The following is a 72,089-nucleotide window of genomic DNA, read 5'->3' on the forward strand; positions in this document are numbered from 1 at the left end:
TAGATGTTCTAACCTCACTGATCTGGGCTTGAGGATGATGTTACAAGCTGCACACGCATCCGGCCTCTAGGAGTCATCCACACGAGCCCACGAATCTCGATCAGAAGTCCTGCTTCAGAAAATCAGCACAGTATGCTAGTACTGCACTGATCCTTCTCTGATGGTTGATCAGGTGCCTCCTTTTTCTTGGTTTAGACTCTTCCAAAGATGGAAAGTAGGAGGAGGAGTTTCAAATCTGAGACGCTCTCAGAAAACTCAAGATGGAGGAAGGAAAGATATGAAAACAAACAACCCTAGAAGAAGACCCTCTTCTTCTTCTCGTTTCTCTCTCTAGACACCCTAACTTGTGTCTATTATATCTCCACAACCCAAAGATGGAAAGTAGGAGTCGTCCACACGAGCCCACGAATCTCGATCAGAAGTCCTGCTTCAGAAAATCAGCACAGTATGCTAGTACTGCGCTGATCCTTCTTTGATGGTTGATCAGGTGCCTCTTTCTTCTTGGTTTAGACTCTTCCAAAGATGAAAAGTAGGAGGAAGAGTTTTAAATCTGAGACGCTCTCAGGAAACTCAAGATGGAGGGAGGAAAGATATGAAAACAAACAACCCTAGAAGAAGACCCTCTTTTTCTTCTCATTTCTCTCTCTAGACACCCTAACTTGTGTCTATTATATCTCCATGACCCAAAGGTCTTTCTCTTTAATTTTTGGATGGCCCAAAGGTCTCTCAAATCTCTATCTTCTTTAAAAATTTTATTAAGAAACTCATTTTATACAGAGAGATATGATAGAGTCCTTGTCTAGGTCAAATACCTAGTCAAGGCTTATCCAAACATGGCAAGTTAAGGGAAGCCCAACTCTTGAGCACCTCCTCCTTATTTTTGTGCATGGATCACCAGAAAAAGATGCACAATGTATACCCTAAAAATCATAAAAATTCCAAAAAAAATTTGAATAAATTCGGTGCAAAATTGAAAGTATTTTGGATTTCTAAAACTCTATCTCATAGAATTCGAAATCCAAACTTATTCCTCTTTGATTTGATCCAAAACACCTTCCATGTAAGAAAGAAGAGAGAAAACTTTTTGTGAATATGAGAGAGACCTGGGAGAGGGCTTTTATCACACAAAATAAGAGGATATTGGCGTTGAATGAGAGAGAGGGCATGGGGAAGGCTTATGTGGCGCAAGGTGGAATCCTAGTCTTACTAGGATTCTATCTTATGACTTGTTTTAATTTGGTTTCTCAAACCAAATCAAACCAAAATTAGATCAACCCAATTAAAATAGAACTTAACCCAATTAACAACCTAATTTAATCAAATTAAATTATATTTAAATCTGATTTAATTTTTTAATCAAATTAGAGATTAGATTGATCCAAGTCCTAGTTGAACTAGGACTAGTTTTTTCTTACACTTGGCTTATCCAATAAACCAATTGGACTTGATCCAATCAAGCCCAAACTAAATCTAATTAAATTATATTTAATTAGACTTAATCTCAGCCCATTGGCTTAATCAAATTAAGCCAATTAGCAATCAAATTGCTAATCGATCCTCCTACAACACTTGCACTGGGTTAAATGTCAATCGTATTGATCATTTAACCCTAGAATGATTCTTAATCGTTGATCAACCATCTGATCGGATCATGAACTTTAATGTGTGTGACCTCATAGGTCCAAATCTAAGTCGGTATTATAGGAATAAATTTTTGTACCAATCGAAGTGACCATCTAGCAATGGTATCCGACGATCGGATAGGTCGAATGTGTAGAACAACATCCTTAGAACCCATGCGGATATAGTTTTCATATAATTCATCCCCTTGACCAAAATGACCATAGGATGCTCCAGAGTTCAACTGTCAACTCTGATCAGGTTGTCCATATTGTATTTCAAAATATCAAATCCATCTGATGGATTATCCTGGCCAAGGTTTTGCTAAATTGAAATACAGCGACTCATTCTTCTCCAACTCTTGGAGTGGTCAATCCCATCTCGATCACACTCTGACTTTGCAAGTACTTGACTGTGCCTAAAAGCCTTCCATCCCTGAATTAGAAATTCAGTTAGTCCAGTACCAAAGCACAGTGAGTTGCTTGCAAGTCACTGAGGCGATCTCAGGTCTAAGGGACACTTATACCTATATCCCATCAGAGACATTCTCGACAGCAGAATACTTTGGAGTTGGTCACGTTCAATGATGATGTACCAGTACATCTCACCTGTATGCCATACCAGTATCTCCACACTCTTTGGTTAAGAGGACAACCAACCCATATGGCCAACAGCGACCTATGCTCAATAGAAGCTGTCGTCCTTATTAACAGCCTACCATTTGGTCGTGAACTATTTTAAGGACTAATCGATAAATCTTCTCTTTATCGAATCTAAATAGTCCTAAGGACTTCATCATAACAACGGAGTTCATTAGAAGATGAAAGCTTATGATGAAAATACCAAATATATTTTATTTATTAACAAATCAATTACAATACTTGATTGCTCAACCGTCAACAGCTTGACGATTGGCTTTTTGGGACACATTTTCCAACAATACTCTACCAGACCACCTTAAGGGTGCATGAACAATGGGCTCCAGATCTGATCTAACCAAATTCGATTCAGGTTCAGCAACTTGTGTCAGTTTTTTCACCTGTCGAACTTTCTCAAGTTCGACCTTAGAGGCAACAGTCCCTTCACCAAGGAACTCCTTTTCCAAAAAGATTGTCTTAAGGCTGACAAACACCTTATGCTCATCAGCTAGGTAGAAATAATACCCTTTGGTCTCTTTTGGGTATCCTATGAAATAATACTTGTCAGACCTAGGTCCAAGCTTGTCCATAATTAAATATTTAATATAAGCCGGACACCCCCAAACCCTAAGGTACGAGAGTACTGGCTTACGTCCTATCCATATCTCATATGGCGTTTTGGTTACAGACTTACTTGGAACCCTATTTAGAAGGTAGCAAGTCGATTCGAGCACATATCCCCAGAGGGAGATTGGCAGACCAGCAAACCCCATCATGGATCGAACCATGTCCAACAAGGTCTGATTCCTCCTTTCAGACACACCATTATGCTGTGGTGTTCGAGGAGGAGTCCACTGAGAGATAATTCCATTCTCTCCAAGATATGTCAGAAACTCATTGGAAAGGTATTCACCTCCTCGATCAGATCAAAGATTTTTAATATACTTTTCAGTTTATTTTTCTACCTCATTTCGAAATAGTTTGAACATTTCAAATGACTCCGACTTATGCTTCATTAAGTAGACATACCCATACCTCGATAGGTCGTTTGTGAAGGTTATGAAGTAGAAATATCTACCTCTTGCACTTGAGCTCATGGGTCTACATACATCAGAATGTACCAGACCTAAGAGTTTACTGGCTTGCTCACCTTTTCCAGTAAAAGGTGACTTGGTCATCTTCCCAAGAAGACAGGACTCACAGGTTGGAAGTGATTCACAATCACCAACTTCAAGAATTCCTTCTTGAGCCAACCTGTTTATCCTGTTCTTATTGATATGACCTAGCCTACAGTGCCAAAGGTAGACTTCTGACACATTATTCATTCTAGGATATTTATCGGAGGTTTGAACCATATTAACAGGCTGTGATAGTAAGTAAATTTTATTATTTAGTTGTCCAACAAATATTGTAACACCATTCAAAATGATATTGTAAAAATTTCTTTTTATTAAAAATTTATAACTGTTCATGGCCAAAAGGCCTACAGAAATAATATTTAATAAAAAACTTGGATAATAGTGACATTCACTCAGAATTACATTACGAGAATTGATTACAAGGTTCATGATTCCTAAAGCTAGAACTGAAACTTTGCTTCCATCTCCAACATTCAGGAACCTCTCACCTTCATCAAATCTCCTACTGACCTGCAGATCTTGCATCGAATTATACATATGATAAGGGCTTCCGATATTCAATACCCAGGTAGTAGTATCACAAATGAAAAAATTGCAAGGTGTTATCATATAATTACCTTGCTTTTTCTTCGGCCTGTTCGGGTCCAGGGAGGCAATGTATAGAGGACAGTTCTTCTTCCAGTGCCCCTACTTCTTGCAAAAGAAGCACTCCGTCTGGCTCTGATTGGGCTTGCACTTCTTGGTCTGACCCTGTGTAGACATCTCAGCATGTGGCTGCACCTTCTTATTCTTCTTTTTCTTGTTCTTCTTCCCTTTCTTAAAGGATCGACATCCAAAAGAAGACCCTCCCACAACATTCACCGACTCCTTATGGAGTTGGTGGTCCTTCTCAAAGTTCTGCAGCAACCCCAACAAGCCGTGGTAGTTCACTGCAGGCTTTATCATCCAAAAATGAGTAAGAAAGAGGAGGAAGGACTTGGGCAAAGAATTAAGGATCGCATCCTTAGCGAGCTGCTCATGCAAGGGAAAGCCCAGTTTACTTAGGTGCTCAATCATTTCGATCATGTACAGTACATGATCGGTGACTGAGGCCCCATCCCTCATCCGAGCATTGAAAATGGCACAACTAATTTTGTGCCTTTCAACGTCGTCAGGCGTGCTAAAGGAGTCGTTCAATATTTGAAGCATCTTCTACGGCTGGGCATTCTCGAACCTATGGCTGAACTCATCATTCATTGCCACCAGCATTATGCACCGAACGATGGTGCAGTCGTTGAGCCACTTCTAGTAAGTATCTCGGACTGTCCCTCTAGCGTTCGGGGCTAGCTCCTCAAGTGCCGGATCCATTACTACATAAAGGATCCGCTCATGCTCAAGGATGATTTTTAATTTTTGATACCAACTATTGAAATTAGGTTCCATGAGCTTGTCATTATCTAATAATGACCGGAGCGACAGGGTAGTAGCCATAGCTGCATAAAAGAAAACTAGACCTTTATTAGTATATAAATTATTAATACTAAAGACTTGGACTTTAGTCTAAAGTTTCTCCCAGTATTTTAACGAACTGGTAGCCTTAACCTCCAATTCAAGGAATTACTTTAATTCCTTAGTGGGTACTAGAATCCACACAGACCACACATGAGCCCAACTTTGGTTGGTCAACCCATGTGCATCTATGGGTAGGTTCATAACCAGTTGTTTCTCTAAACAACTTCTAGTAATTAATTTTGCCTCAGAACCTAATCAGTAGGTGTTGGTGCAAAAATCCGCTTGCGCCGGAGAAGCTGGAGTCGAGAGAGTCGCGGTCGCCGCCGGGACCTGCAAAGGAAGTTTAAACCGGAGGTGGGGTTGCTCCGGCAAGACCCTCCGACGCTCAAGTCAGTTCTCTGCCTCAACAAGAATGGAGTGCTCGAACGGAGAATTTAGCAGAGTTTTGAGGTAAAAATGAGAGCTTATGGAATAACGTATCTGGGATCTCCCTTTTTATAGGCGGAGGGCTCAACAGACTGATAGAGACGTTCATAACCGTCTCGTAGTGAGCCGCCCACCGTCAGGAGGAATTTGTTGCGAGGAGTAGTGGAGTAGACCCGTGGCCCTCACTGCAGCGCGCCACGTGGAGTCTGCCGCAGGGAGTGGAGCGGCGTCCGTTGTCGCGACTTGCCAACGGATGGAAGAATCACGCAGTATCCGTTACAGAAGGTGGAGCAGGATCGTGGGCATCATAGCGGTCTGCCAGGGAATAGTGGAGCCGTGCAGGATCCGTCACAGGAGATGGAGCAGGATCGTGGTGGTTGCTGTGTTGCGCCAGAAAGTGCGGATTCGTTGGCTGAAGTTTGGCAGCGGTCGGAGCTGGTGACGGAGCCTGGCTCCCGTAGGAGCCCGGGCGAAGTCCTCCTTGCGGTTGAAGTTGTGGGCGGAGCCCGACTCCCGTAGGAGTCCGGGCGGAGTCCCCTGCAATTGAAGTCAGGTGCGAAGTCCGACTCCCATAGGAGTCCGGACGGAGCTTACCGGCAGTTGAAGTTGGCGACGGAGCCCAACTCCCGTAGGAGTTCGGGTGGAGTCCTCCTTGCGGTTGAAGTTGTGGGTGGAGCCCGGCTCCCGTAGGAGTCCGGGCGGAGTCCCCTGCAATTGAAGTCAGGTGCGAAGTCCGGCTCTCGTAGGAGTCCGGACGGAGCTTATCGACAGTTGAAGTTGGCGACGGGGCCCGGCTCCTGTAGGAGTCTGGGCGGAGTCCTCCTTGCGGTTGAAGTTGTGGGCGGAGCCCGGCTCCCGTAGGAGTCCGGGCGGAGTCCCCTGCAATTGAAGTCAGGTGTGAAGTCCGGCTCCCGTAGGAGTCCGGATGGAGCTTACCGGCAGTTGAAGTTGGCGATGCGGCCTGGCTCCCATAGGAGTCCGGGCGGAGTCCTCCTTGCGGTTGAAGTTGTGGCGGAGCCCGGCTCCCGTAGGAGTCCGGGCGGAGTCCCCTGCAATTGAAGTCAGGTGCGAAGTCCGGCTCCCGTAGGAGTCCGGACGGAGCTTACCGGTAGTTGAAGTTGGCGACGGAGCCCGGCTCCCGTAGGAGTTCGGGCGGAGTCCTCCTTGCAGTTGAAGTTGTGGGGCGAGCCCGGCTCCCGTAGGAGTCCGGGCGGAGTCCCCTGCAATTGAAGTCAGGTGAGAAGTCCGGCTCCCGTAGGAGTCCGGACGGAGCTTACCGACAGTTGAAGTTGGCGACAAGGCCCAGCTCCCGTAGGAGTCCAGGTGGAGTCCTCCTTGCGGTTGAAGTTGTGGGCGGAGCCCAGCTCCCGTAGGAGTCCGGACGGAGTCCCCTGTAATTGAAGTCAGGTGCGAAGTCCGGCTCCCGTAGGAGTCCGGACGGAGCTTACCGGCAGTTGAAGTTGGCAATGGAGCCTGACTCCTGTAGGAGTACGGGCAAAGTCCTCCTTGCGGTTGAAGTTGTGGACGGAGCCCGGCTCTCGTAGGAGTCCGGGCGGAGTCCCCTGCAATTGAAGTCAGGTGCGAAGTCTGGCTCCCGTAGGAGTCCGGACGGAGCTTACCGGTAGTTGAAGTTGGCGACGGGGCCCGGCTCCCGTAGGAGTCCGGGCAGAGTCCTCCTTGCGGTTGAAGTTATGGGCGGAGCCCGACTCCCGTAGGAGTCTGGGTGGAGTCCCCTGCAATTGAAGTCAGGTGCGAAGTCTGGCTCCCGTAGGAGTCCGGACGGAGCTTATCGGTAGTTGAAGTTGGCGACGGGGCCCGGCTCCCGTAGGAGTCCGGGCGGAGTCCTCCTTGCGGTTGAAGTTGTGGGCGGAGCCCGGCTCCCGTAGGAGTCCGGGCAGAGTACCCTGCAATTGAAGTCAGGTGTGAAGTCCGGCTCCCGTAGGAGTCCGAACGGAGCTTACCGGCAGTTGAAGTTAGCGACGGAGCCCGACTCCCGTAGGAGTCCGGGCGGAGTCCTCCTTGCGGTTGAAGTTGTGGGCGGAGCCCGGCTCCCGTAGGAGTCCGGGCGGAGTCCCCTGCAATTGAAGTCAGGTCTGCCTTCCCTTCGAGAGCCCTGTTTCAGTTGGTATCTTCTCGGGCCGTAGGTGCCCTTCCAATCGTCCCTGTCTTCATCCCTCTGCATCCCTCAGAGCGATCTAGGTTAGTTCCAGCACCTTCATCTTTCTTCCCGCCACTTAGGGACCTCTTCTTTGCCATCATTTATATATATTTTTTTTGTATTCCTCTGAGTTAGTTTCCTGTGACCTCTCGCCCCTCATCCTGTCTGTCTTCTTCAGGATCTTTAGAGTCCTCATTCGAAGTTATTCGAAATGTCGTTCGGCTCTTCTGCTCCCTGCAGTTTTGGGAGTTCTTCCGCCTCAAACCCCCAGGTCCCTTGCTCTGTAGACGAACCTGCGTCTGGGGCTAGGCCCCGCCCGATTTTTGTGCCGGGTGCCATTCCATGTTCCCTGACTCCAGAGGAACTCCTTCTGATAAGGGTTCAGTATGGAGTTCCTCCGGAGTACGACCTGGAGCTGCCTGGCCCCTCTGACCGAGCAAGCACTCCCCCGCCCGATCGTTTTAGCCTGTATCAGAAGGCATTCCGTGCCGGACTCCGGCTTTCGCTTCCATCCTTTGTTGTCGCCCTTTTCCGCTTCTTAGACATCCCTTGGCTTCTATGGCCCCGAATTCTTTTAGGTTTTTGATAGGATTTCTCTCCCTTTGCCACGTAGTCGAGGTCCAACCGTCCCTCTCCCTGTTTAGGCACTTCTATACTTTCAAGCGTCATCCTTCGACGAAGGACTGGTGGTACTTCTCCCCCCAGTTCGGCAAGAAGGGGTTGCTGAAAGGTGCCCCTTCTTCAATCCACAATTGGAAGGAAAAATACCTCTTCGTCCACTGCCCGACCCTGAGGCTGGGCCTGCCCCCTTGGGGCTCTCTTAGGGATTCTGTCCACCGGGCCCCCAGCCTGGGGGAGGATGACCTCCAGGCTGCCCGAAAGCTTCTTGCCTATTCCGCTCCTTCCCTTCCCAATCTTCTGAGGGAGCAATTTCTGTTCAACATTGGCCTGAGCCCCCAGGATCCTGCGAGTACTTCATCTTTTCCCTTATCTTCTTTTCTTTTGCCCTTCTTCTTTTTCTTTCTCTCTTTTTCTCTCTCTCTTTTTTTTTCTTTTTTTTTCTTTTTTTTTTTGACTCTTGATTGATTGGTCTGCTTCTTTTTCTTTCTCTCTTTTTTTCTCTCTCTTTTTTTTTTTTTTTTAAGGAATAGACGCCGAAGCAGCGCGGATGCTCGCCAGGGGCCTCAGGGCCCACAAAAGGAAGGGCGTTGGGACCTCCGGATCGACAAAGAGGGCCAGGGCGGAGGAGCCATGCTTGGCCGCACCCACCCAGGCAGCTCCAGCGATTGATATTCCCTCGGATGTCGAGACGACGGCCCCCCAGACCTCCTCGAGGAGTCCGTCGACTGGGGCCCCTGTTTCGGGGGTCCACTCCACGGAGGCGCCCGTAGCCGAGAGGGGGAAGAGAAGGAAGTCGGTGGCCCACAGGGTGAGTAGCCGTCGATCTGCTGCTGACGAGTCCCTCTGCTCTGAAGAGGGGCCGGAGAATCCCTTCAACGACAGGGACTTGATCAGGCGGTTGATCGACGGCTGCATTCTGCCCGACGTCGTCGAGAGGATCGACCGCGCCGATCCCGAGCAGCGGGCCTGGGACTCTTTGGGGTCCTTCCTTGAGGTAAGCAAATCTTCATTTACCTGGCTATTCGGTCTTTGTTCTGATCCCCTAGCTGCCCTTGCAGATCGGGCACCAGCTCCTCACCAATATCGAGGCGATGAGCCGTGCGAGAAGGGACATCGTCCAAGTGGAGGAGCGCTGCCGGGCCGAGATCGCTCACCTTCAAGAAAAGATGGTTGAAGTAGTCGCCCTCCAAGAGGCCCTGGAAAGCGAGAAACAAGCCCGGGAGGAGGAGAGGCAGACCTTGGAGGAGTCGGCGAGAAAGGCGGAGGCCGAGATTGCCAACTTGGCTGAGCAGATTTCGGTCCTGGTCTCAAAGGCCAGAGTCCTTGCGGTAGAGGAATTCAAGACCTCCGTGGAGATGAGGGGCCTGAATGTCCAATTCGGCCAGGAGGCATTCATCAAGGGGTTCGAGCTCTGCCAAGAGAAGGTGGCCAAAAAATTTTTGAAGCTCGACCTCAGCTTCCTAGGTGAGGAGTCCGAAGATGAGGCCGGTCCTTTGCCAGCCACCACTGCTATCGCAGCCCCCTTGCCGGGGACGCCGAGTTCTCCAACCCCACCCCTAAGGTCTGAGACCTCCGACCTTGTATTTTTATTTCATCGTAATTTTTCTTTTCCTTCTTTCTTTTTTTTGTCTTCAAGAATCATCCAATCAATAAAGTTAAATTTCTTGTCGTGGATGGCTTCTCCTCCCTCCCCTTCTTCTCTCTGCTTTTCTTCCTACGATGAGTCGTATTTTGACGCTTTTGCCTTCCGATGGTAGTGTTTTGCAGAAGCACTTCCCCTGCCCCTGGGGATCCCGATGAAGTCGACGATTCAGCGGCTGAAGAAGGAAGTCCTTCACTTGACAAAGAAATCAAAGAAGATGGAAGGCGAGCTTCGCAGATTGAGAGAAGGTCATTCTGAAGCCATCGCGGAGGCCACCCACTTTCGGAATCTCCACGTGAAGGGGATCATGGAATATAGCCGGAGGAAGGCGGATTTCGCGAAGGAGCTCGAGGAATGCAAGAAGAGCGCCAACGACCAAATTTGGGCTCAGGCCGCCAAGATTAGCGCCCTCAAGGTGGAACTGTCGGCTGCGATGGGGAAGATCGGCCAGCTGGGAGGAAGTTCATCCCGGCTCTTGGCTCGGGCCAACGGCGACCAGGAGTGGTCAAAGAAAGTCTGGGACCTTCAGCGGCAGCTTCAGGATGCCAAGGTGAGCCACAACGTGTATCGGGCCAGCTGACGCAGGCAGGTAGAGGAATATAAAGGGAGACTCAGGGCGGCGACCGACGAAGTCGCCCATCTCCAGAGGTAGCTGGCTAACAGGGCTCAGCTTACTTCCGTCCGGGATTCTGATGAGCTCCAGTCCCTAAGGAGAACCGTTGAAGGGATTTCTGTCGCCCTCGGGGAAAAGACAGTCGAGCTGCAACAACTGAAGATCCAACTGGCATACGAGCAGCGAGCCGTCGCGGACGTGGAGACGGAATCCGAGGTCTTGAGGAAGAGGCATCGAGAGGCGAAGGTCGAGAGCCAGTGACTTCATCGGACGCTCCAGGATGCACTGCAGAGAAGGGGGGAGCTAGAAGAAGAAATTGAGAATCTAAGGCAGTCCTGGATGAGGGGTGGAGCAGATAACTCTAGGTCGGAGGGAGCAGAGCCTCCTTAGAGCTCTTTTCGTCCTTCTGTCTTTTCATGTATATACTTCCCTTTTAGTTGTTTTGTCTAGCTTTTGTCATTTTGCTTTTCTTTCCTTGGCCTTCCGGGCTTTGTAGTGTGTATTTCGGAAATAGAATGAAAAGGATGTTTTGTGTTACCTTGTCCGCGCGTTGTATTAAATTATCGTCCGCCAAACTTTTCTTGTCGTTCGACTTGTCTGATGTTGACGTCGTTGGGAGGCGCCCAGTTGTTGATGCGTTAGCTTGCCTCCCTCATCGTACATGGCCGCAAGCCTGAGCTTGGCGGTCCGGACTCTGCATTACTTCGGGGACGTGGCTATCTTCTTGACCTGTGTCGGGAGTCTTCTTAGAGGCCGGGGGTGTTTGGTAGGAACTCCCCATCCTTGTTGGGACGAGGTTCTTTAGGTCTTTGGTGCGGTTCGTCCTTTATCTGTTTCCGTCGTAGTTCGTCACCCTTCCTTTTTAATTTTCTTCTTCTCCTCAGAGTGGGGGCCCTCCCCTCGCTTTTTGTGGGGTTGCATAGGAGCATGGAGGTGCCGCCGAGGGGCTTTTTCCTTTCATCCGATCTTGTTGGGCGGTCGGATTTCGTCATCGTCAGGACGAGGTTCTCCTCCCATTCCCGCGGGGGCACATAAGGGCCATCGCAAGGGCGGGCGGAGTCTTCCTTGCTACAGAAGTCGTGGGTGGAGCTCGGCTCCCGTAGGAGTCCGGGCAGAGTCTCCTGCAATTGAAGTCAGGTGCGAAGTCCGACTCTCGTAGGAGTTCGGACGGAGCTTACCGGCAGTTGAAGTTGGCGACGGGGCCCGGCTCCCGTAGGAGTCCGAGCGGAGTCCTCCTTGCGGTTGAAGTTGTGGGCGGAGCCCAGCTCCCGTAGGAGTCCGGGCGGAGTCCCCTGCAATTGAAGTCAGGCGCGAAGTCCGGCTCCCGTAGGAGTCCGGACGGAGCTTACCGGCAGTTGAAGTTGGCGACGGGACCCGACTCCCTAGGAGTCCGGGCGGAGTCCTCCTTGCAGTTGAAGTTGTGGGCGGAGCCCGGCTCCCATAGGAGTCCGGGCGGAGTCCCCTGCAATTGAAGTCAGGTGCGAAGTCCGGCTCCCGTAGGAGTCCGGACGGAGCTTACCGGCAGTTGAAGTTAGCGACGGGGCCCGGCTCCCGTAGGAGTCCGGGTGGAGTCCTCCTTGCGGTTGAAGTTGTGGGCGGAGCCCGGCTCTCATAGGAGTCCGGGCGGAGTCCCCTGCAATTGAAGTCAGGTGCGAAGTCCGACTCCCGTAGGAGTCCGGACGGAGCTTACCGGCAGTTGAAGTTGGCGACAGAGCCCGGCTCCCGTAGGAGTCCGAGCGGAGTCCTCCTTGCGGTTGAAGTTGTGGGCGGAGCCCGGCTCCCGTAGCAGTCCGGGCGGAGTCCCCTGCAATTGAAGTCGGGTGCGAAGTCCGGCTCCCGTAGGAGTCCGGACGAAGCTTACCAGCAGTTGAAGTTGGCGACGGGGCCCGGCTCCCGTAGGAGTCTGGGCGGAGTCCTCCTTGCGGTTGAAGTTTTGGGCGGAGCTCGGCTCCCGTAGGAGTCCGGGTGGAGTCCGCAAGGGTTAATCCCGCTGAGAACTTCGGCCGTGGGTATTTTATACCCAACACCAGTCCCCCTACTTCCGAGTTTGAATTCCGAATGAAGGAAGTACAGAGAGATTGGCATAGCCAAAGTTATCCCCTCGAATCCTGCGCACGACTGCCCCCAGATATTTTGGCATTAAATGTGCGCGTGCTGGAGTCTTTTCGAATCGGGGCGATACGAAGGGACCCTTCGAAATTCCCACCGGTACACTGGCCTAGGTACGGTGCCATAATGGCTCTACCGACCCGTCAGCCGCTTTTAGCCGCCTGTCGGGGGGAGTGGGACACGTGTCGGGTGCGGGCTGGCCTGGGAGGATTCGCGATCATTATGACGTCGGATCCCAGGGTCTATTTAAACCCGTCCTTCCACCTTTAGGGGCTCTATTCCGTTCCAGAGTTCTATCAATGTCTGCCTTCCCTTCGAGAGCCCTGTTTCAGTTGGTATCTTCTCGGGCCGTAGGCGCCCTTCCAATCATCCCTGTCTTCATCCCTCTGCATCCCTCAGAGCGATCTAGGTTAGTTCCAGCACCTTCATCTTTCTTCCCGCCACTTAGGGACCTCTTCTTTGCCATCATTTATATATTTTTTTTTGTATTCCTCCGAGTTAGTTTCCTGTGACCTCTCGCCCCTCATCCTGTCCGTCTTCTTCGAGATCTTTAGAGTCCTCATTCGAAGTTATTCGAAATGTCGTTCGGCTCTTCTGCTCCCTGCAGTTTCGGGAGTTCTTTCGCCTCAAACCCCCAGGTCCCTTGCTCTATAAACGAACCTGCGTCTGGGGCTGGGCCCCACCCGATTTTTGCGTCGGGTGCCATTCCATGTTTCCTGACTCCAGAGGAATTCCTTCTGATAAGGGTTCAGTATGGAGTTCCTCTGGAGTACGACCTGGAGCTGCCTGGCCCCTCTGACCGAGCCAGCACTCCCCCGCCCGATCGTTTTAGCCTGTATCAGGAGGCGTTCCGTGCCGTACTCCGGCTTTCGCTTCCATCCTTTGTTGTCGCCCTTTTCTGCTTCTTAGACATCCCTTGGCTTCTGTGGCCCCGAATTCTTTTAGGTTTTTGATAGGATTTCTCTCCCTTTGCCACGTAGTCGAGGTCCAACCATCCCTCTCCCTGTTTAAGCACTTCTATACTTTCAAGCGTCATCCTTCGGCGAAGGACTGGTGGTACTTCTCCCCCCAGTTCGACAAGAAGGGGTTGCTGAAAGGTGCCCCTTCTTCAATCCACAATTGGAAAGAAAAATACCTCTTCGTCCACTGCCCGACCCTGAGGCTGGGCCTGCCCCCTTGGGGCTCTCTGAGGGATTCTATCCGCCGGGACCCCAGCCTGGGGGAGGATGACCTCCAGGCTGCCCGGAAGCTTCTTGCCTATTCTGCTCCTTCCCTTCCCAATCTTCTGAGGGAGCAATTTCTGTTCAACATTGGCCTGAGCCCCCAGGATCCTGCGAGTACTTCATCTTTTCCCTTATCTTCTTTTCTTTTGCCCTTCTTCTTTTTCTTTCTCTCTCTTTTTCTCTCTCTCTCTTTTTTTTTTTTTGACTCTTGATTGATTGGTCTGCTTCTTTTTTTTTCTCTCTCTTTTTCTCTCTCTCTCTCTTTTTTTTTTTAAGGAATGGACGCTGAAGCAGCGCGGATGCTCGCCAGGGGCCTCAGGGCCCACAAAAGGAAGGGCGTTGGGACCTCCGGATCGGCGAAGAGGGCCATGGCAGAGGAGCCGTGCTTGGCTGCACCCACCCAGGCAGCACCAGCGATTGATATTCCCTCAGATGCCGAGACGACGGCCCCCCGGACCTCCTCGAGGAGTCCGCCGACTGGGGCCCCTGTTTTGGGGGTCCACTCCACAGAGGCGCCCGTAGCCGAGAGGGGGAAGAGAAGGAAGTCGGTGGCCCACAGGATGAGTAGCCGTTGAACTGCTGCTGACGAGTCCCTCTGCTCCGAAGAGGGGCCGGAGAATCCCTTCAACGACAGGGACTTGATCAGACGGTTGATCGACGGCTGCATTCTGCCCGACGTCGTCGAGAGGATCGACCGCACCGATCCCGAGCAGCGGGCTTGGGACTCTTTGGGGTCCTTCCTTGAGGTAAGCAAATCTTCATTTACCTGGCTATTCGGCCCTTGTTCTGATCCCCTAGCTGCCCTTGCAGATCGGGCACCAGCTCCTCGCCAATATTGAGGCGACGAGCCGTGCGAGGAGGGACATCGTCCAGGTGGAGGAGCACTGCCGGGCCGAGATCGCTCACCTCCAAGAAAAGATGGCTGAAGTAGTCGCCCTCCAAGAGGCCCTGGAAAGCGAGAAACAAGCCCGGGAGGAGGAGAGGCAGACCTTGGAGGAGTCGGCGAGAAAGGCGGAGGCCGAGGTCGCCAACTTGGCTGAGCAGATTTCGGTCCTGGTCTCGGAGGCCAGAGTCCTTGCGGTAGAGGAATTCAAGACCTCCACGGAGATGAGAGGCCTGAATGTCCAATTCGGCCAGGAGGCGTTCATCAAGGGGTTCGAGCTCTGCCAAGAGAAGGTGGCCAAAAAATTTTCGGAGCTCGACCTCAGCTTCCTAGGCGAGGAGTCCGAAGATGTGGCCGGTCCTTCGTCAGCCACCACTGCTATCGCAGCCCCCTTGCCGGGGATGCCGAGTTCTCCAACCCCCGCCCCTGAGGTCTGAGACATCCGACCTTGTATTTTTATTTCATTGCAATTTTTCTTTTCCTTCTTTCTTTTTTTTGTCTTCAAGAATCATCCAATCAATAAAGTTGAATTTCTTGTCGTGGATGGCTTCTCCTCCCTCCCCTTCTTCTCTCTGCTTTTCTTCCTGTGATGAGTCGTGTTTTGACGCTTTTGCCTTCCGATGGCAGTGTCCTGCAGAAGCACTTCCCCTGCCCCTGGGGATCCCGATGAAGTCGACGATTCAGCGGTTGAAGAAAGAAGTCCTTCACTTGACAAAGAAATCAAAGAAGATGGAAAGCGAGCTTCGCAGATTGAGAGAAGGTTATTCTGAAGCCATCGCGGAGGCAACCCACTTTCGGAATCTCCACGTGAAGGGGATCATGGAATATAGCCGGAGGAAGGCAGATTTCGCGAAGGAGCTCGAGGAATGCAAGAAGAGTGCCAACGATCGAATTTGGGCTCAGGCCGCCAAGATTAGCGCCCTCAAGGTGGAACTGTCGGCTGCGATGGGGAAGATCGGCCAGCTGGGAGGAAGTTCATCCCGGCTCTTGGCTCGGGCCAACAGCGACCAGGAGTGGTCGAAGAAAGTCTGGGACCTTCAGCGGCAGCTTCAGGATGCCGAGGTGAGCCACGACATGCATCGGGCCAGCTGGCACAGGCAGGTAGAGGAATATAAAGGGAGACTCAGGGCGACGACCGATGAAGTCGCCCGTCTCTAGAGGCAGCTGGCTAACAGGGCTCAGCTTACTTCCGCCCGAGATTCTGATGAGCTCCAGTCCCTAAGGGGAATCATTGAAGGGATTTCTGTCACCCTCGGGGAAAAGACAGCCGAACTGCAACAACTGAAGATCCAACTGGCGTACGAGCAGCGAGCCATCGCAGACGCAGAGGCGGAATCCGAGGTCTTGAGGAAGAGGCATCGAGAGGCGGAGGCTGAGAGCCAGCGACTTCATCGGGCGCTCCAGAATGTGCTGCAGAGAAGGGGGGAGCTAGAAGAAGAAATTGAGAATCTAAGGCAGTCCTGGATGAGGGGTGGAGCAGATAATTCTAGGTCGGAGGGAGCAGAGCCTCCTTAGAGCTCTTTTCGTCCTTCTGTCTTTTCATGTATATACTTCCCTTTTAGTTGTTTTGTCTAGCTTTTGTCGTTTTGCTTTTCTTTCCTTGGCCTTCCGGGCTTTGTAGTGTGTATTTCGAAAATGGAATGAAAAGGATGTTTTGTGTTACCTTGTCCGCGCGTTGTATTAAATTGTCATCCGTCGAACTTTTCTTATCGTTCGACTTGTCTGATGTTGACGCGTTGGGAGGCGCCCAGTCGTTGATGCGTTAGCTTGCCTCCCTCGTCGTACATGGCCGCAAGCCCGAGCTTGGCGGTCCGGACTCCGCATTACTTCGGGGACGTGGCTATCTTCTTGACCTGTGTCGGGAGTCTTCTTAGAGGCCGGGGGTGTTTGGTCGGAACTTTCCATCTTTGTTGGGATGAGGTTCTTTAGGTCTTTGATGCGTTTCGTCCTTCATCTGTTTCCATCGTAGTTCGTCACCCTTCCTTTTTAATTTTCTTCTTCTCCTCAGAGTGGGGGCCCTCCCCTCGCTTTTTGTGGGGTTGCATAGGAGCGTGGAGGTGCCGCCGAGGGGCTTTTTCCCTTCATCCGATCTTGTTGGGTGGTCAGGTTTCGTCATCGTCAAGATGAGGTTCTCCTCCCATTCCCGCGAGGGCACATAAGGGCCATCGCAAGGGCGGGCGGAGTCTTCCTTGCTGCAGAAGTCGTGGGTGGAGCTCGGCTCCCGTAGGAGTCTAGGCGGAGTCTTCCCTGTTGCAGAAGTCGTGGGTGGAGCCCGGCTCCCGTAGGAGTCCAGGCCTTCGACTTTGCTCAAGTCGGGGCGAGGTTCTCCTCCTGCTCCCGACATGGCCGTGGAGGCGCGTTAGGGCACTGTAAGGCTTCTCCCCCCGTTCGGTCTAAAAGAACCGGGCCTTTGACTTTGCTCATGTCAGGATGAGGTCCTCCTCCTGTTTCGGACATGGCTGTAGGGGCACATTAGGGCACTGTAAGGCCTCTCCCCCCATCCGGTCTAAAAGAATCGGGCTTTTGACTTTGCTCATGTCAGGACGAGGTCCTCCTCCTATTCCTGACATGGCTGTGGGGGCACATTAGGGCGCTGTAAGGCCTCTCCCCCCATCCGGTCTAAAAGAACCGAGCCTTTGACTTTGCTCATGTCAGGACGAGGTCCTCCTTCTGTTCCTGACATGGCTGTGGGGGCACATTAGGGCACTGTAAGGCCTCTCCCCCCATCCGGTCTAAAAGAACCGGGCCTTTGACTTTGCTCATGTTAGGACGAGGTCCTCCTCCTGTTCCTGACATGGCTGTGGGGGCACATTAGGGCACTGTAAGGCCTCTCCCCCCATCCGATCTAAAAGAACCGGGCCTTTGACTTTGCTCATGTCAGGACGAGGTCCTCCTCCTGTTCCTGACATGGCTGTGGGGGCACATTAGGGCGCTGTAAGGCCTCTCCCCCAATCCGATCTCGAGATAATCAGACTTTCATTTTAGGTGTGTTAGGATGAGGTTCTGCCCCCGTTCCTAACATAACTTTGTTTTAGGCATTTGACGGGGTTATACCCAGTCGTGACAGATCCATGCCAAATGGGAAGAGCACGTCAAGTAGAGAGAAATTTAGATTCAAGGTGAAATCGTAAGTGATACATTTACAGATTTTTCGAGTTCCACGGTTGCGGGAGGTCTGCTCCTCCTTGAGGCCCTTCGATGATGGAGTCGATGGTCCCGATGGGAGGCCGATCCCCGGGTTGCTCCTCCCTTCTTGGCGGTTCAGGTTGCGGAAGGGCCCTTGGCCGATCTCCTCTACCCTCAGCCTGCGTCGGATGAACCTGTCGAGTTGACCTCGCCGGATGAGCTCCTCGATCTCATCTCGAAGCTGGATGCATTCCTCCGTGTCGTGGCCGTGGTCGCGGTGGTAGAGACAGAACTTGTTGGGGTTGCACTTCTCGGGGTGTGTGCGCATCCTCTCCGACCTAGGGAGCTGCTCCCTGACCTCCATCAGTACCTGGGCCTTCGAGGTGTTGAGGGGGGCGTAGCTGTGGAATCTCTCCGGTGGAGAACCCCACCGAACCCTGCGATCCGGACTTCTCTGCCTGCGCACCCGGGGTGGAGTATGGGCACGCTTGTGCCCAGGAGGGGATCGAGAACGCGGTCGGGCTTCTCTTGGCCTCTTTTCGATTGCGGGCTTACTCGAGTCTCCCGCCTGCCGCTCCCTCACTGTCTCTTCATCCTTCATTTTGAAGGCTTCTTCCGCTCGGACGTATCCTTTAGCTCAAGCCAATAAATTAGCAAAATTCTTGGGGTACTTCTTCTCCAAGGAGAACAAAAGGTCATTCTTCTGAAGGCCACCCTTCAGAGTGGCCATTACGACTGATTGGTCCAAGTTCCGGACCTCCAGCATCGCGACGTTGAAACGGTTGATGTAGGCCCGAATGGACTCCCCTTTCCTCTGCTTGATATTGATGAGGGACTCCGAACCCGTTCGGGGGCACCGGCTGCTGACAAAATGGGCCACAAATTGGTGGCTCATTTGATCGAAGGAAAAGATGGTACCCGATTTCAAGGCCGAGTACCAGTTCCTCGCCGCTCCCTTCAAGGTGGATGGGAAGGCCCGACATAGAATGGCGTCGGGAGCATCGTGAAGCAGCATCATCATCCGGAAGGCCTCCAGATGATCAACCGGGTCTGAAGTCCCGTCGTAGCTTTCGAACTGGGGGAGCTTGAAGTTTGGCGGGATCGGTTCCTGCATGATCATTTGAGAGAAGGGAGGGTCAGTACAAATATTCTCACCATAAGTGGGGGGAGCATGGCGGAGTTCTTCGATCCGTCGGTTCATCTCCTGGAGCCTCCGATCCAGGAAATCCTCCCGACTTCGAGTCTCGAGGGTCCTCTGACAAAACGGAGAAAGGGATCTTCCAGGGGTGGAGTCGTGGTCTGATTGAGGGCTCTCCACCCTCGGGTTCATTTTCCCAGGAAGGACGGGGTGGCTGGCCCAGGTGGCCCGCCCTGCCGTCGGATTCTGGTGTTCCGGGGACACCCTTTCCGGGCGTACTGATGTCTGCGGCTGCTGCTGCTGCATAGCCTGCACAGCTTCTGTGAGGCCTCTGATCTGCTGCACCAGCAGGTCAAACTGCTCCGCGCCGACCGTCGTCGTCGGAGGAGGAGGTTGATAAATAGGAGGGGAGGCCGGAGCCTGAGATCTGGCCGCAGAGGCCGTGGACCGTCGCGTGGACGCCTTGCGGGAAGGCATCAAGTAAGGATCCCGTGGGGGAAAGAAGGAGTGGGTGCCGGAGGAGACGATCGAAGGTAGCTCCGTTGAGCACTCCTTTAAGAACAAGGGTACTGCGAAGACACAGCCCTTCTTCTAGCGCCAATCCTATTGGTGCAAAAATCCGCTTGCGCCGGAGAAGCTGGAGTCAAGGGAGTCACGATCGCCACCGGGACCTGCAAAGGAAGTCTAAACCGAAGGTGGGGTTGCTCCGGCAAGACCCTCCGACGCTCAAGTCAGTTCTCTATCTCAACAAGAATGGAGTGCTTGAACAGAGAATTTAGCAGAGTTTTGAGGTAAAAATGAGAGCTTATGGAATAACGTATCTGGGATCCCCCTTTTTATAGGCGGAGGGCTCCACAGACTGATAGCGACGTTCATAACCGTCTCGTAGTGGGCCGCCCACCGTCAGGAGGAATTTGTTACGAGGAGTAGTGGAGTAGACCCGTGGCCCTCACTGCAGCGCGCCATGTGGAGTCTGCCGCAGAGAGTGGAGCAGCGTCCGTTGTCGCGACTTGCCAGTGGATGGAAGAATCGCGCAGTATCCGTTACAAAAGATGGAGCAGGATCGTGCGCATCATAGCGGTCTGCCAGGGAATAGTGGAGCCGCACGGGATCCGTCATAGGAGGTGGAGCAGGTCGTGGTGGTTGCTGTGTTGCGCCAGAAAGTGCGGATTCGTTGGCTGAACTTCGACAGCGGTCGGAGCTGGTGACGGAGCCTGGCTCCCGTAGGAGTCCGGACGGAGTCCTCCTTGCGGTTGAAGTTGTGGGCGGAGCCCGACTCCCGTAGGAGTCCGGGCAAAGTCCCCTGCAATTGAAGTCAGGTGCGAAGTCCGGCTCCCGTAGGAGTCCGGACGGAGCTTACCGGTAGTTGAAGTTGGCGACGGAGCCTGGCTCCCGTAGGAGTCCGGGCGGAGTCCTCCTTGCGGTTGAAGTTGTGGGCGGAGCCCGGCTCCCGTAGGAGTCCGGGCGGAGTCCCCTGCAATTGAAGTCAGGTACGAAATCCGGCTCTCGTAGGAGTCCGGACGGAGCTTACCGGCAGTTGAAGTTGGCGACGGGGCCCGGCTCCCGTAGGAGTCCGGGCGGAGTCCTCCTTGCTGTTGAAGTTGTGGGCAGAGCCCGGCTCCCGTAGGAGTCCGGGCAGAGTCCCCTGCAATTGAAGTCAGGTGCAAAGTCCGGCTCCCGTAGGAGTCCGGACGGAGCTTATCGGTAGTTGAAGTTGGCGATGGGGCCCAGCTCCCGTAGGAGTCCGGGCGGAGTCCTCCTTGCGGTTGAAGTTATGGGCGGAGCCCGGCTCCCGTAGGAGTCCGGGCGGAGTCCCCTGCAATTGAAGTCAGGTACAAAGTCCGAATCCCGTAGGAGTCCGGACGGAGCTTACCGGCAGTTGAAGTTGGTGACGGAGCCCGGCTCTCGTAGGAGTCCGGGCGGGTCCTCCTTGCGGTTGAAGTTGTGGGCAGAGCCCGGCTCCCGTAGGAGTCCGGGCGGAGTCCCCTGCAATTGAAGTCAGGTGCGAAGTCCGGCTCCCGTAGGAGTCCGGACGGAGCTTACCGGCAGTTGAAGTTGGCGACGGGGCCTGGCTCCCATAGGAGTCCTGGCGGAGTCCTCCTTACGGTTGAAGTTGTGGGCGGAGCCTGGCTCCCGTAGGAGTCCGGGCGAAGTCCCCTGCAATTGAAGTCAGGTGCGAAGTCTGGCTCCCGTAGGAGTCCGGACGGAGCTTACCGACAGTTGAAGTTGGCGACGGAGCCCGGCTCCCGTAGGAGTCCGGGCGGAGTCCTCCTTGCGGTTAAAGTTGTGGGCGGAGCCCGGCTCCCGTAGGAGTCCGGGCGGAGTCCCCTGCAATTGAAGTCAGGTGCGAAGTCCGGCTCCCGTAGGAGTCCGGACGGAGCTTACCAGCAGTTGAAGTTGGCGACGGGGCCCGGTTCCCGTAGGAGTCCGGACGGAGTCCTCCTTGCGATTGAAGTTATGGGCGGAGCCCGGCTCCCGTAGGAGTCCGGGCGAAGTCCCCTGCAATTGAAGTCAGGTGCGAAGTCCGGCTCCCGTAGGAGTCCGGACGGAGCTTACCGGCAGTTGAAGTTGGCGATGGGGCCCGGCTCCCGTAGGAGTCTGGGCGGAGTCCTCCTTGCGGTTGAAGTTGTGGGCGGAGCCCGACTCCCGTAGGAGTCCGGGCGGAGTCCCCTGCAATTGAAGTCAGGTGCGAAGTTCGGCTCCCGTAGGAGTCTGGACGGAGCTTACCGGCAGTTGAAGTTGGCGATGGGGCCCGACTCCTGTAGGAGTTCGGGCGGAGTCCTCCTTGCGATTGAAGTTGTGGGCGGAGCCAGGCTCCCATAGGAGTCCGAGCGGAGTCCCCTGCAATTGAAGTCAGGTGCGAAGTCCGGCTTCCGTAGGAGTCCGGACAGAGCTTACCGGTAGTTGAAGTTGGTGACGGGGCCCGGCTCCCGTAGGAGTCCGGGCGGAGTCCTCCTTTCGGTTGAAGTTGTGGGTGGAGCCCGGCTCCCGTAGGAGTTCGGGCGGAGTCCCCTGCAATTGAAGTCAGGTGCGAAGTCCGGCTCCCGTAGGAGTCCGAACGGAGCTTACCGGCAGTTGAAGTTGGCGACGGAGCCCGGCTCCCTTAGGAGTCCGGGCGGAGTCCTCCTTGTGGTTGAAGTCATGGGCGGAGCCCGGCTCCCGTAGGAGTCCGGGCGGAGTCCCCTGTAAATGAAGTCAGGTGCGAAGTCCGGCTCCCGTAGGAGTCCGGACGGAGCTTACCGGCAGTTGAAGTTGGCGACAGGGCCCGGCTCCCGTAGGAGTCCGGGCGGAGTCCTCCTTGCGGTTGAAGTTATGGGCGGAGCCCGGCTCCCGTAGGAGTCCAGGCGGAGTCCGCAAGGGTTAATCCCGCTGAGAACTTCGGTCGTGGGTATTTTATACCCAACAGTAGGCTTTGGCCTCCACTAAAAAGATCTAGTTAGGTCCAACCATTAACATGACTTGATTTGGTGAATCAGACCAATAAATGATCAGGCCCGACTTTGGCCGGCCAACCTGACCACCGTCAGAAAGACTCAACTAAATTATCATATTATGAATGATAATTCCATTAGTCAATAAGCACCAGGCCTTTGGGCCTCCAGTGATTATTAAACTAATGTACTCATTATCACTCACTTAATGGGAGGCTATGACTTAATTATCATATAACATAATCATTTTTAGAGACCTAATAATTTTTGAGAATTTTTATTAAAGGATAGAAGAGAAAAAATTAACCAGCCAATTTCAATCCTCCCACTGACTTCACCAAGTCAGATTAAAAAGGATTTAATTAAAGTCGGTATTAGGAGCACCTAAATCAGTCACACTAATTTTCCTAATGACATGGGTGAGCCCTAATCACCAAGTGATCTAATCAAAATCTAACTCACCAGGTTGGCCAAGTAAGTGAGATCAGTGGTGAGGATATGCCATTAACTCATCAGAGATCGAATCAATGCGAGTAGCTCCCACTTAAAAACCACTGGTCAGACTGCCGAACTTACCTTAGACACCAACTGATTCATTAGTTTTAATTTGATCAACCTAGTAAATAGGATTCCACCATGTAGCCATGAATTAAGTCCATCTTGGTCTAGTTAAAGACATGGACCCATTCAACTACAACTATTGGAGTTGAGTCTAGAGTGTCCTTGACCTAATCTAATTCAACTTTTGATTAGATTTGACCAATTACTCTAATTTAGTCTATTTCTTTAAGCTAACCTTAGGTCTAACCTAATTATGGACCTAATCTATCTAACCCATTGACCCACAAGTTTATGCATTTGTCTTAGGTCTTAATTCACAATTCTAGACCAACTAGACAACACTTAATTCTTTTAATTAAGTATTTGGGCTGATAGGTCAGGATTTGATATTTCAAAAATAATTTTTAAATTTGAAAAGTTTTATTTTTTGTTCACCAAATATGTTGACTCATTTCACAAACGGATCAGCATATTTCATAAACAGCAATCCTATTGCTAATTACATAACAGAAAATAACTCAATCAAAATAAATCATGAATATACGTTTAGATCTAATCTAACACATTCATGATAAATTTTACAATTGAATCTTTATAATTAAGTCCTTTCACTGCTTCATCTGCATGGGATATAATCGCATCGGCACTCCTACCACCATAGGAGAACCCCATCGAATGGGAGGAAAGTGCCTTTAAACCCTACTTTTCTCCTATGACCGGACGACCATGGCAACCAACCCAATTAGACTACTTGCTATTTGGATCAAGTATATCTAAATATATCAATTTCAAAATTTAAATTTCAAATTTTAAATTTTTAAATTTTAAATTTTAAATTTTAAATTTTAAATTTTAAATTTCAAATAAATTTTAAATTTTAAATTTTGAATTTCAAATTTTGGAATTTTGAATTTCAAATTTCAAATTTCAAATTTTAAATTTTAAATTTTGAATTTTAAATTTTTGAATTTTGAATTTCGAACAAATTTCAAAATTTAAATTTCAAATTTTAAATTTTAAATTTTAAATTTAAACTTTTAGATTATAACTTAATCTATGCATGCAAATGTATATCATATTTTGGAACCCGCTTTGATACCATTTGAAGTGAATTTTAGTGCAGGGGTAAAACGATAATTTTTAAAACTTTTCAAAATTACTATTTTATAGTAAAAATTATTAATTAATCTAATTAATTAACAAATATAAACTCTACACAAGGATCTAAATATGATATATATATATAGCATGCATTTAAATTTGAAATTCAAACTTCTATAGTAAATATTTTACTGTTATGTGTTCAAAACACATTACCTTTGTGCGGGTAGTCGATCGTCGCAATCTGATCACCGTCGGAAGAGTCTGATCATCGCAATATAACCACACAGTGTATCTGGCCTCTGCGGATCATCCACACGAAGCTTCCGATCTGATCAGCTCCTCACGAATGCTAGTTCGTGGCAGAACCCTTTCAACAGTCGATGTAGATCGAACTCCTTCGATCTTGATCTGCCGACTCTTTGGATACTCCAGATCATCAACAGAGGTGCTTGAGAGGTTGATGAATCTTTTTCTGAGATCTGGTGGGCTCACGACACTCGTAGCTCACTTTCTTACTTCTCGAACTCTAGGCAGTAACCCTAGGGTACACACAGAAAACCCTACGCCCACTCTCTTTCTTTTCTTTCCTCTCGAAATTTTTGAACTTTTCAAATTCATACAGAAAGCTTCCTCACGCCCACTTTTCTTTCTCAAAAATCTCGTACGCATGCCCCACCTTCTTATCTCTTTTTAAAACAATGCAAGATGCATCTTAAACGCGTGACAGGATAAAGCTAGGTGGTTGCTCATTTGAATTCAAATCGAATTTGAATTCAAATGCCAACCAACCCATTCTTATCCACTCTTGGCATGAGAAGAGAAGGGTGTGGGCTCCCTTGTGCATAGAGAGTTTACACGAGAAACTCTTTCTCGTGTAGAAAAAGTGGCGCACAAGATAAAGTGTGGCGCATGGAGTTGATTGCGCATTCAAATTCAAACTTCATTTGAATTTGAATGGCCAACCAATCATCTTTATCCATCCAAATAGCACACAAATGAAGGGGCGTGGAAGGCTTCTACATGGGAAAAAATTCACGAGAAGTTGTTTCTCGTGAATTCAAATGGGCGCAGATAAGTGAGGTGGCGCAGGGAGAGAATTCAAAAGGTGGTTTCAACCTAATTGAGCCAACCTAATCAAAATAGGTTAGACACAATTAGACTAAGTTAAACCCAACTTAATTAGGCTTAATTAGGCTCAATAAAATTCTAATCAAATCAGAAATTGACTAAGCCCAACCCCTGATCAGATCAGGGACCAAACCACCTTGGCGATTAGGTCAACACTTAACCTAATCGGGTCAAACCCAACTTAACCCAATTCAATTGGACTTGATCCAAAAATAATTACTCAATCAAATTGAGTTAATTAGTGATAAAATTACTAATTAAATCTCTCATAAATATTGAGTCCAAATCCAATAGGCAATCGGGTATCAGAGTCCATCAATATGAAATTCTGATCAAAAAAGTCCCAAACCAGTGGGACTCTTCACCCCGGTACCCAAAATGTGTGGAACTCATGATTAGAGAATCCTGATTCTCGATCACAGAGTTTCAGATATGTAAGACTCAAAGTCCACTAGCATTAGGACTCTTCATCAGCCATCAGATCAGATAAGAACTTCTAATGTGTGTGACCCCGTAGGTTCGAACCTAAGTCGGTAGCACAGGAACCAATTTCTGTACTAATCGAAGTGACCATCTAGCAATGGTACCCAACATCCGGATAGGTCGAATAGTAGCAATCGCAATACTCAGAACCTACATGAATATGGTTATTGTATAATTCATCCTTTTGACCCCTGTGTTTAGGATGACTCAGGGTTAAACTGTCAACCCTGATTAGATCATCCGAATCGTGCTCAACTCAAACAGTCCTGTGACTCCTCACTAGGACTACCCTGGTCAAAATTTTGTGAAATTGAAATACGACTGCACACAGCTCCTGAACTGGAGTGGTCAATTCCATCTTGACACACGCACTGACAAGTCAAGTACTTGACTACACCCAACAGCCTTCCGTCACTGAATTAGAAATTCAGGTAGTCCAGTGCCTAAGTGCAGTGAATTACTTGCAAGTCACCGTGGTGATCTCAGGTCAGAGGGACAGTTATACCCATATCTCATCGGAGCAAAACTTGACAGCAGAAATAGCTCCGGAGTCGGTCACGTTCAGTGAGGATGTACCTTTACATCTCACCTGTATGCCATACCAGTGTCTCCACACTCCTTGATTAAGAGGACAACCAACCCATATGGCACACAACCACCTATACTTGATAAACATCGTTGTCTTTGGTAACAACGTATCATTTGGTCGCAAATAGGTTTAAGGACTAAACGACAAATCCTCCTTTGTCGAGTCTAAATAGTCCTAAGGACTTCACCACAATACAGGAGTTCATTAGAAGATGAAACAATTTGTGATAAAAAATATCAAAATAATTTTTATTTATTTATAATTCATATACTAATACAAGAAAGAGCACAACCGTCAACAGGCTGACGATTGACTTTGGGACACTATTCCCAATATTCACAACCTCAGACCAAGAAAAACTTGCCCCAAACTGGGAAGGCCCGTACGAAGTTATGGAGGTAGTCCAGTCCGGAACATACTATCTAAAAGAGCTCGGAGGAGCGGACCTTCCGCGATCATGGAATTCAAAAAATTTACGAATGTATTACCGATAACTTTGTCTTAAATAAAAGTTTCATATTCGCATATCTTTTCTTTTGGCATGAGCTTATAACGACAGGGAGTAGCTCCTTCAGACAATCAAAACTAAGCGTGTCAGGAATAAGAGGAGAACCTCATCCCAACACAAATGAAGGTCCGATTATTAAGAGACCGGATGGGAAGAGAGGTCCTCGCAACGGCCCTTATGCGCCCCCACAGCCATGTTAGGAATAGGAGGAGAACCTCATCCTAACATGAGCAAAGTCGAAAATCCGGTTATTAAGAGACCGGATGGGGAGAGAGGCCCTCGCAACGGCCCTTATGCGCCCCCACAGCCATGTTACGAACAGGAGGAGAACCTCGTCCTAACATGAGCAAAGTCGAAGATCCGATTATTAAGAGATCGGATGGAGGGAGAGGCCCTCGCAACGGCCCTTATGTGCCCCCACAGCCATGTTAAGAACAGGAGGAGAACATCATCCTAACATGGGCAAAGTCGAAGATCCGGTTATTAAAAGATCGGATGGGGGGAGAGGCCCTCACAATGGCCCTTATGTTCTCCCACAGCCCTGTTAGGAACAGGAGGAAAACCTCGTCCTAACATGAGCTAAAATTGACTGTGTCGAAAACAGGAAGAGAACCTCATCCTGACACAAATGAAGACCTAATCATTTAAGGCCGGATGAGGAGAAAAGCCTCCTCAACGGCTCGTCTACACTCCTACAACCCCGTTAGGAGCAGAGGGAAAACCCTCGCCCAAACATAAAAAAAATGAGGATAGAAAAAGAGAAAGCGACGAGCTACGCCAGAGATAAGGGAAAAATGAACTACCTGGGGCAACGCTCCAGAGAAAATTTCAAAAAAATCTTTTCAGATCGCCTCGATTTGAAAAGACTCCAGTACCGGCATGCCAAACGCCAAAATATCTAGAAACAATCGAGTACAAAAATTAAGGGGGCAACTTCGGCTGTGAAAATTTTTTTGTACTTCCTTTATTCGAAACCCGAACTCGAAAGTAGGGGGACTAGTGTTGGGTATAAAATAATCCCTGTCGAAGTTCGTAAGAGGCCAACCCTCTCAAGACTCTTCCGGCTCCCGACCTTGTGCAGCGTCTTTCTGAACTCTCCCGACCGTCCGAGCTTCCAAAGTACCATCCGGACTCCTCCAGCAGTCGACCTTCCACAGTGTCCTCCAAATTCCTCCAACAAACGAACTCCTATCATACCCTTCGGACTTCTCCAATAATGAGCTCCTTCAGTCGTCTATCGAACTGCTCCAAATGCTCTCTGGGCTTCACTATCAGTCGATTTTCTGCAATAATCGACTACTCTCCGAATCTCTTCCAGACTTCCTCCTGTTACGATTGACTTTACTCCGAGCTTCTTTCAGACTTCGTCAATGTCCGGGCTTCTCCAGCAGCGGGACTTCTACAGTAATTAGACTCCATCCAAGCTTCTACAGTAGTCGACCACCTTTCGAATTTCATCCGAGCTTCTACAGTAAGCGAATTCCGTCCAAACTTCTATTACAAGTGGACTTCAGCCAAACTTCTATAATAAACGGTCTCCATCCGGGCTTCCACGGCAACCGATCTCCATCCGAGCTTCTACAGTAAGCGGCCTCCTTCCGAACTTCTGCAAGAACCGGACTCCGTCCAAACTTCTACAGCGGATGGATTCCAAACGAACTTCTACAACGGACAGGCTCCAACAGCTGGATTTCTACAGTAACCGACTGTCTCCGGTGTCTTTCATACCTCTCCAGCCATCAACCTTCAACAGCGCCAACCAGACTTCAATAGTACCAACCAGACCCCTCCAACGGATAAATTCCCTTCGGACCCCTCCAGTGGTCGACCTTCCACAGTGTCCTCCAGACTCCTCCAGCGGACGAACTTCCACAATGCCTTCCGGACTCTTCTATCGGTCAACCTTCTATAGCGCCTTCCGAATTCCACTATCGGTCGACCTTCTGCCGGATTCCTCATGCAACCGGACCTCTCCAGCGGACAGTCTTCAGACAAGCTTCTACATTAGACAAATTTCAGACGGACTTCTCTAGCAATCGAACTCCAGCCAGATTTCTCCAACAGAAAATTTTCGTCCAGACTTCTACAGCAGATGACTTCCGTCTGCAGCATCAACGCCTAAGGCACCCAACAACAGTTAACCCGTCAGCAACCTCGAAAACATCCAAGCTCTCTTAGATTGCTGAGACAGAGAGCTATTCCGCTCTACCAGACGTCCCAACCGAGCTTCAGCCATCCGGCCCGAACTCCCCGGCAAGTCACGACAACAGACACCACTCCACTCTCTGTAACAAAATCCACGTGGCCCCACCACTCTCCGGCAAGTCGCGACAACAGACACCACTACTCTCCGTAACAAACTTCACGTGGCCCCGAACGGCCCACTACCAGGCAGTTACGGACGTCGCTGTCAATCGGTTATGCTCTTCCATCTATAAAGGAGATCTCTCAGATACGTTCTCCTCGAAGCTCTAAGCACTATCTCTAAACTCTACTAAAATCCCATTCGAGTGCTCCATTTCTGTTGAAGCAGAGTACTGACTTGAGCGTCGGAAAATCTTGTTGGAGTACCCCTAACTCCGATTTAGACTTTCCTTGCAGGTCCCGACGGCGGCCGTGATCTCCTCGACTCCAGCTTCTTCGGTATCGGTGGAATTCTACACCAACACCAACAAAGAATAAGGTCTATATATTCTCTGCATGCTTGCGTGCCTGTGTTGTTCTAGCTTGTGTGCTTGCATCCACTGACGCTGGTTATTATCACTCTTTGCACATACTAGATGCAATAGAGGCAACTGTAAATTACTAACAAGGAAATTCTCTCAACAACTACCTTTTCTATGTAAAGAGCCCCTTGACTTTGCATCCTCCATGTTGATAATAATTTGAATCTTTTCTCCAAGTTGAAGATAATTGGTTTAGTACGATAAGATTCGTTTAAACAGCAATATTCTCCATTATTGCCAGCTTTTTCTTTTTGGGACTGCTCCATTGTTGCCTGCTTTGGGCTCACTGGTTTTCATTGCAAGTTGGTAAACAAGCTGGAATTAGCACTTGATGTAACCCAAAGTGAAGGATTCAAGTAATAAGGCATGCAAAATTGATCTCATGAACATGGCACAGCGGAAAGCACGTATGAAAATCTTTTTCATACAAAAATATGCAGATCTAATCTATATCACCTAAAGATCGATTAACATGTATAAATAAATTTTAAACATAGATCTGAAATCAGAAATAAAGAGAGAATGAAGATCGATTACCTTAACTATTTTTTCTTTTCTTACTCGATCGGATCCTGTGGATGTCTGGAGTTTCTGACGTAACCGCATAAGTATCTGATCTCTGCTGATATCCACATGGAGATGATTTGATCAGAATATTAAGACCATCAGAGGACTAGCACCTTGTAAGCCTCGCTCTTTAACTTGGATCTGGACTCCTTTAAGATCTAGAAGAACAGGACTATAGCACGAACTCTTCACGCTAATCTGATGGGATCTGAACTGGACACCAAGAAAGAAGAACCCTTCTTCTTCTCTTCCTCTCTCTCTCTAAAATCTCTCTTTAGATCTCAGATCAGATCTGAGAATAAGTGGGGCATTGGGATGTGGAAGAAAGGAGAGGGGTGGCGTTGAGAAAGGATGTGGCGGCAAGGAAGAAACATACCACAAATTATCTCATGGTAAAACCCTCATGCACGCCCTCCCTTCTTTTGTTTTTGTTGCACAAAAAACATCTTCCCAACACCCCTTATCAGATAAGAATTGATCCAAACCAAAACACATTTCAAATTTGAATTAAATCTTATCCAAAAAGAAAGGGGAGGGGCTACTCTTCTTTTCACCAGCGCAAGGAAAAACGGCGTGATATCTCACGCCCCACTCCTCATTTGGTCGGTCAAAAGAGAGAGAATCCCAAATATATCATGGGCTTAGGCAACCAATTTGAATTGGTTTCAAATTGAATTTGATTCAAATCCAAGTCGAGCCAATTCGAATCAAGTTTGAAAAGGTTTGTCAACCCTAATCTAATCAGAATTATAATTCAAGTTCTACTTAGACAATTAAAATCAATTAGCCTTAAATTAAGTCAAGTCCAATTGAATTAAATCATATTTAAATTAATTAAGACTTAATTTATAATTTAATCAGGCCCAATTACATTACAACACTTGCAATTAAATCCCGCATGCTAACAATTAGTAGTTTTCAAATTTATGACTTTTTACAAATTGATCCAAATCAGCAATCCAATTAATAATTGATCATGATCTAAGTTATTGATCAGGACGAGCTCCTTTTATGTGTGACTCCTTAGATTCTATTCTGTCTGGTAGTGAGACATATCGTGATCTCCATTACAGTATTATCGAAACTCCTTTCGATGGGTTGGAATAATTCCAACTCGCCCTAACAAAGATCGTTGATCGAAAAATGATCCTAATGAATTTTCACAATCCATCAGTGATGTCTAGCGGCATATAGTGGCAACTCAGCAGAACAGAAAGATGAACCCCTAGGTGTAGTTACCGTACAATCAAGTTTTTCTATCGAGAGTCCCGACAGGATGCAGGTCATGGAACCTCGTCAAACCCTAAGCATCCATCATATGCCAGACTTAATTAGCTCGATTCCAATTATGAATCTTGTGAAAATTTCTTTCCATAATCACACTATTGTGGCCCCATATTTATGGACTTTCTAACTCACCCCAACAAGGATTGTTGATCCAAAAATGATCCTAGTGAGTTTTCACAATCCACCAGTGACGTCTAGCAGCATGTAGTGGTAACTCAGAAGAACAGAAAGATCAACCCTTAAGTATAGTTACCGTATGATCAAGTTCTTTTATCGAGAGTTCCGATAGGATGCAGGTTATGGAACCTCATTGAATCCTAAGCATTCATCATATGCCAGACTTAACTAGCTCGAGTCCGATCATGAATCTCATGAAAACTCCTTTCCATAATCACACTATTGTGGCCACAGATTTATAGACTCAGCCTTGTTAGATCGCATAGGACTACTCTTCAATTACTAAGGCCGATGATCCAATCTTGATGCAACCCAATCCTACAATGAACATACAGTAGCCAACATACACCTCAAGGCTCCATATGGATAGGAGCTCGAGTTATGATATAGTTAAAATATAGCACCCTCAAGGTAAACGATCGATGTATCGTAGGTTAAAGAACTACTTACATAACTACAGCATCGAGAAGTCACTGATGAGTGAGTATGCATTCATGTGACTTCTCGTTCTTGATCATGCTCCATACTATTGTTTTCTAATAACCACCTGCACTCCCGTTCGGATGTCTCCGCACTGTATACTCAAGACCCGTCTACCAAAAAGAAAAACGATCCATGCACCAGTCAAGTCAGATCAATCATTGTCCCCATGATGATCATCGATTGAGAATACTTTAAGAATTAATCTATAATGACACATGTCTTAAATTTTTAATTTTTGAGAATATATGTCATTGGCCATTAACTCTTTGGACAATTTCAGGATATATTATTTTAGAATGAAAATAATTATTTATAATTTTTAATTTTAATAAATCAAGTACAAACTTATGTTCTAAAAAATTATAATATGTCAACCAACAATTAATTTTTCAGATCACACATCTAACACAAAGATAATATATTAAAGCAATATACTACAAAGGCACCACCACATATCCTTATGAGCTCTATGTTTTTTTTTTTTTTGTTTTTTTTTATTTTTTTTGATAAAGTGTGAGCTCCATAGTATCCTTTCTGGGAAAGTATTGGAAGTACCAGCACAGATGCTCATTATTTTACAATTTACCTATCACTGATGAAAGCTGTTCAGCATCTTAACATCTTGAATTCCTAAATGCAATTTGGAGTGCACCACATTATGGTCCAACGAGATAAGCTCCAAAAGTGCTTAATTTGCCAATTTTTCAGATGAAATCCTTATGATATCACCATCCATTAGTATTATAAAGTCCATTTGCTTTCTAAAATAATGATGAAACAGGAAATATTCAAGTATAGCATGACTCATGCAACCTGATTTTCTTTCAAGGCATGATTTTAGACCTGCTGCACATCCATTAGCTAACTAGCTCATAATGGATCTAGGAAATATTTTAGACCTATTCGGGTCAAAAGAACAATCCAAATCCTGTCCAATGCATCATTGTTCCTGTGAGGTCTTGATTGGGTGCAAAAAGAGTACAATTTTCCTTGTCTCTAACAAAAATTAGTAACAAAACCGGTGCTACGTAGAGAGAGAAGGATGTTGACGCAAAATATCACCATCATCATGCAGTTCAACCCTATTTGAACCTTCAGCCTAAATAGCCCAAATATCCAAAGTAAGAGGAGTCGGGGATTTTAAACTCGAGATTTTGGGTTGAGTTCAATTGGAGTGGGTCATGTCACCCAATATTAATTCAGTAGAAACTCCAATTAGTTCACTAAGTCCAAGACTGAACCAGGGGTTGACCCAGCCTATTGGGTCGATAGGGTTAGGGATCTAACCACAGCAGCTGTATTGCCTGCGTTATCAAGCAAGATATGAAAACAGCACATGACAAAACCCTTAAATGAGACCTCCAGAACCATAAAGTCGCTTTGCCCAAGCTCAATACACTTTGAACAATACCAGCATTCAGATATGGTTCATTAGAAATCGTGTCAGGTATCCTTGTGGCCAGAGACGAGCTACAATCAGCTCACCCATCCTGCACTTGTGCTCATCTTATCGTGCAACAGGAGCTAGAGGTGCAGCACTGAAGTAAATGGCCGGATGTTCCCAAGATAATTTCTTTGCCGTACGAAATTAAAGCAATACAGCTGCGCATTGTTGCAACATCATAAACACTGCTCCCAACCATCAAGAAATCCCAACATGGCATGAGTTAGTTGGACAATAAAACAGGTTAACATTTATTTCTTTTCTTTTGGCAGTGTCTCCAGGAACAATAAAATCACATCAAACTGCCTCCACTTCTAGCCCTGATAACATAACTCATGGGAATCCCTTAACAACAGCCTGCATTCCTGACAGCTCAGAAACGATATACAACCATCAGATCAAAGGACAACTTGTTACGGGAATTCTTCATCTATATACACTCAAGAGGATTGATAGCACTAGCAGCAATCTGGCCCAGGCCATCCTTACCCTGCAACAGTCGCTGGACATTATCTGCACAAATAGGCAATTAAAAAAAATGGGTCAAGTCATACATGTACCGTTTGATAATCTACCATCTTAGACGAGGAAAAAGGAGGTACAGTATTTTTTTTTTGAGCGCGTGTGAATATACTGAAAGGATTTTATGGTCCATAATCATAAGCCTGTAAGTATTAATGAATGACTTGTAAGACACATGGGGGAACGATGAACAATGCTAATCAGCTTGTTACAGATGACCATGGAAAATGCACCAAATTACTAATATATGAGAGTTCTACAGATAATTGTACAATGCAAAGGAATAGAATGCCTAGGAAAACACAGCAAATCAAGCATTTGGTAACTAAATTTATAGGATCATTCAAAGCCACGCAAATGGCCAGTGGACTATCATTCCACATGGTAGCATAGTCGCATGTAGTAGTTACTAAATGATTGGTACGCCCACCAAAAGGTCCATCAACATTCTATCTGAAAGGCAGACATCACCATCCAGACTGGCATTTAGTAACACTATCATTAGGAGCTAGCAATCCAGCTATTCTTGCACCACTTGGTAGCTGGTGGTGGCAAGTAATATATCTAGTACTATAAAGCAAAAGCCTCGAGTGCTCATTCAAGTCCCTTTGCTTTAACCAATCCTTGGGTCAACTCTTTGTCCCATTACAGATATTCTTCTTTTTAGTAAATATATACATCTCCAAATTGACTAGTAAATTCTAAGGGATGGGAAGTCAAAAACAATATGCATTGCACATACCTCAAGGTTGACTTGTTTGCAATCAAGCTGAGCTTGAGCATACCTGTAGGATTCTGTTTCTAGATATTTTAAATATTTCAGATCATGATTGGAATTATTGATTTTGTGCCTATAGGATTGCAACGCCAAACCCATCGGAAGGATACTAACGACATACATGCATACCTGTTATTGCAACAATGATTGTGTAACGTAAATTTATACCATAAAAAGGATTAAAGAGCACTTGAAACTCACCACTGGACTACCCTTCTGAGCTCTAGGCACTATCCCTTCAATATATCTATGTAACTTATTCTACCACATCACTAACTTTTGAAAACTCATTCAAACTATTAACTGGGACCCGTTAAATTCACAGTTTTGTTTTATACTTCTATAAAGAGGGACAACCATAGATTAACATCGGCCAAATCAATAAGGAAGTAGATTGGAGAGAAAGACATGTAACATGGGCTAAACAAATAACTAATGGAGTACACCCTTTTTAACTGAACAAAAACTCACACCATCTCATAATATGATTCACCATACTGCATGGCAGCCTTTGTATGGAATAATAAAATAAAATAGAAAAGGCGAGCCTTGGTGCAATGAAAAGGTTGCTCCATTGCGACCTGGTTGTCATAGGTTCGAAACACAAAAAGACAACTCGACATATGAGATTAAGGCTATATATTTCTGACCCCTTCCATACCTTGCAATAGCGGGAACCTCGTGTACCAGGACATCCCTTTTCTAAGTGAGACATTATGTAGCAACATCCTATATCAGCCTTTGAATGGTGCATTAATGGATCTAAGTAATTTATTAGCATTTCTGATCTCGAAAACAAACCAATAACTCTCCAACCCACTAAGATAACTCTCCCAAGGTGATTGGGTAGGATACGTCTAATAGTCGATGAGGGTGACAAAGATAGGCAAGCTAGCATAGTTGGAGTACGTTAGAATAAAGTGGAAGTGGTTTGGGGTGTGGATTGCTAGAATTTAGAGATAACACTTACATGAGAGTCTCTGTCAGCTTGGATAGCTCTCATTTGAGAGTTCAGCAAAGGGAAGACTTCTCCTCTTGGTTTGCAGTCAAACGGAACCTGGTGAAGCGGAATCATCTAGGATTCCAATTAAGTCACAATTTAGCATGCAAAGAGATGTAAAGATAAGTTTGGCGAGTATGTGTCACCAGTGAAATTGGAAGAGTTTTTGCTTCTATTTTTTTTCACTTTTGTTGTAGTTTAAGTGACCAAGATTGAGTTGAACCAAGAGCTCTGATCACTTGTGTACAGAAATTTACCATGCTTTTATATATGGTATAAATTTACATTATATAATTATGGTTGTAATCACAGGTATGCATGTCCATAGTTAGTATCTTGCCGATGGGATTGGGGCTGCAATCCTACAGGTGCAAAATCTTTGAGCTAACCAAGCTTATATAGTCATTGGGCTTGCTGCCTTGACCTATGTCCGGAAGCAATTGACAAGGAGTGACCAGATTAAGAAGTTAGAAAGATGTTCATCAAAAACCTTAGCTAACCTGTATATTAATTTTGTAAAAATTTGTAAAGAACTAGAAATCCATATATTCTAGTAAACATTCCTTTGTCTATGATTTACAACTATTATTTGCTAATTCTGCATGCTTTAGCACATAAAATTTTACTCGTATTTATAAACATGAATAGGCAGATTTTTATGTGCTTATAGGCCATCATATTGGGAGCTTTAACAATGCCCCAGGAACTTTTAGATGGAACAAGACTTTGGGTAACATCTAGAAGCACATTTATGGACACAAGCCTGATAGCGGCAACATAGGCTGGTGCATTTTGCTGGACCCTAGAACAACATGCATCAAAGTCTGCTTTTGTGTTCCCAAACCACGGTTCTTAACCAGCATAAATAATAAGAAGAAGATAGCCAGCTCCCAAAGTCATACCTTATGAACTGCTTCTTATGCATATCACAATCACATCTACTAAGAAATTTTAAAAAATAAATCAATTTGCTGCAAGAGTTTCTCTTACCATTGCTGGCTTTTCCTGAATTCTGTGAGGACAGGATATATATTCTCAAATGCAGTGTATGTCTCATCTCTCACCTGGATTTCAATCCAAAGATAACAATCAATACAAGTGAACATGACATTCCAACTGGAACAAAAGAAGTTCACTATGAAGAACAATCACCTTAGCTCCAGTAAGAACAATCTTGCCAGAAACGAAAATGAGAAGTACAATCTTTGGTTGCTTCATCCGATATATGAGGCCCGGAAAGAGTTCTGGCTCATACTATTAGAAGCAACCAACAAGCAGCTGCATTCAGAATAAACGACTCGGAAAGCACAGAAAAGATGCTAATCATACCGTAGTAAAAGAAAATGAATCTTGTGCAGGTCCTCCAACTTTTGTAAAACTCTAAAGCCAGTCAGTGTATATTAATTATACTGTCTTTTTTCCAAAAGTTTTACAATTTCTTACTGAATTCCAACTGCTTAAAAAAATTTTAGAATACAACAGCAAAGGGCAACAGAAAACTGTGACAATTTTATTTGCAGTAGACTATGTTGAAGCACAAAGAATCATAACTTACACTAGAGAAAGCACCATGGGAATAAGCAAGGCCCTCAAGTCTTATGGGGAATTTGACATCACAAGAACCAACAATGTTCTGAATCTTGAAATCCTACAGATCACATCACAGATTAGATGGAATTCGGATTTATAAGGAAAAAATCAGACAGCAACATGACCTCAAAGAGCCTCAAAAACCTAAATACCTTGAACTTAGCTGGAAACCCAAGCTTCTGGATAATGCGGGCATACTGAAAAGCACAAACACTAGTTTAGACAATATAATATTCATAAAAAAGTCCAATATTGATGCCTACAAATGGAGAAGCTACACAACCACCATGTTGAGGCCATAAAACAATGAGAATTGAGAAGCATGTTACTGGTTTGAAGTGTGTTCACTGTCATTTAATACCTTCCGTGCTGCAAGTTTTGATTGTTGTTCACTTTTTGCTCCTGTGCAAACCTAAACAGAGTTTGAAAGTCACCATCAAAAGACTGCAACAATTACAATGTTACCCAAAGAACAATGGCATATTTGCAGAAGCAGATGAAACATTTTAGGTTTTCTTTAATTGCTATCCCTTTGGTTCAATGAATTTGAAAGTGTTGATCACATGGGTATCATTTAGCTGAATATACATCAATTTATAATACATACAGCCAGCAAATGATAGAACATCAATTTCCATATTTGACCAAGTTTTAGGGATATGCAAGAGAAAAGACAGTGATTTTGATTATTGGTAACAAATAAAAGCATTTCGAGGTTTATGTGTAGCTGTACTAAATTGCATTGGATACAAGCTCCACTGACTCAGCACAGAAACGGGGATTCTTAGAATTTTAAAACATCCAATCCAGATCATCAGTGATTACCTCAAATCACAAGGATGGTATTATAAAGGTATCTGCAAAAGCAATCAACCAAACCCTTATGAAAGAGGGCCAGCTACCTGATGAAGAATTTCAGAACGAAACCACCCAAAAATTTGTATCAGTACAAAACCTAACCTGACATCAAAAATGAAAATAAATCCATTGAATGGGCAGCACTATTCTGGGCTCACAAAGAATATAAAACCACCTAAACATCTTCATGATATCATCCACCCCAAGACTCTAAAAGATGAAAAAGACCTAGCAAGATGGAAAAGAATTGCCGTATGTGCTTTGAGAGCATAGAACAATGACCCATTACCATGTTCAGTAGGAAGGTGAAACATATGTATTTACACCTGACTCTGTAGGAAACCGCATAAACTCATAAAAATTTGGTTGTCCAATAAACACTTAAAATGTACATAACATCCATGAAAAATGAATTCCACCCTTGTTTAAAATTAAAAATAAAAAGAGAATTTCCAAAAACTAAAGATTTCTGCGTGGCATTATTCATAACAGTTGGGTGCACCAAATCCTTCCTACTCTCGTTAAGGGCAATATAATTAATGGGTTAAATCAATATTCGTGTTACCTATCTGCCTATATGCAAGTTAATCTGAGATACACAAAACTAAGGAACCAATGTAGCTGGATGTTGCGCACTGCTCACTGTTTCCATTGGTAGAGACCCATGCCATGTCACCAACATATTCATGAACTTGCAAGGATGGATGGTACTTAAATCGGATTGCTAGGTTCCATTCCCAAGATAAAGAGAGAATCCATCTTAGCCTGTTTGCTTACACAAAGGATACCATATAGGAAGGAAAACACATTTCCTTTAAAAACATGTGCCACCATTAAGAAACCAAAAAACAAACCTCTGTAGTCCTCTGGAAGCACCATCCCATTTAAAAAGATTGTCGATACAAAATGAGTTTAGAAACAAAAATTCAATCCATGATGCTTAAAAGAGATTAGGAATCCAAATTAAAGTCTTATATTAGGATATGAAGACCTTAAGATCTCTGCAAGTTTTACCAGCCTGCTAAATATGCTCCTGGAAACAAGAAATAATGCATCGTTCTTTGACCACGAAAGAGGCCAGTATATTCCTTAATCAGCCATTAGCTTTCATGTTTGGAATCTAAGAGGCTTCCCAATCACCCATATATTGTTAGAAAACTCCTAAATTCAAAGAAGACAGTTAATAGTAGGCCATTCATTTTTTAAGTTTAGATAAAGTTCTGTTTGCAAAAAGCAAAAGGTAGGTACAAAAAACCTTTTACATAAGGAAAGCCAATGGCTGATCCAACAGGGTCAGGTAAGGGACGTGAGGGTGGCTATGTTAAGTTGTGAATAAAATAGAACAAATCCAACTAGAGTAGAAAACCAAGGGATAACTTGCCCAAGCCTTTAGAATGCTGGGATTGGTTTTATTTGTGAAAAAGGGAGTAATACGGATTTAGGTAACAAAATAAAGGCCTAGTTGTCAAAAATCATTTACAAAAATGAAAAGTAAAATATGTATGACAGATATCTTGCCATATCCTTCATTTACAAGAGTTCCATATGTAGTGGATATGACCTTCAGTCCAACTGGATGTATCCATACATCCTAATAAACCTTTTACCCGTTGATCAATCAAAAAGTTCCATTTAAAGTTAACAAGGAAACCCATTGTATAACAAATGTATCAATTGATCTTTTTATTACCACATTAATACTAAAACATGAGCAAGGGTTGCAATTTGCAGAAGTTGCAAATATGGATATATTTCTAGCCATCAACATTAAGTGAACCATCTCACATCTTGTACTTGTACTTCATCGCCCAAGGTTTTGCCATTACAATACACAATAGACTTTAATCAATGTGCTTAAACTTCAGAGTAGAGTAGCATGGTGTAAATTGGACCTAAGCAAATCAGACCTGCCACTCAGCTAGAATTTGGCATGCCTTCCTATATATTCCGATCCCATCAGACCAACCAAGCCCCAAAGACACTCCACTAAGTTTTCAACCAAATCCGAGCTGAGTAAAATTTATGGGAGACTCAAGACCTAATAAACATACATAAAATGTTAAATATCTCAGTCAATGAGTTTGTCACTACTAAGTTTGCGCTAGTCTTACACTCTCCTTCCCATCCCCTCCTCCACGCCTTCCCTTTCTTTCACCTCCTTTTTCTGTCCCTTCCTCGTTCAAACCACAACGTGCCAACACAAACACCAATACATCACTGCCATACACCAATTAATCAGTCCCCAACATCTCTCTCTCTCTCTCTTCGCCCTCCTTGACATTCCAAATATTAGATAACCAGCACCACACATGGATTCAACAAACCCAAATAACATGCCTTTTCGTACCTCCAACACCCTTAGCATCATCTATGAGGACCCTCACAGCTATGTGTTTAGTCCCACATAGGGTGTGGACTGTAGGGATCTTGGATAATACATGGTCCAAAGGACATTACAACACAAGCCCTTTTAGGGCTAACCTTTGTGGTGTTTGTGATTAGATTTGATTTGATTTAGACCATTAGCCTGGCAAAGATGGAAAAACATAAAATGAGGAGAGTATGTGAAGTCTTGTAGAAGCATGTAGTTAGTCCTATATTAATTGTGGACTGCAAAGCTCCTGGATACTTATATAGGGCTAAGGAACTAGAATAATACCTTCTAGCTAGCCTTTGTGGATGAGATCCGAAATTATTACATCATTAGCTGCAACTATATGGTCATGCATATCTACTCTTCCTCTCCCTCAATCTCCATCTTTGTCATGGCAAGCATCATGGTTTAGGATTTGCATCTAATTAGGAATTTAAGAATTGATCAAACTAGATCACATCAAGTCCAAGCCAAATAATATGTTGTTAGGCCACACTTGGGTAGGAAGCTGAGACCCAGGACTACTCCAAGCTGAGCTCAACTAACATGGATAGCCTTGATGCTACAATATTGACCAATTCAACCAATGCCTAGGCCTAGTGCACGTGACAATTTAGAGTGAGTGGATGCAAAAGGAGGAAAAAAGGAAGAATATATGTACTTAATCAGCCATGACTCATATAAAATTGCGCAAGAGGACTCTTAAGGAGAGTACTTCCTAAAATATATGTACCTAAGAAGTTGAATGAGATTGGTGAATAGAATAAGTAGAAAATGGGCATGCCCAATGCACATGTAACATGAAAAAGTTGACAACATACTAAGGTGGTTTTGGTCATTTCTCCATCCCACCAAGCATGCCACAATAGACTTGTCACCCATCCCCCCCTACCCCAGAGCGAGCATCAAGGAACCTAGGATCCCAATGAACTTAGTTGGCTAATGGAGAAAGGTGTCGAGTCTCAATGACAACAAGGTTCATGTGTGCGGATGTGCCATCTGCATTAGATCAGCTGAAAAAATGATGATAGAGATTGAAGAGAGGACAAAGAGTATTATGGGTCTAGATGCTTTGACCTTCAAGGACTTTCGCCACCATCATATCTTTGTTCGAAGATGGATAAAGGGTGTAACACTAGAATACAATAGTGGTGTAGTGGTGGGCTAAGTTAGAGATCTAAGTTATGCCTACACGTAGGGTAAAAGCTACTTGTAGAGTAAAACTAAGATAAAAAAAATGCATTGGATTGATTATTGAAAGATCACCATAGAGTACATTCCACTAATTTATATGCTAAAACATACTAACTACTCACTCGGACAGTTGCCATCCATGTTTGGCCTCCACTCATGGGCAATTCTTGCAACTACTGCCTGTTGCTTTCCCACTACTACACGACAATCAGGATTTACTTCGCATTAACTATTAGACCAATTCCATATTTTATCAATCTCGGCTTGTCATTGACTTTCCTTCAACCTATCCTATTATCCGTTTCTTCTTACATGTCCTGTAGTACAATTGTTTTTAGAGCTCCCTTGAGACCAACTCATCCATCTTGTAGTGATTGATCACAACGGACTTGGTCTTTCAACCTACTTATCAACCTTATAGCTGAATCCTTCTCCCTCGGCTTATGCCTTCAAACATGGTGGAATTTATCACAGCCACGCTCCATTAAGCCTAGCAAGGGTCACATAACTTTCATTTATTTTGACTTTGCCCAAATTGGTCCACATAACCCTTACTCGTAGCTGCTTCTCGAGTTATTGAAATGTAGTGTAAATAATGCCCTCCACATTTTGTTAGCTAATGATCAAGAAGCTAATGGGATATCTATTATCACCTCCTCAATACCTATAGAAGAGAAATCTTGATTTGTTGAATGATCGTTGCTCCTTTGCTGAAGCATCACTTTTGCTCCTTAGAAACCTTCTCACATCTTTTCAATCCCACTAAGCCTTTTGCTTCCACCCTTGAAGTAGAGACTATGAAGGGGGAGAAGTGGCAGTATCCCCTAAGGTGTTTGCCTCCCAACCCCTGAAGTAGGGGTAGGCAGCACCATGGATAGTTGGAGTAGCTACCCCCGATCCATTATCTCAAAAGAATAACTAGCCCCAACAATGAAGTCATATATTGGCATGATTTCACCAACATCTTTCCTAGCAACCATCTACAAATCGAGATGGCATAAGCTATTGTCGAACTCGAATATCGGCCTAATATTGACCGAAGCATCATTAGGCATCTATTCAATCATATATGTTCCTACTTTCAACTGCCTCGATCTCTAGATTCCAGTGACATGAAGCAAACTTCGGCCTTATCCTTTGGAAGGACCAAAAAATGAAAATCAAGTTCCTCAAGGATATCATCTTCATATTGTGAAACTTGATAAGCTGAATCACCCAACAAGATGGTGTGATTGGCTTGTTTTGCCACAATATGCATTAGAATGTGTTGCAGCTTATAATATCAGCTTTCAATAGCAAAAGCACATCTACTGACCTATTCCAACATCCAAGCTAAAGATGCTGCACATCGATCCAATAGTGGCCTTAGCATAGTGACCATTTTCTCTACAACCACTTCCCTAATCTCCTTCTACATAATATGATGATAGCTACTTGGTTGTCCTACTAGAACCATTGTGACTAACTATGCAAGGTCCCACCAAAAGCGATGTGACAAGGACTATGCAAGATCCCGTCGGGTATGACATAAAAGACTATTGCCTGTTTTTCCATCCCATCCGAGCGAGTTCAAGGGAACTCGAGATCCTAATGAACTCAATTAGCTAACAAAAAAAAAGCATTGAGTCTCAACAACTATGAGATTCGTGCACACGGACATACCACTAGCATCGAATCAGCTAGAAAAATGATGATAGGGATAGAGATGAAAAGTAGCATAAGTCTAGAAACCTTGACCTTCAAGGACTTTCATTACGATCACAACACTGATAAAAAATGAATGTGTAGTGCTGGGCTACAACTTAGGTGTAGCACTGGACTAGAGTCGGTGCGTTATGCTAAACTACAGTAGGGGTGCAACACTAAGTTATAATAGGGGTATAATGTTGGGCTATGGTCAAAATCTAAATTATGACTACTTCTGGGATAAAAGATACTAGTAGAGACAAAGATAAAATGATGCATCAGATTGATTGTCAAAGGATCACTATAGAGTTCAATTCTAGTTATTTATACAAAAATATAGTAATTTCCCTCTCTAACGATTGTCACCCACATCCGGCCCCCACATCTAGCAATTTTGGTAATTGACATTGGTTTCTTCCCACTGCTGCACGACCATCACGATCCACTTCACATGAACTATTTGACTGCTACTCATATTTTATTGACCTTAGCTTATCATTAACTTTACTTCGGCCTATCTTGTTGGCCATTTTTCTTTAAGTGACCTATAGAATGATCATTTTTTGAGCATCCTTGGGACTTACTATAATCAATCTCGACTGACTTGGTCTTTTGGCCTAATGATCAACATCATGGCTAAATCCTTCTTCCCCAACTTACACCTTCATACTGGATGGAATTTATCACAACCACACAACATTAAGCCCGACAAGGGTCATATGGCCTTCAACTGTTTTGACTTTTGCCCAAATTGGTCCATGTGACACTTGCTTGTAGCTACTCTCTAGGTTGTTGAGATGTGTAAATAGATGGTTTTGGGGGGGAAGGGAACAAAGATGCTAAATACGTTATCAAAATAATCCATTTTTAAGATTCCTAAAAGTGTCCAACATTTTTAATTTGAGGCACTTGGATACAACAAAAGGCCAGAGAACACTCACACTCGAACCACCCTGCTAAGATTATCAAAAGTGACTATGCTTGACACTTTTTTTTTCTCGAGTATCATGCAAGGGACTCATAGGTTGCTTTATATATCAAGTTGTCAAGATTATGTAAACAATTTAAAGGAAAGTCATTATGTTACTAAGCATAGAGTTTTCATGATTAACTATCAATTCGAGCATCTTAACACATCTTAAGTAACTTTAAATAAAGCTAATGATAACTTAACCAACTTGCATAACTTGCAGCTGTTCTTTTTGTTTAAGATAACATTGTTAGATGTATGCCCTAGAAGCCAATCTTGACTGACGCATATCATATCCCTAGGACATAATTTTGTACTTATTGGACAGTTATATTACCATTCATGTTTATGTGTCCATGAATCATCTAAGGGATTAACAAGATGATGACACATATTCTCAAAGAGTTGAAAATTTGAAACATGTATCACTAATAGTTAATTCCTAAATTACTCCAGGTTATAGGATCATCATGGAGATGGTGATTGATCCGGATAAACCAGTGCACAGATCGCTTCCTTCGGACAGATGGATCTCGAGTCTGCAATGTAGAGACACTGGAGCGAGAGTGCAAGTGATTGTTAAAGAACAACTAGCACTGAACGTGACCAACACGAGAAGTCACATGAATGTCTGCTCACTCGTTAATGATTTTTTCGATGCTGCAGTTGTATGACTGCTGATCCTTTAATCTGAAATGACACTACTACTCGCAGTGAGACTGCTGAAGTTTGACTGATACATCAACATGGATCTCAAGGAGCCTTGTAGTGGATGTTGGCGACAGTTGATCCACTGTAGGAGCAAGGTGTGCATCAAAATGGGATCTATAGATCCTAACAGAAGAGAGTAGTCCTATGAGATTTAAGAGGCTAAGTCCTTAAGTCTATGACCATAGCAGTGTGATTGATGGAAAAAATTTTTCATAGAATCACATATGGACTCAAGCTGATTGAATCTATCATATGACCGATGTTGAGGTTTGACGATTCATCCATGACCTGCCATCTAGTCGGAACTCACGATAGAAGAACTGTATCATATGCTAACTGCACCTAAAGGTTCATCTTTTATTCTACTGGATTACCACTACATACTGCTAGGTGTCACTGATAGATTGTGAGACTCATAAGGATCATCTTGATGATCAATGATCCTTGATGGGCTGAGTCGAAATTATTCCAACCCATTGAAAAGAGTTTAATGATATTGTGATAGAAATCACAATATATTTCACTATCAGATAGAATAGAACCTATGGGATCACACACAAAAGAGACTTTTAACTGATCAGATGGTTGAATTATGATTATAAATCATTACAGAATTTGATTATCAATTTGATTGATAATTGATCCAATGCAAATGTTGCATTATGTAACTTACTAAAGAATTAGTAAGTTATAAGAAGATTAATTAGCAATAGAATTGCTAATTTGTTCAATTTGATTGAGCAATGAGGCTTGTATCAAATCCAATTTGATTGGATGTAATTTGACTCATTATGGATTTGATTTGATCAACCCTATAGGGTTATAGGATAACCCCAAAAGGATCGGAGGATTAGTGCCAATTGAATTAGAATTTGGACTTGACTCAATTCTTAATTAAACTAGGATATATAAATTCCTATTTGGATTAGGAATCCTCATTTCTTGGGTGCACCAAATCCTAATTCGATTAGGAATAAAAAAATTGAGTTTGACTCAAGCACCAAGAAAGAGTCCAATTGGACTCGGACTTCTCCTAATTGTCCAATTGGACTCGGACTCCTCCAATTAGGAGATATCTAATCTAAATAAATTGGGCTCCAAATCAAATTTGATTTTTCATTTATTTGAGTCTAATCTGATCCTAATATGATTAGAATTAATTGGTGTTTTATTGGGTTTAAAATAACCATTTAATCAAGAGTCCCATGATCATGAAACTCCTCCAATCCATGTGCCAAAAGGAATCCCTATTTTGAACCAGATTTGATGCCACATATGTCCAACGCCCCTACCTGTTTTCACACCCCTTTTCTTCTCACTATTAGCGTGTAAGAAAGAAGGAATTTTCTTCCTTATTCAGCGTGTAATAACTGGGCGAAATCTGATTGTAGTCTGGTTGTAGTCGGCGTCCAAATTAGATAGAGTCCTAAGTGTTGTGGACTCTATCTCCCACTCAAACTTGTATTCTTCCAATGCCTATATAAACCCCATCATATGGGATGGGATATAAGCGAATAGCATCAGGTTTTAGACGGCCAAAATCAGTGGTTATGCGTGGAGAAAAACCAAGAGAAAGAGGGACCGCGTGAACTTGTGAGGCGCAAGGTAGTTTTGATGCCTTCTTTCTTACAACCAAAAGTTGGTTGTTAGATCTTATCTCCTCCCTCTTGTCTATGTTTAGACATGGATGTCTCCTCTTCTTTTTGTCCAAAAGTTGAACAAAATTCCTACATCTCTATTATAGAGATTTGGTGCATGAATTTTAGGAAGAAAAGAGAAGAAAGGATTCTTCTCATGATCTCTAATGTAGAGATCAAGATCCTCCTATGTTCTTCTTGTTCTCCAAGAGTGTCTTGAGAGAAAAAAAAATTTTCAACCGTCAAGATGCGATCTCTGCAAGGAAGCTAGCATCCCGGTGAGATCAAAAGACTTCTGATCAGATCAGAGTCTCATGTGGATACCCGTAGAGACCGGACACTTGTGCGACTACAAGAGACCTTCGGAAGACATCCATGATTATCTGTTTGCGATGAAGATTGATCCATATCCCGATATATTTTAAACTTATTTTTCTCTATTTGATTTCTGTATCTAAATCTTATCTCACATATGATGATCCTATTTATGGTTTGAAGATTTGATCTTATGCACGCTTAGATTAAATCAAATTAGATTTAATCTAATTGTGCTAACTGCATGACATCCATACGTAGAATCAATTAACCTAAGGATTTAATTCGGCTCTGTGGCTCGAGTCTAATTCACCTAAGCTAACCTATTCAGATCAATTGTCTAATTGGTGTCTAAGGCAAGTAATTGAAAGGTGATTATTTAATTGGTTCCATTCACTTACCTGCCCAATTTATTGATGTCTAAGGAAAGCAATGGGAGGACCCCCACCAATCTCTACTTACCTGACCAATTTGGAAGATTGAGTCTCAAATATGGTTGCCTGATAATTTGATTTAGCCCATGCCAATTACATCAGTCATGTAATGATTGATTAGATCAGACATAAACCCAAATCTCTCCACCAAATATTAAGTCCAAGGTCTTCCACCGTTATAGATGCGCGGGTGTGCTACCGGCATTGATTGTTCTCGACTGGTCAAAGTGGTTCAGTTGCATCGGGAACACGCAACCACTCTATTAGCAAAGAGTTGCTGCGGGGTAAAGATGGGGTTGGGCCCAATAACTGTTAGGTGAGGGATCCAATGACGGCTTTGCGCCTGCTTGTGAATGGTGGTTCTGACTTAATTAAAAAATGCAGACAATAATTGTTAGGTGAGCCCACATGATTTAAAGATCAAGTGGATGCAACATGCTTAGAGAAGCATCTGGACAAAGAGTTGTCCACGCATTGGTGTTTATTCGTATTACCAATAACTGTTAGGTAAAGTGCACGGCATCAGTGGGACCACAGCACCCACTAGAAATCCAATTGTCGCATTAGGATTTTCGTTTCTCCATCCGGAAAGTATAGAAGATCTGATAAAATAGTGAGAGTCTCTTTTTGCATCTAAAAGTTTCTAAAGCAAATTATAAAAATAAGTACAAACATTCAATTAGAATCTTTGCTCTCTGCTATTCATTGTATCAGCTTCCAACCCTCTAGCTTGAATCCTAGATATCAATCGATTAACCCAAACCGATCATATAGACTGACTCACAAACTTAAGAATTGTTTTTAAATTTTAGAAAATTAAACAATGTTCTCTACCAGGTTATTTCGATGTTAACAACCCGTCCAACCCATAGTCAATGAGCTATACTTAATGAGTGGATGGACAATGACAATAAAAATAGGTACTATGCATGAGTACATGTACACTGCCAACGATATGTTGATTCATCTACAAGTGTTGTGAGGTGATCAGAGTCGCACAACGCATGCGATGCGTGATGAGCAATCAGTCTATGATCGTTATTTGATAATGATCGAGGACATCAAGGAGCCCAAAAGGCTCGATATGATCATGCATAAAGAATTGCTTATGGATTTGATCTTGCGATCCCTGATTAATTTATATGGATAGTTTATGGTAAACTACCATATAAAAGACCATCATAATACCTTATCTAAATTGATCAAAGTGTTGCTAACAAAGGAACCTTGAAAGAGTTTAAAGGTAAGTACCTGGAGAGCCTAAAGAAACAAATATACGCCTAGAATAAGCATGTCAAAATTGCTCAATACAATCCTTACGATTTCCTCTTCTCCCAGTTGAGCTAAGGACTCTAACGTAGAGTCTATGAAAAGATAGAGGGCTGAGGAAGTAACCCTTAAAATTAACTATAGGACAACAGTTGCTGCTGTGGCCATGGGTATCTGTTCTTTGCGACCATCATTTGGATTTAGTTCTTAGAGACGGTCTTTATCATTTGCATAATGATGCATATGTGAACTTAATTGAGCAAGCAATGAAGCCATTGGATCTGAGAGATCCAGAATTGGGATAAAATTAAAATATATGTGGAACCCATGGCTAAATCATATTGGAGAAGAAATGATTAACAAACTGAAAAAAATATGAGCTTGAGCTCATTGACTGTTGAGTCAAATCTATTTTGTGCATCATCTATTTGAGAAAATACCATCAAGCTACTCTCGTGGGACAATAGAAAAAAAACCACTGAGATACTTATCCTTGTACACATTTGATGTGTATAACCTATGTGATATGCTAACCAAAGAGTTGTCTCTATTTTGTTACCTTTACCAATAATCAATCATAATATAGATAAATATATGAGATACAAATCTAAAATTTTTGAAATATTCAAATAATTCAGATATAAAATAGAGAAACAAATCGAAAAATTTCTAAAGGTACTTTGATCGGATCGAGGATGCAATACCAATAAAAAAATTTCTCGATTATCTCATGAAATGGCATAGTTTCATATTGAACTGCTCTTAGTACATCTTAGCTCAATGAGATAAGAAAAGTCATGGAATTATATGAGATATAATCTAGTCCATAATGAACTTCACTGATTTATTTATGTTTCTTTAGGGACATGCTTTATTTCTATGAAATTGGATTTCCTCTAAACCTGTTCCTACCACACCGTATGAGATATGATATAGTGAGAACTGAATCTTGATTATTTTGAGATTCAAGGATGTCCGACTTGTGTCTAAGATAACAGGTGGATATGTTAGAGGATAGATCTATAAAGCTCATCCTAAAAGAGTTTGGGATACTACTTTCTAAAAGGATCACAATGTGATTGTGACCCACTGCTATCTTCTTGAAAAATTATTTAATCAGGATAAAGCAGTGGGAGAAAAGTTAAGCTCAAAGAGAGTATCTCTGAAGAGCAGCGAGCTTTGCGACCTTAAAAACTTATTCGTCATGAGCCAGTAGACGTGTATTCCTCCACCTCGTACACATAGTAGAATCTCCAATCCTCTCGAAAGGTACTCGAATATGCTTGATAGAAGATGTAGAGAAAGTCGTTTCTTATGGGAGATGGAGAACATAGAGATAATCCCAGAACCTACAATGAAGTGATGTGAAACATTGACTCCAAGAAAGGAATGTGAAATAACTTTCCTGAGAAGAGATCTTTTGAAGATTTCTGTATGGAATAGCTTATGGATTTCTCTTCTTGTGATAGGAAATCACAAAGTCAATAATAATTTTGGAGTTGAAATAATCATTTCGATGATATAATCAAATTGTTTGATCAGATATGAAGAATTATGGGTTTCAAAAGAATCAGTGGGAGTGTCCAATACTGACATCGATTAAAATATGGTTGAATATAGATTTCTCCATGAAAGACATAAAGCAAGCATCCTAAAGATCTATAGAGATAAATGCAATTGGATGCTTGTATTTTCATAAAAAAAATACAAAGATTGGATGCTGAAAGAGTTCAGCATAGAAATCTTGAAGAGAGGTCTGCTATCCTCTCGGACATAAATGTGTACCATGTAATGTACTTGAACTGATATAGAAAATACTGTGATTGTCACAAGTAAATATCAGTTGTATCCAGACTGAGAGTACTGATTGCTGTGAAAACGACCTTAAGCTCTTGAGAAGAACTAAGGATATGTTCTTAATTTGGAGAAGGATCAAAGCTAGGAGTGGGAGGATACTCTAATTCAGATTTTATGTCTGATGTTGATGTAGAATGTCTACATCATGGGTGTGTTCCTATGTCGATATTTTGAAAGGATTCCAAATAATCGATCAATGAAAGCTGAGTGCACTATAGATGTATAGGATGCATTCTGATTCTGATATTAGTTACAGAATTGGTTGTCATGCCATCAGATACCGTGACACTATACTGCAAAGACAATGACACCATAACCCTTGCTAAAGAGTCTAAGTCTCACCAGATATTCAAGCACATAGAACAGCAGAACACGCGACTACCTCAAATAGAAATACATAAAGATGTAGAGAGCAAACTCATGTGATGTGGTTGACCCACTGGTAGGTCACTTAGCTAACCTAAGACTAAAGCCTATCCTGTGAAAATGGGGCTTGGTACATGGTAGATTGGCTTTAGTGCAAGTGAGAGATTGTTGGATGTATGTCCTAGAAGCCAATTTTGGCTGACGCATATCATATCCCTAGGATAGTTTTGTACTTATTGGGCAGTTATATTACCATTCATATTTATGTGTCCATGAATCATCCAAAAAATTAACAAGATAATGACACATTTTCAAGGAGTGGAAAACTTGAGACACATGTCATTAATAGTTAATTCTTAAATTACTCCTGATCATAGAATCATCATGGGAATGATGATTGATCCGAATAGACCAGTGCACAAATCGCTTCCTTCGGATAGATGGTTCTCGAGTCTGCAGTGTAGAAACACTGGAGCGAGAGTAAAAGTGATTGTTAGAAAACAACTAGCACCGAACGTGACCAACACGAAAAATCATATAGATGTCTGCTCACTCATTAGTGATTTTTTTGATGCTGCAGTTATATGACTGATCTTTTGACCTGAGATGGCACTACTACTCGCAGTGAGGCTGCTGCAGTTTGACTGATACATCAACATGGATCTCAAAGAACCCTTGTAGTGAATGTTGGCGACAGTTGATCCATTGTAGGAGCAAAATGTGCATCAAGATGGGATCTATCGATCCTAGCAGAAAGGAGTAGTCCTATGGGATTTAAGAGGCTGAGTCCTTAAGTCTATGGCTACAGCAGTGTGATTAATGAAAAAAAATTTTCATAGAGTCACATGGACTCGAGTCGATTAAATCTATCATATGACCGATGTTGAGATTTGACGATTCATCCATGACCTGCCATCTGATCGGGACTCTCGATAGAGGGACTATCATGCGCTAACTACACCTAGAGGTTCACCTTTTATTCTATAGGATTGTCACTACATACTGATAGGTATCACTGGTGGATTGTGAGACTCATGAGGATCATCTTGATAATCAATGATCCTTGATGGGCTGAGTCGGAATCGTTCCAACCCATTGAAAAGAATTTCAATGATATTGTGATAGAGATCACAATATATCTCACTATCAGACAGAATAGAATCTATGGGATCACACACAAAAAAACTTTTGACTGATCAGATGGTTGAATTACGATTATGAATCGTAACAAAATTTGATTATCAATTTGATTGATAATTGATCTAATGTAAATGTTGCATTATGTAACTTACTAAAGAGTTAGTGAGTTATAGGAGGATTAATTAGCAATAAGATTGCTAATTAGCTCAATTTGATTGAGCAATGGGACTTATATCAAGTCCAATTTGATTGGATTTAATTTGACGCATTATGGATTTGATTTGATCAACCCTATAGGGTTATAAGATAACCCCAAAAGGATCGAAGATTAGTGCCAGTTGAATTAGGATTTGGGCTTGACTCAATTCCTAATTAGATTAGGATATATGAATTTCTATTTAGACTAAGAATCCTCATTTCTTGGGTGCACCAAATCTTAATTGGATTAGGAATAAAAAAATTGAGTTTGACTCGAGCACCAAGAAAGAGTCCAATTAGGCTAGGACTCCTCCAATTAGGAGACATCTAATCTAAATAAATTAAGCTCCACATCAAATTTGGTTTTCCATTTATTTGAGTCTAATCTGGTCCTAATATGATTAGGATTAATTGGTATTTTATTGGGTTTAAAACAGCTATTTAATCAAGAGTCCCATGATCATGAAACTCCTCCAATCCATGCACCAAAAGGAATCCTATTTTGAATTAGATTTGACGCCATATATGTCCAACGCCCCTACCTGTTTTCACGCCCCTTTTCTTCTCACTATTAGCGCGTAAGAAAGAAGGAATTTTCTCCCTTATTCAGCATGTAATAGCTGGGCGAAATCTGATTGTAGTCAGCGTCCAAATTAGATAGAGTCCTAGGTGTTGTGGACTCTATCTCCTGCTCAAACTTGTATTCTTCCAATGCCTATATAAACCCCATCATATGGGACGGGATATAGGGGATTAGCATCAGGTTTTAGACGCCCAAAATCAGTGGTTATGCATGGAGAAAAACCAAGAGAAAAAGAGGAGGGACCGCGTGAACTTGTGGGGCGCAAGGTAGTTTTGATCCTTTGTTTCTGACAATCAAAAGTTGGTTGTTAGAATATCTTATCTCCTCCCTCTTGTCCATGTTTAGATATGGATCTCCTTTTCTTTTTGTCCAAAAGTTGGACAAAATTCTTACATCTCTATTGTAGAGATTTAGTGCATGGATTTTAGGAAGAAAAGAGAAGAAAGGATTCTTCTCATGATCTCTAGTGTAGAGATCAAGATCTTCCTATGTTCTTGTTCTCTAAAAGTGCCTTGAGAGAAAAAAAATTTTTCAACCGTCAAGATGCGATCTCTGCAAGGGAGCTAGAACCCCGATGAAATCAAAAGGCTTCTGATCAGATCATAGTCTCGTGTGGATATCCGTAGAGGCCGGACGCTTGTGCGGCTATAAGGGACCTTCTGAAGATATCCATGATCATCTGTCTGCGATGAAGATTGATCCATGTCCAGGTATGTTTTAAATTTATTTTTCTCTATTTGATTTCTATATCTGAATCTTATCTCACATATGATGATCCTGTTTATGATTTGAAGATTTGATCTTATGCATGCTTAGATTAAATTAGATTTAATCTGAAAGTTTTTAAATTCCTCTGCGTATTTGTTTTGTAAAATCATGCATACATGAAACCATAAAACTCCAATATTTTTAATTTGAGGCACTTGGATACAACAAAAGGCCAGAGAACACTCACACTCGAACCATCCTGCTAAGATTATCAAAAGTGACTATGCTTAGCACTTTTTTTCTCGAGTATCATGCAAGGGACTCTTAGATTGCTTTATATATCAAGTTGCCAAGATTATGTAAACAATTTAAAGGAAAGTCATTATGTTACTAAGCATAGAGTTTTCATGATTAACTATCAATTCGAATATCTTAACACATCTTAAGTAACTTTAAATAAAGCTAATGATAACTTAACCAACTTGCATAACTCGCGGCTGTTCTTTTTGTTTAAGACAACATATATTTATCTCCTTCATTTCTAAAGTCTCTTTTTTGTATAGAATCAAAGCAAAGCCTTTGTATGCAACATGTCCCTATACCTAGATGGTTGGAGACCATCCTCTCTGATACTTGAGAACACTCAAACACTTGGTACTCAAGGTAACACTAGATACAAGGCACTTTGAGGACGTTAGCAACTAACATAATTTTTTCTCCCCTCATATGGATCATAATAACCCTAGTGAAATTTAAGGAAGCATATAGTAATGCAATTCCAAACATACTAGGTTTATTTATTACAATGTGTAACAGTGATATCAGATTTAGAAGGGAACAATTATCAAATAAAGACAGAAATCAAGAAGCAGAAAAGCAAAAAATAATCGCTCATATATAACCACCTCCAAAGTCCTTCCGGCGAAAAAAACTGAAAATATTAAAAACTGCAATATGCAATTTGAAGCATCCAGTAGTTTAGGAAGAATAAGTAATACAAATTCTCTAACCAAGACAATAAATATGCACAAGAATACATGAAAAGCCAAAGTCTTCTCACCATTTTTCCTGATGCAAATATCAATGCTGTGGTTTTTGGCTCTCTTATTCTCATGATAACTGCAGCAAAACGCTACCAAAGCAGGAAGAAGAAGAAAGTGAGACAAACATATTAAATATCTTCCAATTCTAAACATACAAAAATCAACATACAGTCCAATTATTATTCCAAATCTTGGCTAAAGCATTATATATCTCGTAATAGTGACTTCACATTACATCAATTGAATAAGGATAAATTTTTGAAATTGCATTAAACATTGCCAAAAAAAATTACATGTTTATCTTTCCCTAGCATTAATTTTTGAAACTATTGCAAATTCCCTAACTCATGAAAGCTCCATCCGAAGTCAATTTTTAAGATTAAGTTTACAAATTACACACTCAGCAATGGGAAAGACAAAAAAGAGTAACATTTCTTCCCTTTTTCCCTAGGATGCTCCATCTCATGGATATCGATAGACGAAAATCAAAAATGAAATTATCCTTCCCTAGCATTAATTTTTGAAACTATTGCAAATTCCCTAACTTGTGAAAGCTCCATCCAAAGTCAATTTTTAAGATTAAGTTTACAAATTACACACTCAGCAATGGGCAAGACAAAAAAGAGTAACATTTCTTCCCTTCTCATGAATACTGATAGACAAAAGTCAAAAATGAAATCAAACTACGAGAAAAGGAGACTTCAAATATGAGAAAAAGAACAAAAATAAAAAATCAAGATGGTGAAGATTTCAAAATGAAATTAGAACCATACCTTGGGATTGTACTCAGCATTACGAGCTTGCAAAGCAATAGCTTTAAGATCCAACTTGCAGTCCAAATTAACAGTTGACACAATATTCCTTGATGGTCAAGCAAGCCAAAAGCCAACATGAGCATGACCATCAACAAATTATAACAATTTTTATAAAGGAGTACTAGAAGAAAGCATACTCTGAGTCTTGCAAAATGCTGAGAGGAAAATGACAGAAGCAATGCAATTAAAATTCCAACTACAAGTTTGCCAATGATTTGCAATACTATAGTAGATGCATCCTTTAACATTGCTTAGCTAGAATAAATATCTTTCCTTCACATGATACAAATTGCCTCTATCATTCCATCACCAAAATGATGTTCTTCAATATATTCCAAAAAGAAGAAATATAAGGGTCTGTTCAACATCACTTTTATTTTTTATTTTAAAAAAATCATAAAAACTGAAAAAAATATTTTGTACTATTATGTTTATTTTCTATTCTTAAAATTTATTTTCATTATTTCTAGAAAAATGAAAAAAAGAAATTCTTATTTTCACTATTTTCAAAAATAAGATATTCATTTCTTTTATCGCAGCCATCTACACCAACTCCACATCTCCATTATTGCTGCCATTATCATGGTCGCTATCATCCCCGCCTCCATAATTGTCACCACAACCACCATCAACATTTCCACGACCAGTGCCACTATTGCTATTGCCATCTCCACCACCACCATTATCACCGCTACCACCATTACCGTCATAAGTGCTACTACCACTAACCCACCACACCTACCACAGCACCACCACCACCATGGCTTCTACCACACAACGACCACCATCATCGCTGCTACCACCACATCGTGAGTGCCCCTTTCACCACTCCCACCGCAACCAAATCGCTAACATCTCTGCCATGTCCGCCACCACCATCACCACTACAGCCTCAACTATCTTTGTCACCACTACCACTGCCTCAACCACCATCATGTTTATATTTTTAAAAATAATTGACTATTCCACACATGTTTATATTTTTAAACATTTAGAATAAAATAGAAATTTATTTTTCTATTTCTGATAATAAGAAAAATGAAAGTGATTCCCAATGGCACCCAGGTGTTATGTTTGTTCAAAGGTTGTTAGTTACCTCAGATAACATCAAAAGAATAGTGGTGCAGCACCTTTTCAGGTCAAAATGCAGCTAGTAATTAGATAGCATATTACTAGATAAAACTGTTATGCCCATGACAACACAAAGGTGTCTTTGACCAAACAGCACCACAGAAACTATTGTTGCAAGTGATATTTGCTTCCACTTTATCAGAGAAATTTGCAGGTAACCATGTTCATCCAATTCCAACAAAATGGACAAAATAGAGAAAACACACATACATATGAGAAGAAGAATCTTATGTTTAGCAAAAACGATTCAGCCAGAACAAACTGTTTACAAGGAAAATATCAATTCTCTGAAATCACTCATTTCAACAGAAAAAATAAAGCTGATTTATAATAGACTGTTTAAAAATTTATATCATCCATTAAAACACAAAACCACCACCATATGCAAACTTCAGGCACCACAGAAAGCACGATTAATCAATCATGAACCTACACAAGGATAAGGATTAACATAGGAGTCAGACGAATTTTGTCAATTTTAGATACAATGGACCATCCATCGTTTGAACCAAAGTAAGCATTGAATATTGTCCAACAACTATCCAAAGATAACGGAAGGAGGTCAGAATGGATGGAAAGAAGGATAAATCCAGATTATCTTCGTGTTGGAAAACTTGTATCGGATTTCTTGTGTAGTCAGATTCCTGGACTCATTACAAAACCAATTTTCCGAGAAGAAATGTGGAACAGAAACTTACTGGAGCGTGGGAACAATGCCAGACGGATGCTTAGAAAGGTCAACTGGCTGGCTCCCCTCCAAACCGTGGTCGGCCATGTGCTCTCTTTTCCAAGATGACTCCTTTCCCTCGAGCGATCAAAGATGACTCCTTTCCCTCAAGCGATCGATGAGAACAAATCCTCAGATTTATAATTTTATTTGTTATCTTTCTAATTCCTCTGAAACCTAATAAACAGAATTTTATATTCCCCAAATTTACACCTTGCTTTTTTCCTTTCGTTCAAATAAGAGATCCACAAAAGTGCTTTTTCAAAGAGAAAACAATTAGGAATCAACTCTGTCCGAGCTGATCGCACTCGTCAGACAGGGATTTGCTTCGAATCGTACACGGAGAAGGAACGATCACGAAACCACGCCTTTATTCACCTCTCAGTAGATTTCCAGACGATCGCAATCCGAGATCTAACGCAGAGAAGGAGGAGGAGACAGATCCAGCGATCTCGCCCAGCTCCAAACCAAATCCGACCCGTTTTTGAGGAAATCTGGCGTTCCGAGGACGAAGGAGAGCAGAAGAGCGATCGATCTGAGCAGGAATGGAGGAAAAGAAGCGATTTTTAAAGAAGAGAAGGCAAGGATTTCAAAAAGGGAGTCTTTTATAGGGAAGGGGACGAGAGCTGGTGGCAAAAATAACGGATGTTTAGGGTTCGTTTGGGAGAGGTCGGATGGGGAGAAATAGGCGTATAAGAGAGAGAGGGGGGCTAGAAGCGATGAGAAACATTGCCTTTCCATCCGGGGATGGATATTTATAGCGGTCCACCGTTTGGGGTGGGCTTTGTCCGGTAGCCCAGCGAGCCGACCGGCTGTTGCCGGTGGACGATGGTTTGATTTAGTGGTTCTAGAAGTTTTCCGAATTGGAAGCCAGCAACAAAGGGACATGGGCTATATCTTTCGCTGGATAGAAGGTTTCACCTTCCTTCGAACATTGTCCACCGTCTGATCGCGCAATTGCCGCGTTGAGAGGTGATCAGTAGATAAATGAGGGCGTTCTGAGTGCTTTAAATGCCAGACTGATCCAACGGTCCACATTTGTAAAGGAAAATACAATCATTCTTTCACGTGAAAGATACAATCCAAACCCGCAAGAAAGGGTTCGCAAGCTGAAGTCACCCACGCAAGGGCAACAAGTGAAAGGAGAGAATTGTAATTTCCATTGAGAACTTTTTACTAATTTTATGGAATAGATTGGGTGATCCGCATTTGTTTCCCACTTTAAATATTTCTTCAAATCTACCGTACAAAAAAAATAAATAATTTTTTTTCAATGGTACGCAAACAGATAACATCCCCTTGAAGATACATATAATACTTTTTTCATAAAATAAATTTAATAATCCATTAAAAAATATTTTTTTAGAAATTAGTCTAAGATCGATAAGGCCAAGGTGACGGTAAGGTTGGTAATCTCCTGAAATCCTGTGTGTTGGAGGATGTGATTGTTACTACTCTTTAGTTGATCGCTGATCTAAAATGAAGTCTTTTTGTCAGAATCTTTTAAGGATTTCTGGTAAAATATTTGTGAAAGAAGAAAAAAATAAGAAAGAAAAAAAAAATTATTATCTCTATTTTGATTTTATTTAATATATTTAAGAAGTTATTCGTATTAGTATACAGATTTCATAAATAAAAAATAATAACCACTAATACAGAATCATCGTAACAAAGAAAAATGATATAATATCCAAGTTAGCTGAAACTCAGAGAATATTAAAAAATAGAAAGAGGATTAAGAGAGATGGAGAATTATAGAATGACTTACTTGAGGGTCCCATGCTCCATCCTATTTATAGGGAGAATTCGGTTGCCATTATCGAGATGAGCAGAATATCAATAATTGCACAACAACTGCTACAATCATAATTAAGTGCACGATAATGATCATCCATGTGATCTCATAGTTATGGCCATTTTAATCATGCAATAATGATCAAATGGGCATAACTATCGCCATTATTTGTGAACCAACACGATCATGCTTTCAGTTCATCCATGTCTGAAGTCTTGACGTCGGACCTTCTAAGATAGCCCCACTTCGGTCATTATCGAGGTTAGTGAAAGTATTCACCACATCACTTCGATGCCTCAAGAATAAATTTGTAAAAAGTATATAATCTATAGCATATTAAGAAGATCGGAGGGCTTTTAGATTTGTCAAATTGGCCCTTATGTGGAGTATTCCTTAACATATACAATGATGTTATGAAATGATAATGATAAACGTGGGTCGTCATTGGAAAAATTGACAACTATTGGGTATAAAATAACTCCAGCCGAAGTTCGTAAGAGGCCAACCCTCTCAGGACTCTTCCAGCTTCCGACCTTGTGCAGCATCTTTCTGAACTTCTCCGGCCATCCGAGCTTCCACGGCACCCTCCGGACTCCTCCAATGGACGAGCTTCCACGGCATCCTTTGGACTCCTCCAACGGACGAGCTCCCACGGCACCCTCCGGACTCCTCCAACGGACGAGCTTCCACAGTACCCTCCAGACTCCTCCAACGGACGAGCTCCCACAGTACCCTCCGGACTCCTCTCCGAATCTTTTCCCAACTTTCTCCTGTCACGATCAACTTTACTCCGAGCTTCTTTCGAATTTCGTCGATGTCCGAGCTTCTCCAGCAGTAGGACTTCTATAATAACCAGACTCCATCAGAGCTTCTACGATGAACGATCTCCATCCGAACTTCCATAGCGATCGATCTCCATCCGAGCTTCTACGATAAGCGATCTCCATCTGGGCTTCCACGGCGACTGATCTCCATCCGAACTTCTACGACAAGTGGTCTCTGTCCGGGCTTCCACGGCGATCGGTCTCCATCCGAACTTCTATGATAAGCGGTCTCCATCCAAGCTTCCACGATGATCGGTCTCCATCCGAACTTCTACGACAAGCGATCTCCATCCGAACTTCTACGACAAGCGGTCTCCGTTCGGGCTTCCACGGCGATCGATCTCCATTCGATCTTCTACAGTAAGCGATCTCCTTCCAGACTCCTACAAGAATCGGACTCCGTTCGGACTTCAACAACAGAATTGGATTCCAGACGAACTTCTATAATGGACGGGCTCTATCTCAGTTGCAGCTGAGTAGTACTAGATGCCAAGGAAGGAGTTTCGATCTCCTAGGATCTCCACTGTTATGACCTCCCTGTGATCGGCCCATGTGGTGGTGGTCATAGACCATAAGACAGGGAAGAAGCCATTGCATGGTCCTTGTTGGGATATACCGACTGACCCCCGTACACTGACTTATCCTCGGACCGACTCGATCGATGCCTGACTCTACCCACCGGACATACAGACGACTCCGACAATGACTGCCGATAATATCTGATAGAAGGTACGTCGGCCAAACAGACCGACACTGTTTTTAATCGGTCCAACGACCGAATCCATATCACCGACTCACTGTCGGGGATGGCAGCCGACGTCCGACTTCCACAAGGCACCAGATCAGCCGACAATATTTTCAAGTCATCATCCGATGTTCCAGCAGCCGAATACCGATATATAGTCGGTCAGTCCGTCCAAACGCTGTACAACCGCTATGGGCTGTTGTCCCGTCAAGGACATGCTGTGCGGCCGCCCTGGGGCATTGTCCTGCCAAGGACATGGATCAATTCTGATGACCTGACAACCCATGCTGATTTGACAGCCCCCAACGATTTGACAACTCTCTAATTATCTGCACCATTAATGACGGGACTGTTCGGAATAGTATCCCAAAGCCAATCGTCAGTCTGTTGACGGTTGTGCTCTTTATTGTATTAGTACATAAATCATAAATAAATAAAAGTTATTTTGGTATTTTTCATCATAAATTATCATCTTCTAATGAACTCTTGTGTTGTGGTGAAGTCCTTGGGACTATTTAGACTCAACAAAGGAGGATTTGTCGTTTAGTCTTTAAACCTATTCGCGATCAAATGATATGTTGTTACCAAGGATAACAATGTTTATCGAGCATAGATCGTTGTATGCCATATAGGTTGGTTATTCTCTTAACCAAGGAGTGTGGAGACACTGGTATGGCATACAGGTGAGATGTAAGGGTACATCTGCACTAAACGTGACCGACTCCGGAGCTATCTCTGCTATCAAGATTTGCTCCGATGGGTATGGGTATAAATATCCCTCCGATCTGAGACCGCCATGGTGACTTGCAAGCAACTCACTGCACTTAGACACTGGACTACCTGAATTTCTAATTCAGTGACGGAAGGATGCTGGGTGTAGTCAAGTACTTGACTTGTCGGTGCATGTGTCAAGATGGTATTGACCACTCCAGTTCAGGAGCTGTGTACAGTCGTATTTCAATTTAGTAAAATCTTGGCCAGGATAGTCCTAGTGAGGAGTCATAGGACTGATTGAGTTGAGCACGACTCAGATGATCTAATCAGGGTTGACAGTTTAACCCTGAGTCGTCCTATACACAGGGGTCAAAAGGGATAAATTATACAGTAACCATATTCATGTAGGTTCTAAGTATTGTGATTGCAACTATTTGACCTATCCGAACGTCGGGTATCATTGTTAGATGGTCACTTCGATTAGTACAGAAATTGGTTCCTGTGCTACCGGCTTAGGTTCGAACCTGCGGGGTCACACACATTAGAGGTTCCTATCTGATCTGATGGCTGATGAAGAGTCTTAATGTTCGTGGACTATGAGTCCTACGTGTCTAAAATTCTATGATCGAGAATCAGGATTCTCTAATTATGAGTCCCACACATTTTGGGTACCGGGGTCAAGAGTCCCACTGATTTTGGACTTTTCGATCAGAATTTCATATCGATGAATTCTGATGTCCGATTGTCCATTGAATTTAGACTCAATATTTATGAGAGGTTTAATTAGTGATTTGATCACTAATTAACTTAATTTGATTGAGTAATTATTTTTGAATCAAGTCCAATTGAATTGGATTCAGTTGGGTTTGATCTGATTAGGTTAAGAGTTGACCTAATCGTCGAGATGGTTTGGTCTCTGATTTGATCAGGGGTTGAGCTTAGTCAATTCTTGATTTGATTAATATTTTATTGAGCCTAATTAAGTTAGGTTTAATTTAGTCTAATTGTGCTTAACCTATTTTGATTAGGTTGGTTCAATTAAGATTAAACCACCATTTGAATTTGAATCCCTGCGCCACTTCATATCTCTACGCCCATTTGAATTCATGAGAAGAAACTTATTGTGAATTTTCTCTCACGCAAAGCCCTTCCCATGCCCCACATTTGTGCGCCACATAGGTGGATAAGGATGGTTGGTTGGCCATTCAAATTCAAAACAAAATTTGAATTTGAATGAGCAACCAATCCATGCGCCATGTCCTTATCCTCTTTAGCGCCCCATATCTTACATGAGAAAGAGTTTCTCATGAAATCTTTCCATGCACAAAGTAGCCACGCACCTTCTCTTCTCACGCCCAAGTGGATAGGGATGAGTTGGTTTGCATTTAAATTCAAATTTGATTTGAATTCAAATGTGCAACCACTTATCTTTATCCTCTCACATGGATAAGACATGTTTTGAACTATTTTAAAAGAGATAGGGAGGTGCGACGTGCGTAGAAATTTTTTGAGAGAGAAAGTGGGGCATGAGGAACCCTTGTGCATGAGTAGGAAGTCTAAAACTTTCAAGAGAAAAAGAAAAAAAAGAAAGAAAATTGGGCGCAGGGTTTTTAGTGTGTACCCTAGGGTTTCAGCCTGGAGTTCGGGAAGTGAGAAGGTGAGCTACGAGTGTCGTGAGCCCACCAAATTTTAAGGAGAGATTCATCAACCTCTCAAGCATACTTGCTAATGATTTGAAGCATCTGAGGAGTCGATAGACATCAATCGAAGGAGTTCGATCAGTATTGGCTGTCGAAAGGGCTCTACAACGAGCTAGTACTCGTGAGGAGCTGATCAGATCGAGAGCTTTGTGTGGACGATCCACAGAGGTCAGACACACTGTGTGGCTGTGTTGCGATGATCAAATCCTCCTGACGATGATCAGATTGTAGAGATCGACTATCCGCATAAAGGTATTGTGTTCTGAACTCAGAACAGTAAATTATTTACTGTTCGAATTTGAATTTCAAATTTAAATCCATGCATGCTATATATCATATTTAGATCCTAGTGTAGGATAAATATATATTAATTAATTAGATTAATTAATTATTTTTACTGTAAAATAATGATTTTAAAAAAGTTTTAAAATTATCATTTTACCCCCGAACTCAAATTTTGCTTCAAATGGTATCAGAGCAGGTTCTAAGACATGATATATGAATTTGCATGCATAGATTAAGTTGTAATCTAAAAAATTAAATTTAAAATTTGAAATTTAAAATTTAAAATTTGAATTTTAAAAGTTGTTCGAAATTCAAAATTCAAAAATTTGAAATTCAAAATTTGAAATTTGAATTTTGAAATTTGAAATTCGAAATTCAAAATTCAAAAATTTGAAATTTAAAATTTAAAATTTGATTGAAATTTTAAATTTGAAATCCAAAATTCAAAATTCAAAATTTAAAATTCAAAAATTTAAAATTTGAAATTTAAAATTTGTTTGAAATTTGAAATTCAAAATTTAAAATTTAAAATTTGAAATTTGAAATTTAAATTTTGAAATTGGTATATTTAGATATACTTGATCCAAGTAGCAAGTAATCTAATTGGGTTGGTTGCCATGGCCATCCGATCATAGGACAAAAGTAGGGTTTAAAGGCCCTCTCCTCCCATTCAATGGGATCTCCTATGGCGGTAAGGGTGCCGCTGCAATTATATCCCATGCAGATAAAGTAGTGAAAAGACTTAATTGTAAAGGTTCAATTATAAAATTTATCATGAATGTGTTAGATTAGATCTAAAAGAATATTCATGATTTATTTTGATTGAGTTATTTTCTGTTATGTAATTAGCAATAGGATTGCTATTTATGAAATGTGCTCATCTATTTATGAAATGAGTCAACATATTTGGTGAACAGAAAATAAAACCTTTCAAATTTAAAAATTATTTTTGAAAAGCCAAACCCTAACCCATCAGCCTAAATACTTAATTAAAAGAATTAAGTGTTGTCAAGTTGGTCTAGAATTATGAATTAAGACCTTAGACAATTGCATAAACTTGTGGGTCAATGGGTTAGATGGATTAGGTCCATAATTGGGTTAGACCTAAGGTTAGCTTAAAGAAATGGATTAAATTAGAGTAATTGGTCAAATCTAATCAAAAGTTGAATTAGATTAGGTCAAGGACACTCTAGACTCAACTCCAATAGTTGTAGTTGAATGGGTCCATGTCTTTAACTAGACCAAGATGAACTTAATTCATGGCTACGCGGTGGAACCCTATTTACTAAGTTGATCAAATTAAAACTAATGAACCAGTTGGTATCTAAGGTAAGTTTGGCAGTTTGACCAGTGATTCTTAAGTGGGAGCTACTCGCATTAATTCGATCTCTGACGAGTTAATGGTATATCCCCACCACTAATCTCACTTACCTAGCCAACCTGGTGAGTTAGGTTTTGATTAGATCACTTGGTGATTAGGGCTCATCCATGTCATTAGGTAAATCAGTGTGACTGATTTAGGTGCTCCTAATGCCGGCTTTAATTAAATCCTTTTTAATCTGACTTGGTGAAGTCAGTGGGAGGATTGAAATTGGCTGGTTAATTTCTTCTCTTTCTTCACTTAATAAAATTTTCAAAATTATTAGGTCCCTAAAATGATTAAGTTATAGTGATAACTAAGTCATAACCTCCCATTAAGTGAGTGATAATGAGTCCATTAGTTTAATAATCATTGGAGGCCCAAAGGCCTGGTGCTTATTGACTAATGAAATTATCATTCATAGTATGATAATTTGGTTTGAGTCTTTCTGATGGTGGTCAGGTTGGCTGGCCAAAGTCGGGCCTGATCATTTATTGGTTCGATTCACCAAATCAAGTCATGTTAATGGTTGGACCTAACCATATCTTTTCAGTGGAGGCCAAAGCCTACTGATTAGGTTTTGGGATAAAATTGATTACTAGAAGTTGTTTAGAGAAACAACTGGTTATGAACCTACCCATAGATGCACATGGGTTGACCAACCAAAGTTGGGCTCGTGTGTAGTCTGTGTGGTTCTAGTACCCACTAAGGAATTAAAGTAATTCTTTGAATTGGAGGTTGAGGCTACCAGTTTGTAAAAATATTGAGAGAAACTTTAGACTAAAGTTTAAGTCTTTAGTATTAATAATTTATGTACTAATAGAGGTCTGGTTTTTCTTTATGCAGCTATGGCCACTACCCTGTCGCTTCGATCATTATTAGATAATGACAAGCTCATGGGACCTAATTTCAATAGCTGGTATCGAAAATTAAAAATCATCCTTGAGCATGAGCGGATCCTTTATGTTGTAACGGATCCGACATCCGAAGAGCCAGTCCCGAACGCTAGAGGGACGGTCTGATACTTACCAGAAGTGGCTCAACGATCGGACCACCATTTGGTGCATAATGCTGGCGGCAATGAATGATGAGTTTAGCCACAGGTTTGAGAACGCCCAGCCACAGGAGATGCTTCAAATGTTGAGCGACTCCTTTGGCACACCTGACGACATTGAAAGGCACAAAACTAGTTGTGCCATTTTCAATGCTCGGATGAGGGATGGAGCTTCAGTCACCGATCATGTACTGTACATGATCAAAATGATTGAGCATCTAAATAAACTGGGCTTTCCCCTGCACGAGCAGCTCGGTAAGGATGCGATCCTTAATTCATTGCCCAAGTCCTTCCTCCCCTTTCTTACTCATTTTCGAATGACAAAGCCTATAGTGAACTACCACGGCTTGTTGGGATTGCTGCAGAACTTTGAGAAGGACACCAGCTCCATAAGGAGTCGGTGAATGTTGTGGGAGGATCTTCTTCTGATCGTCGACCCTTTAAGAAAGGAAAGAAGAACAAGAAGAACAAGAACAAGAAGGTGCAGCTACATGTTGGGACGTCTGCACAGGGTCAGACCAAGAAGCGCAAGCCCGACCAGAGCCAGGCGGAGTGCTTTTTTTGCAAGAAGCAAGGACACTGAAAGAGGAACTGTCCTATATACATTGCCTTCCTGGATCCAAACAGGCTGAAGAAGAAGCAAGGTAATTATATGATAACACCTTGCAACTTTTTCATTTGTGATACTACTGCCTGGGTATTGGATACCGGAAGCCCTTATCATATTTGCAATTCGATGCAAGGTCTGCAGGTCAGTAGGAGATTTGATGATGGCGAGAGGTTCCTGAATATTGGAGATAAAAGCAAAGTTTCAGTTCTAGCTTTAGGAATCATGAACCTTGTAATCAATTCTCGTAATGTAATTCTAAGTGAATGTCACTATTGTCCAAGCTTTTTATTAAATATTATTTCTGTAGGCCTTTTGGCCATGTACGGTTATCAATTTTTAATAAAAAGAAACGTTTGCAATATCATTTTGAATGGTGTTACAATGTTTGTTGGACAACTAGATAATAGAATTTACTTACTGTCACAGCCTGTTAATGTGGTTCAAACCTCCGATAAACATCCTAGAATAGATAATGTGTCAGAAGTCTACCTTTGGCACTGTAGGCTAAGTCATATCAATAAGAACAGGATAAACAGGTTGGCTCAAGAAGGAATTCTTGAAGTTGGTGATTGTGAATCACTTCCAACCTGTGAGTCCTGTCTTCTTGGGAAGATGACCAAGTCACCTTTTACTGAAAAAGGTGAGCGAGCCAGTGAACTCTTGGGTCTGGTACATTCTGATGTATGTAGACCCATGAGCTCAAGTGCAAGAGGTGGATATTTCTGAAGCAAAATTCAGTACAGGGGTAAAATGGTAATTTTAAAATTTTTTCAAAATTATGATTTTACAGTGGAAAAATATTAATTAATCTAATTAATTAATATAAATTTATCCTACACTAGGATCTAAATATGATATATAGCATGCATGCATTTAAATTTAAAATTTAAATTCGAACAGTAAACACTTTACTGTAATGTGTTCAGAACACAATACCTTTGTGCGGGTAGTTGATTGCCGTAATCTGATCACCGTCGGGAGAGTCTGATCGTCACAATATAGCCACACAATGTGTCTGGCCTCTGTGGATCGTCCACACGAAGCTCTCGATCTGATCGACTCCTCACGAGTGTTAGCTCATTGTAGAGCCCTTTTGACGGTCGATACTGATCGAACTCCTTCGATCGATGTCTGTCGATTCTTCGGATGCTTTGGATCATCAACAGACGTGCTTGAGAAAATGTTGAAGATCTTTCTGAGATTTTGTGGGCTCACGACACTCGTAGCTCACTTTCTCACTTCCCAAACCCCAGGCTAAAACTCTAGGGAACTCACCGGAAACCTTGCGCCCACTTTTCTTTCTTTTCTTTCTTTTTCTCTTGGAAGGATATAAACTTTCTTCTCACGCACAAGACTTCTCACGCCCTAAAATTTTTCTTCAAAAATCTTCTTCTTGCACACCCCACTCTTCTCTTCCTTTTATAACAACGTCAAACGTCTTATCCAAAAGAAAGGATAAAGATGAGTAATTGCACATTTGAATTCAAATCAAATTTTGAATTCAAATGGACACCAACTCATCCCTTATCCACTAAAGGCATGAGGCATGACTTAAATTGTGCATGGAGTGATTTCATGAGAAATCTTTTCTCATGTAATAAATGAGGCATAAAAAAAGGGATAAGGTGCAAAGATTGATTGTCCATTCAAATTCAAACTTTATTTTAAATTTGAATGGCCAACCAATCATCCTTATCCATTCATATGGCATATTAAAGTGGGGCATGGAGAGGGCTTGGCGTGAGAAAATAATTCATGAGAAGTTTCTTCTCATGAATTCAAATGGGTGCAATGGAAGTGAGGTGGCGCATGGAGATTGGGTCAAGGTGGTTTAATTATTTAAACCAACCTAATTGAATCAAATAAGTTAGGTCCAATTAGACTAATTTAAATCTAACTTAATTAGGCTTAATTAGGCTCAATAAAATCCTAATCAAATTAGGAATTGACTAAGCCCAACCCCTGATCAAATTAGGGACCAAACCATCTTGACGATTAGGTCAACTCTTAACCTAATCGGGTCAAACCCAACTGAATCCAATTCAATTGGACTTGATCCAAAAATAATTACTCAATCAAATTGAGTTAATTAGTGATCAAATCACTAATTAAATCTCTCATAAATACTGAGTCCAAATTCGATGGGCAATCGGACATCAGAATTCATCGATATGTAACCCTGATCGAAAAGTCCCAACCAATGGGACTCTTGACCCCGGTACCCATAATGTGTGGAACTCGTGATCAGAGAATCCTGATTTGATCCCTAATTTGATCAGAGGTTGGGCTTAGTCAATTCTTGATTTGATTAGGATTTTATTGAGCTTAATTAAGCCTAATTAAATTTGGTTTAATTTAGTCTAATTGTGCTTAACCTATTTTGATTAGGTTGGTTCAATTAAGATTAAACCACCATTTGAATTTGAATCCCTGCGCCACTTCATATCTCTGCGTCCATTTGAATTCACGAGAAGAAACCTCTCATGAATTTTCTCTCACGCAAAGCCCTTCCCACGCCCCACATTTGTGCGCCACATAGGTGGATAAGGATGGTTGGTTGGCCATTCAAATTCAAAATAAAGTTTGAATTTGAATGAGCAACCAATCCATGCGCCATGTCCTTATCCTCTTTAGCACCCCATATCTTACACGAGAAAGAGTTTCTCGTGAAACCTTTCCATGCACAAAGCAGCCATGCACCTTCTCTTCTCACGCCCAAGTAGATAGAGATCAGTTGGTTTGCATTTGAATTCAAATTTGATTTGAATTCAAATGTGCAACCACTTATTTTTATCCTCTCACGCGGATAAGACACGTTTTGAACTGTTTTAAAAGAGATAGGGAGGTGGGGCGTGTGTAAAAATTTTTTGAGAGAGAAAGTGGGGCGTGAGGAACCCTTGTGCATGAGTAGGAAGTCTAAAACTTCCGAGAGAAAAAGAAAGAAAAGAAAGAAAATTGGGTGCAGGGTTTTCAGTGTGTTCCCTAGGGTTTCAGCCTGGGGTTTGAGAAGTGAGAAGGTGAGCTACGAGTGTCGTGAGCCCACCAAATTTTAGGAAGAGATTCATCAACCTCTCAAGCACACTTGCTGATGATCCAGAGCATTCAAAGAGTCGATAGACATCGATCGAAGAAGTTCGATCAGCATCGGCCGTCGAAAGGGCTCTACAACGAGCTAGCACTCGTAAGGAGCTGATCAGACCGGGAGCTTCGTGTGGATGATCTGCAGAGGCCAGACATGCTGTGTGGCTGTGTTACGATGATCAGATCCTCCTGACGATGATCAGATTGCGGAGATCGACTTCCCGCATAAAGGTATTGTGTTCTGAACACAGAATAGTAAATTATTTACTGTTCGAATTTGAATTTCAAATTTAAATGCATGCATGCTATATATCATATTTAGATCCTAGTGTAGGATAAATATATATTAATTAATTAGATTAATTAATTATTTTCACTGTAAAATAGTGATTTTGAAAAGGTTTTAAAATTATCATTTTACCTCTGCACTCAAATTTCGCTTCAGGAACCATACCGCATTCTACTATAAAATAGGGTAAGACAACAGTTTCGGTAAGTTTTTTCAAAGTTTTCTCAAGCTTTTTCAAATTCTGCTACAATCTCATTCGAGTGCTCCATTTCTGTTGAGGCAGAGTACTGACTTGAGTGTCGGAGGGTCTTGCCGGAGCACCCCTAACTCCGATTTAGACTTTCCTTGTAGGTCCCGACGGCGGCTGCGATCCCCTCGACTCCAGTTTCTCCGACATCGGTGGAATTCTGCACTAATAGAATTGGCGCTAGAGGAAGGGCACTGTATCTTCACAGGACCCTTATTCTTAAAGGAGTACTCAACGGGACTGTCTCCAATCATCTTCTTCGACATCTTCTTCCTCTTCTCCTGTCAGATCCCCACCTAATGCCTCTCCGAAAGGCATCTACCAGGCGATCTACGGCCTCCGTGGCCAGATCTCAGTGAGATCCGCAAGCTCCAACCTTGTCTCCAATTTCCCAGGCTCCTCCTCCTCTGGCAATGGTGGTCGGCATGGAGCAGTTCGATCTGTTGGTTCAGCAGGTCAAGGGTCTCACCGAAGTAGTGCAGGCCATGCAGCAACAGCAGCAGCAGCCGCAGGCATCTGTGCGGCTGGATAGAGCATCGTCGGAGTTTCAGAATCCGACGATCGGATGGTCCACTTGGGTCAGTCGCCCTGTATTCTCCAGAAAGGAGAAGCAGAGGGCGGAGAGCCCTCTGTCTGATCATGATTCCATCCCCGGAGGGTCCCTACCTTCGTTTTGCCAGAAGATCCTCGAGACTCGTGTCGAGAGGATCTCCTGGATCAAAGGTTCCAAGAGATGAACCGACAGATCGAAGAGCTCCGCCATGCTCTCCCTGCTTACGGTGAGGATATTTGTAATGACCCTCCTTTTTCTCAAATGATTATGCAGGAATCGATCCCGCTGAACTTCAAACTCCTCCAATTTGAGAGCTATGACGGGACCTCAGATCTGTTTGACCACCTCGAGGCCTTTCGGACAATGATGCTGCTCCATGGCGCACCAGATGCCATTCTGTGCCGAGCTTTCTCATCTACTTTGAAGGGATCAGCAAGAAATTGGTACTCGGCACTAAAGCCGGGTACTATCTTCTCCTTTGATCAAATGAGCCATCAGTTTGTGGCTCACTTCATCAGCAGCCGACGTCCCCGGAGAGGTTCGGAGTCCCTCATCAACATCAAGCAAAAGGAGGGAGAATCCATCCGAACTTATGTCAACCATTTTAATGCCGCTGCATTGGAGGTCCGAAACTTGGACCAGTCGGTTGCAATGGTCGCCCTGAAGAGCGGTCTTCAAAAAAATGACCTTTTATTTTTCCTTAAAAAGAAGTATCCCAGGAACTTTGCTGAATTGCTAGCTCGGGCCGAAGGATATGCCCGAGCAGAGAAAGCCTTCAAGCTAAAGGACGATGAGGCCACGAAGGAGCGGCAGGTGGGTGACCTCGACAAGCCCACAGCTGAACAAGGCCCGAGTGAAGCTCGATCGCGTTTCCAAACTCCCCCCGGACACAAGCATGTCCGAACTCCCCCCCGAGCTCGTAGGCAGAAAAGCCCAGATCGCAGAGTTCGACGAAGCTCTCCCCCAAGAAGATTTCACAGCTACGCCCCTCTCAATGCTCTAAAAACTCAAGTGCTGATGGAGATCAGAGAGCAGCTGCCAAGGCTGGAAAGGATGCGCACACACCCCAAGAAGTGCAACCCTAACAAGTTCTGCCTCTATCATCGTAACCACGGCGACAACATGGAGGAGTGTATTCAGCTCCGAGATGAGATCGAGGAGCTCATCAGACGAGGTCGGCTCAACAGATTGATCCGACATTGGCCTGAAGGAAGAGAAGATCGGCCGAAGGCCCACCACCACCAGAGCCACCGAGGAGGGAAGAACAGCCTGAAGATCGATCTCCAATCGGGATTATCAACACCATCTCTGGAGGACTCCGATGGGGAGCAGCTAGTGGATCGACCAGACCCCCCAAGCAATAGAGAATTGAAGAATCTATAACCTTTACTGAAGAAGATGCCCAGGAGGTTCAATTCCCCCATAATGATGCAGTTGTAGTTTTTTTAAATATGCTGACTATGATGTGCGTCGCATCCTTATTGATAATGGAAGCTCGGTCGATATTTTATTTTACGATGCATTTTCAAAAATATCCATTTCGGATGATCGATTAGGACCGATAAGCTCCCCATTGGTAGGGTTCACTGGCGATGCTGTGCCAGTAGAAGG

General features: G+C 43.3%; 1 protein-coding gene across 2 annotated transcripts; it reads right to left on the reverse strand.

The window, feature by feature from the left end:
- Positions 1-33,542: 33,542 nt before the first annotated feature.
- Positions 33,543-57,950, reverse strand: LOC105036017 (TATA-box-binding protein). 2 transcript variants are annotated; one of them, XR_003799410.2, is made up of 10 exons: positions 57,193-57,950; positions 55,322-55,409; positions 54,566-54,637; positions 37,567-37,617; positions 37,358-37,402; positions 37,171-37,263; positions 36,768-36,869; positions 36,606-36,679; positions 35,586-35,690; positions 33,543-33,828 (listed from the first exon to the last, which is right to left on the reverse strand). XR_003799410.2 is itself a non-coding variant. In XM_010911752.4 (9 exons), coding segments are annotated over exons 1-9 (603 nt in total). In that variant the 5' UTR covers positions 57,270-57,950; the 3' UTR covers positions 33,543-33,827. The 2 variants fall into 2 exon arrangements, 1 of the variants encoding a protein (XP_010910054.1); XM_010911752.4 differs by lacking the exon at positions 35,586-35,690.
- Between the last annotated feature and the right edge of the window lie 14,139 nt (positions 57,951-72,089).

Source organism: Elaeis guineensis, chromosome 6, assembly GCF_000442705.2.
Source record: "Elaeis guineensis isolate ETL-2024a chromosome 6, EG11, whole genome shotgun sequence".
NCBI classification, from domain to species: domain Eukaryota; kingdom Viridiplantae; phylum Streptophyta; class Magnoliopsida; order Arecales; family Arecaceae; genus Elaeis; species Elaeis guineensis.

Coding starts and splice junctions, on each gene's coding strand:
- LOC105036017 (XM_010911752.4), bottom strand. CDS start 57,269: ATGGCCGACCACGGTTTGGAGGGGAGCCAGCCAGTTGACCTTTCTAAG. Junction 55,410..57,192: donor GGCATTGTTCCCACGCTCCA/GTAAGTTTCTGT, acceptor TTGACCATCAAG/GAATATTGTGTCAACTGTTA. Junction 37,618..54,565: donor TATTTGCATCAGGAAAAATG/GTGAGAAGACTT, acceptor AACTCTGTTTAG/GTTTGCACAGGAGCAAAAAG.